Source organism: Lissotriton helveticus, chromosome 5_1 (assembly GCF_964261635.1).
Source record: "Lissotriton helveticus chromosome 5_1, aLisHel1.1, whole genome shotgun sequence".
Taxonomy (NCBI): Eukaryota; Metazoa; Chordata; class Amphibia; order Caudata; family Salamandridae; genus Lissotriton; species Lissotriton helveticus.
In genome coordinates this window covers 890111251-890183339 of record NC_136065.1, presented here as the reverse complement: position 1 = coordinate 890183339, position 72089 = coordinate 890111251, and positions in this window count along the sequence as shown.

Below are 72089 nucleotides of genomic sequence, written 5' to 3'. Positions count from 1 at the left end.
AAAGATCCATTGTTTAGAAGTTAGGCCGGTAGGAGTGCGGACGAGTAATTGCCAGAGGAATGTCCATCTGGAACATTTGGCAGAGAAGGTGCCTGGGATCCAAGGATACCTCAATGGATGCTGGATGTGAGAATGCCGTGCTGGAAAAATCCAAAAAACGATATCTGCCAAGTGGGGTGTTCCTCAGGGTGTACCTACGATTTTGGGAGTTTTGTATTAGGGACAGTACCCGAGGGTGGAGAGCAGATTTTGTTAGGAGGTTGCCAGAGCAGGATGTAGGCAATCCTAGACAGCATTGAGGGAACTTAGGGCAGAGTGGGGTGTAGGAAGGAGCATCTTAGAAAGAGCTCTGTAGTTTAGGCTACTTACCTAAGAAACGTGAATGTACTTCCTAGGAAGTCTTCACGGCTAACACCTTTAATCTTGCCTGAAGGGAATTGTTAAGTAGGGATGTCACCTTAGAGTTAGTGTAGGGACAGATTAACCTTTTTCTTTTCTTTTTGCAAATGCTGTCCAGACTTCAAGTACGGACTGTTATTGGATGCCTGATGTTTCTTGAATTAACATTGCTTTTTTTCTGAGTTGTGTGAGACTCCTTCGTAGGATTATATTTGTATCGGTGCCAGTTTACCTTTTGAACCTCTTGCTGAGGTGTCTTTATGTCCAATTATTTTTGGCTTCGTAATAAATTCTTAAACTTCAGTTTGTGGTCAGTGGTTCATTCATTTGGATTTGATTGCTGATTTACAAAGCTGTTTTGATTGTGAATTGGAAACCTCCCCTCTACACTTCTTAGCAGACAAAAGGGTCCAGTCGACCTGTCAGGGGATTCTGGAGAATGGATAGGGTAAACATATAGATAAGAATCCCAGTTCCTTCAGTGTAATTGACTAGGAAGTAGTTGATTCTAGAAACATTTTCATATATCTTGCTAAAGAATATAAGCAATCTTTTTGCCCTGCTCCAGATATCACAAAACCCAGTCTTGTATGAAATTCCTCAGAACCGTCTCTATTCTAGAGTTAATCATTACTCATCCTTCTGAAGACCTATCTAATTTCTCATTTAGTAAGACATTAAAGTCCCCCATAAAGATGGGAGTGGGACAGCTGCCATGTTTTTAAGTTGTGATACATCATCACAATTCAGATCATAAAATCCCAAACAGGTGAAAATCCCCTGCGCATAAGTAGGTTTCCCAGTTATCTATCACCAGGAGGAGTCTGTTTTATGATCCAGTTAATTCCTTGTTAATTCCTGCATTCTTCCTAAGAATGATTGCCACCACCTTGGACCCTATTGCATGATCTGTACGGTTCATCTGGTAAACCGACCCCTATTTACGATAGAAAGCCTCACATTCAGTATGATGAGATAAGTTTCTCGCAAAATTAGTACCTGCGCCAGACTATCCCTCAAATATTGACATACTAATCTTTGCTTCCTCATAGTGCTGAGTTCAATTGCATTCCATATCAGATATCTGACTCAAAAAATAATGATTATATTTGGAAACAGGATTTAACATTTTTTGTATTTGTATCCCTCAATGCTCTCTAACCAGTTACCCTTACAGGGGAACCCACCTATCAACCTGTGGCATATCTCTGAATACCTATTGGGGTTCTAACGTTTTGGAGCATAACTGGTAGCTTATGACCAATCAATAAATCAATCAAAGCATTTGTAGAGGCTCTAGGGGGGGAATGCTGCTACTGTTCGAAAAGCCAGGTCTTGAGGAGTCTTCTGAAGGTCAGTAGGTCTTGGGTCTGCCATAGGCAGATGGGGAGGGTGTTCCATATCTTGGCGGTGAGGTGGGAGAATGATCTGCCGCCGCTGGTAATTCTTCGGATGCGGGGGACAATGGCGAGGGTGTGGTCAGCGGAGCGGAGCTGGCGGCTGGGGGTGTAGAAGCTGAGATGGCTGTTGAGGTACGCTGGTCCGGTGTTGTGGAGTGCTTTGTGTGTGTGGATGAGGAGCTTGAATGTGATCTTCGTGTTGATGGGGAGCCAGTGCAGGTCTCTCAGGTGGGGTGTGATGTGGCTGCTGTGAGGGATGTTGAGGATTAGGCATGCAGAGGTGTTCTGGATAAGTTGGAGCCATTTCAGGAGTTTGGCCGAGGCTCCTGCGTAGAGGGGGTTTCCGTGGTCCAGTCTGCTGCTGATGAGGGCCTGGGTGACCATCCTTCTCATTTTGGTGGGGATCCACTTGTAGATCCTGCGGAGCATGCAGAGGGTGTTGAAGCAAGAGTAAGAGACAGCTTTGACCTGCTTTGTCATGGAGAGGGTGGAGTCGAGGGTGACCCCTAGGTTGCGTGCATGAAAGGTGGGTGTTGGAGCAGTACCTCGAGCAGTCGACCACCATGAGTCGTCCCAGGCCAAGGGGGTGGGTCCGAGGATGAGGAACTCCGTCTTGTCCGAGTTCAGCTTAAGTCGGCTGTGTCTCATCCAGTCGGCTACGGCCTTCATTCTTTCGTGGATGTAGGTTTTGGGGGTGTGGGGGTCTTTGTTGAGGGAGAGGATCAGCTGGGTCTCGTCAGCATAAGAGATGATGTTGAGGTCCTGCAGTCAGGCGACGTGGGCGAGTGGTGCCAAGTAGATGTTGAACAGCGTTCGGCTGAGGGATGAGCCCTGGGGTACGCCGCAGATGATCTCGGTGGCTTCGGAACAGAAGGGGGAGGCGGACACTCTGTGCTCTGCCAGTGAGGAAGGAGGTGGTCCAGTCCAGGGCCTTCTCTTGGAATCCCAGCGTCGTGGAGGCGCATGCATAGTGTGCGGTGGCAGACTGTGTCGAAGGCGGCCGACAGGTCCAGGAGGATGAGGGCCTTGGTTTCTCCGTTATCTAGCAGGGTCCTGATATCATTGGTGGTGGCGATGAGGGCAGTTTCAGTGCTGTGGTTGCTGCGGATGGGTCCAGGATACTGTTCTCCTCGAGGAATCTGGTCAGTTGTTTGTTGACACCTTCTCGATGGGAGCAGGGAGATGGGTCAGAAGTTCTTGAGGTCCTTGAGGTCTGCCTTGGGTTCCTTGAGTAAGGGCTTGATCTCTGCGTGCTTCCAGCTCTCCGGGAAGGTTGCTGTCTCGAAGGAGATGTTGATGGCTTTCCGGAGATGAAGTGCGATGGTGGCGCTGGCTTTGTTGAAGATGTGGTGAGGGCATGGGTGTGACGGGGATCCGGAGTGGATGGAGTTCATGATCTTGGTGGTGTTGTTGTTGTTGATGTTGGTCCAGGAGATCAGGGGGGTGTTCCGGATGGTGGTCGAAGGGGTGGGCGTCTCGGTGGTTGCTGGGGCAGTCGCAGCGTTGAGGCTGTCGTGGATGTATATGATCTTGCGGTGGCAGAAGGTGGCCAGCGAGTCGCATAGATCTTGCAAAGGTGGGATGTTGATGTTGTTGGAGAGTTTCTACACAATGTTGAAGAGCTCTTTGCTGTTGTGTGCGTTGTTGTCTAGGCGGTCTTTGAAGGAGGTCCTTTTGGCAGATCTGATGAGGTGGTGGTGTCTGCGGGTGGCGTTCTTATGGGCTGCGTAGCTTTCCGGTGTCCGTTCACGGATCCAGTTCTTCTTTAGCTTTCAACAGGTTTGCTTGGAGGCCTGGAGGTCTTCAGAGACCCTGCTCACTTTCTTTCTGGTGAGGCTGCTGGAGGATTTCTTGAGCGGGGCAAGGGTGTTGGCACAGTCGTCATCCACTGTCTGAGGTTGCGGGCTACGGCGCCGGGGTCGGTCGGGTCTGTGGGTGGGCTCTGGGCGAGGGTGGTGGTTAGCTGGTTTTCGGTGACTCTACTACAGCAGCGGCGGGGCATCTGTTGGGTGCAGTGGAGCTTGGTGGGTTTCCGGAAGGTGAAGTGGATACACCGGTGGTCGGTCCAGTGGAGTTTGGTAGTGTGGTTAAAGAGGACGTGGGTGCTTGCTGAGAAGATGAGGTCAATCGTGTGGCCGGCGGAGTGGGTGGGTGTTGTGACGAGTTATCTGAGTCCGAGGTTGGTGATGTTGTCAATCAGGGTGGAAGAGTTGGAGTCGTTGTTGTTCTCGAGGTGGAAGTTCAGGTCCCCGACGAGGATGTAGTCCATGCAGGCTAGGGGGTGTGTGCAGACGAAGTCGGCGATGGAGTCGCTGGACTGTGGTCGGGGTCCGGGGGGTCTGTAGATGAGGGTTCCTCTGAGGGTGGTGTTGTGGTTGGTGTGGATCTGGAAGTGGAGGGCCAGCGTTGCTGAGGGTATCGTCGGTGTTTGTTGAGATTTTTAGAGTGTTCCTGTGTACGATGGCAATTCCTCCTCATACTCCATTGGTGCAGGCTTTGCGGGTGATCTTGTAGCCTTCTGGGATGGCTATGGCAATGTCAGGTGCCGAGGTGGGGTCCAGCCAGGTCTCCATCAGAAAAACCCCTTTCTAATTTCTGCGGAATTTTAACATTTCCCCTTATCCATAAAATATTAGAGATACGTACATGCATCATACCTCCTCCTTGGACGAAGAATCATAAAGTTCCTATAAGCTTGTCCACTTATTCAGCCTTTCAGATGTTGGGCATTTCATTCCTGCACATAGTCCTAAGCAGAGCTAAGAACCTTAGCTGCACCTTGGACCCCAACTTATGTAAGTCAGCCTTTGTTTGTCCAAGCTCCTACTGCTGAAGCCCCATGGCCCTACATATATTGGACCTGATGCTGTGAGTGAAGCCCTAACTTGTCAATGAGTTATACTTTAATGTCAGTCCCAACATCTTCTCCCTGACTGTGTATGAATAACATTAACTGTGTTAAACAACATTTTCATACGGCCCTCCTTGAGACTAAGTGGATCAGGGTGGACCCTCTGAATTTATTTTTCCAAGTCAAACTCTTTTTTCCAAGTCTAAAAACTCTTCTCTTCAGGGAACCATTAGATCGGGCTTAAAATCCTCTTTCAGTACCTGGGGACCTTCCCGCCTTTGACTGTTGTTTCTCCTCTTTCCAAGTGATAAGAGACCTGTCTGTGTACACGCGCTATACACGAGCAATTAACATAACATAACAGTCAATCCCAGAGTCTCTTTTAAGTATCACCTGAATCAGCAAATTAGCTGCAAAGCTCTTGCAGTTATTACCCTCAACCTCCTCGGGGACATTCAATTGTCTCAGGTTATGTCTTGAATGGTTTTTCAGCCTCTAAAGCTCCTCGTGTAGGCTGTGCTTCTGCATCTACAGCACAGCTATCTCAGAGATGTTACTTTCCTCTTTTGCTGACTTTGTTTTTTCTAACTTTAAGACTCTGTATACACTAGCATTGCTAACCAGTGCTAGCATGCTTGTGTCCTCTCCTTTAACCATGGTAAAATTGGTTTACACCCAATTAGCACTTTTAGTATACTTGTAATTTCATAGTAAAGTTGTACTACCTGTACCCATGACTTGTAAATTAAATGCTGCTAGTGACTCTGCAGCACTAATTGTACCGAAGTAGCACTTGCCTCGGGATACCTTTGCAGCCTGTGTGGCCAATTTTAAACTGCTATATAGATGGGGCAATGTATACATTTTGTTAGGTCTAAACCCTCCTTTTTAATACATATGTCACTTCTAGGTAGTGGAGCACAGGTGCCTGGATGGTTGGTGGAAGTATAGTCAGTGGTTCATGTTTGCTGGTCCTTGGTCATGGAGGGCATTGTTGGCATGGGTCAGTATCTTGAATTGCCATATTTTCTGGATGAGTAACTAGTGGAGGTTCCCCAGATTTTGAGGGATGTTGGGCCATTTGGATAGGTTGAGGATCAGTCTGTCTGCTGAGTTCTGTTTCGCTAGGAGCCTTTTCATGAGTTCAGTGGGGGTTCCTGCGTACCATGTGTTGCTGTAGTACAGGAGGCTGGTGATAAGGACTTGCATGACTGTTTTCTTGTGCTGTTGGGGAGCCATTTGAAGATTATTTGGAGCATGCATAGAGTGTGGAAGCAGGCAGAGGACACTTTGTTGATCTGTCATTTCATGGTGAATTTGCTGCCCAGGATGATCCCAAGGTTGCAGGTGGGGTCTTTTGGTGTGGGAGTGGGTCCGAGTTTGACGGGCCACCAGGTGTCACTCCAGAGGGAGAAATGTTTGGCAAAAATCTGCACTTCAGTCTGCTCAGTGTTGAGCTTCAGCCAGTTGTCCTTCATCCAGTCTGTGACACTCTTCATGCAGTTGTAGAAGTTGGCCTTAGTATTAGCACAGAAACTGCATTTGTATGTATCTAGCAGAGTGCCTCTCTCCAGGTGTTCAATGAGCTGGCAGTTGATGGCCTTCTCCAGTACTTTGGCAGGCAAGAGGTACAGCAAGATGGGGTGGTATTTCTGGTGGTCACTCAAGTCGACAGAGGATTTATTGCAGAGAGGTCTGACTTCTGCATGTCTCAATGCATGAGGAAAGGTGGCTGTGGTGATGGATGTGTTCGGGGATCTATGACATAATATCGACAGACAGAATATAGACATATAAAAATATCGAAGCAAAAATATCGACATCAAAAATATCAAAGTTCTATCTACATAAAGGTAAGTACAAAAATATCGGAAAAAAATATCGTAGTACAAAAATATCGAAGTAAAAAATATCGTTTTTTTAAATATATTAATAATAATGTAAAATAATTTTAAAATACATATAAATTAACAAATTCTAGATATAAACATTAAAACATCTTTAAAAAATAATAACTAATACATATACATTTAAAATAAATTTTAAACTCTACATATAAATTAATATATATACTTACTCCACATATTGCATCAGTAGGGATCGCGTTGGATAGCGTACGGCTAAAAATTACTATTCCCACTCCAGTGAATCCAACAATGGGGAAAGCGTTGGATAGCGTAGGGGTAAACATTACTGTTCCCACTCCAGTGAGTGCAACAGTAGGGAAAGCGTTGCATAGCGTAGGGGTAAAAATTACTATTCCAACTTCAGAGGGTGCAACAGTAGGGAAAGCGTTGGATAGCGTAGGGGTAAAAATTACTATTCCCACTCCAAAGGGTGAAACAGTAGGGAAAGCGTTGGATAGCGTAGAGGTAAACATTACTATTCCCACTCCAAAGGGTACAACAGTAGGGAAAGCATTGGATAGCGTGGGGGTAAAAAATACTATTCCCACTCCACAGAGTGCAACAGTAGGGAAAGCGTTGGATAGCGTAAGGGTAAAAATTACTATTCCCACTTCAGAGGGTGCAACAGTAGGGAAAGCGCTGGATAGCGTTGGGGTAAAAATTACTATTCCCACTCCAGAGGGTGCAAGAGTAGGGAAAGCGTTGGATAGCGTAGGGGTAAAAAATTACTATTCCCACTCCAGAGGGTGCAACAGTAGGGAAAGTGTTGGATAGCGTAGGGGTAAAAATTACTATTCCCACTCCAAAGGGTGCAACAGTAGGGAAAGCATTGGATAGCGTGGGGGTTAAAATTACTATTCTCACTCCAGAGAGTGCAACAGTAGGGAAAACGTTGGATAGCGTAATGGTAAAAATTACAATTCCCACTCCAGAGGGTGCAATAGTAGCGAAAGCGCAGGATAGCGTAGGCGTTATATTAACATACTTATCAATTACATATGTTTTTAAAGAAAAAAAGGATGTAATATTTTATTTACAAAAATATATGACTAAATACCACATATTTATAATTAATATTTACTAAAAAAACAAAAAAATTCTTCCCATGCTACTCCCCCTTTAACACACAACATACTACACATACAAAAAAAAACAATTATTCTAAATATCAATTAATCAATTAATAACAATTAATATTATTAAATTGATGTAATTATAAATTAACTAATTAAGAAATATTAATGACCAATTATTAATTAATGACCAATTAATAATTAATTAACAGAAATGTACAAGAATTAATAATATTTATTAATACATTATTTATAATTAATATTATAAATTCTTTTTAAAAAACGAATTACCAACTAATTAATTAACAATTAATCAATATTAAATACCAATAAATAAATACAATCTCTTTAATTAATTTAATATAATTATTTCACACCCTATTCCCCCATAAACACACAACCCACTACACATAAATAAATCACATAAAAAATGTAATTATCATTTAATCACATACTAATAATTAATTACCAATTAATTATTAATTAACAATAACAAAGAATAAAAAATATTACTACATTAACTCTAATTAATTTAATTAACTAATAATTAATTACCAATTAATTATTAATTAACAATTAATTATTAATCAAAAATATAAAAAAACATAATAATTAATTCATTATAAATTAATTACTTCCCACCCTATTCCCCTATAAACCCACAACCCGCTCTGATACTAAAACGCAAAATGTAAACAAAATTACCAATTTCTAAACATACATTAAAAAACATGTTTAACAAACATATAAAATACATAATAAAATACATAACACTAAACAAAATTTCGATATTAATAACATAGATACCTTAAAATCGATATTCTGAACATCGATAATATTGCACATCAATATTCTATACCATCGAAATTAAAACATGGATATTTTAATTTTGATATTTTGGCTACCTACCGCGTTCAGGATGGTGGTGAGTTGGTGGTTGATCTCCCTGCTGCCTAAGTTGAAGAAGTAGTTGAGACATGGGTCTGTGGGTGTTACCGAGTGGATTGAGTTCATGATGGCTGTCGTGTTTGGTGTGCTGAGCTGTTCCCATGTGGTGAGTTGCAGTTTAGGGGAGGCTTCCGATGGAGTGTGGAGGCTGAGGAGGTGGGTTGGTTGAAACTCAAAGGTCCTGTAGATGGTGGATATCTGTGGAAGTGATTCACTAGAGCATTGCAGAGTTGGGCAGGAGAACTCTCTTATGATGGTCAAGAGTTCCTGGGTGTAATTGGTGCTTGCCACAATGTGGTATGCAGGAGGGGTCCATTTTTGCATCTTTGAGTCATTGGTGGTATTCATTGAGGGCTGATTTGTTGGTGTCTCAATCTGTAGTGTCTCTGCTGGTGTGCCATCTTGTCTTTAGTTTTTTGCAGCTGCGTTTCATTGTGCTTAGTTTTGGTGTGTAACAGCTAGCTTGTTAGGTGGGCCTACAGGTTTTGGATGGTTTGGGGGTGATTATGTCAGCAGCATTGGTGATCCAGATGTTGGATTACTGGAGTGCTAGTTCCAGGTTCGTTGCAGTATCTGGATGGGTGGTGTTGAGGGCCTCCATGCATTGGGTCTGTGTCACGTTTCTCCAGACCTGAAAGTAGTAGATGGGAGGTTGGTAGTGGTGCACGGTGATCTGCGATGGTGATGAGGACGATGGAGTGGTGGGTCAAGATGTGGTCTGTGGCATGGTTTTATTAGACTGTTTCTGGACGTGAAGATAAGGTCCAGTGTGAGTCCTGTAACCAGCTGGGTGACGCCAAAGTTGTCCATTCATTCCAGGAGGTTGACAAAGTTACTGTCTGTGGGGTAATCCAGTTGGAAGTTGGGGTCTCAAAAGAAGATGCAGGACTTAGACTTGATACCAAATGGAGCAATAAAATCTGTGATGGCTTCGCAGAGGTAGATGCAGATGCAGGGTCTTGGGGGTCTTTGGGAAAGGGTTCCTTTGATGGAAGTTTTGTTGTCAGTGTGGAGTTGGAAATGTAGGTTCAGTGATCGGTGTGGTGTCATCTTTGGTGGTGGTGTAGCAGATTGTTTCTTTGTGGATAATGGTGATGCCCACTCCGTGTTTGCTGGTGCAGTCCCTGCGTGTCATCTTGTATCTGTTGGGCATTGCAGTGGCAATGTTGGGGGCTGAGGAGGGGTGAGCCCGGTGTCTGTGATGAAGGTCACATCGGGGCGAGGGTGGAGATGGTGTTCCAGAAATTGGTGTCATATATGCAGAGAGATCTGGCATTAATCAGGAGGCATCAAAGTGGATCAGGGGTGGTCTCTGTTGGTGGAGAGGTTGCAAGTTGCAGGTTAAATTTCAGTGGTGACAGGTAATTTGTCCTGCTGTAGAATGAGATGATGAGAAGCAGCAGTTGTTGCGGCGTTCAGGGTCCAGGGCTCAGAGAACTATGTTGGAGTATGCGTGGGCACCTGGAGGGCCGGGATTCCTAGTACTGGGCGTGGTCCAGTCATGGGCAGGCACAGACAGGCTTGACTTTAGTGTGCCATTGGGCATACCGGCTTCTCAGCCGCACTGCAGGCCTCCAAGAAGTAGGTCCTCGGAGGGACGCTGAGGAGGCAGGTGGCAGAAAGTAGGTGGTGGGAAGCAGGTGGCAGAAAGTGGGAACAGCGCAGAGCGGGCAGTAGAATGGCTAAACTAAACTAAAATAAAACTCAGAAACTGGCTTCCAAGGCTGGCTGACAGGGACTAACCAGCACAGGGCAATAACATGAGGGATAACAAATAGATTTCCCATACATAAGGAGCATCGGACCGATATTATGTTAGCATGATGCATCTATACGTACCCTCTTTTGCTAAAACTATATGTATATATTTTATATGCACTTGCAGGGGGAAAACGTTTATTCGCTCTTTGCGTATCTGTGGCTAACAGAGTAGGCCGAGAACCATACAGACACCATTTCCACACCTATGCTCGAACACGGGTTGCGATCACGTGTTAGTCACCGGCAGTTGTCAAGCCCCAGTTCATCTCAATTACTAGGAGCAGCTGAACGTAGGCTGTCTACTCGACTGTGCTGAGACTCAAGGTCACATCTGGCTTTGGGTGCGATAAGCGCATTCCTGGAGGCGCTGTGTCTACACTCCCGGGGACCAAGACGAAAGGGAGTAACCCCTCTTGACCTTCCCAGTAATAAATAGTTACGCTTTTAACTAAACATGTGTGCCATATATGGTCCTTTCCTGGAGCTCGAGGGCCAACTGGTGTTTTTTCTTTTACAATGATTATATGTGTTGAACTGAAAAGTATATAACCTTATGTTTGAATGTGAGGCAATAGTCTTCTCCGCGCACCTGATGGGTGAGGGTTGGAGAGGCTCCTCTATAGAGTATTTTTTGATTCATAAATGATTGAACTTTCTTCACTGCCAACTGACTGATTATTTGGTAATGGGATTGAGGCTATTGGTAGTTATAGCCCTTTATGTTATGGTACTTCAGTTGGCAACTTTGGTGGGACTCTGTGATAGGGTTGTCCTCCCTGTAACCGGCTAGAAAGGACAAAGAAAGGGAGGTCTGGTCAAGTGGGTGTGCGGACCGAATTTTTTTTTTTTTTACTTACTCCGCTCTTGCGATCAGAGTGCCCCAGCTGCTAGTGACCCTTCGCCGGAGTCCTACGGGGGTAACCCAGGAACTGACCTTGTTGGTCTTCAGGAGTTGGTAGTGGAGAATACTCAATTGTACCTGCGTGCACCAGGTGAGTGGATTGTTTTTAATGTCTTTTGGAACGCGCTGTTGAGCAGTGCTTTTGAAGCAGTTAACTGTGTAGGATTTGGTGGTCCGTGTACCACGGAGACTCTTGGGGGTCTGACGGGGCAGCATTGTGGCTGCACGGGTAGATGCTCCAGGGACTTCGTTTGTGAATAATAGAGACGCCGATCGGACGCCCTGGTGTGGCTTGTGTGGTGCGCACCCGGCCGGACTGGTCTCGGAAAGGTCTGTGGTTGTACCTGGGTAGCCTTGGGGGACATATCTGAAGCGATGCTAAGGAAGTGGGCTTAGTCAGAATAGTCCCAAGGGAGAACCAGGAAGAGTGCAGGATGGTCTGTAGGACAGTCTGAGGTTATACCTATCCGGCGGTCTCTTGGTAGTCTTTGGACTGCTTGATTTTGGCATCTATTGGTCTGGAATCTGAATTGATTGATTCTCCATGAACAGGAGTCGACGGGCTCTGTCCTTTGCTTGGAAAGACAGAAAATAAGCATGTTGTTTTGAATATTTTTTGTATGTACATATATTTTTGTTATGTGTATGTTTGAATAAGAATGAGGTTGAATAAGTGGTGAATGTTTGAACATGGCCATGTTTGGAAGCATGTTTTTTATGATTGAATGAGAAATACGTGCCAACAATCACTATGCCGTCTGTTAGCAAAGTGAGTTGTTTTGGATGTTGTTGACACCCTAATGATACGCGCTTGGCAGAAAGTCAACCTGCCCTGCCTGAGGGCAGCCTGAGTTATGACATGTATGTAAAGCATGGTTTTACACCTCTCTTGTTTAATACACTATGGCATAAATATACTAAGGATAATGTAGAGTTGCAAAGGCATTTAACCGGGTCTTTTGATGAGAAAAAAATATATTTTCTGCTGGATCGATTGTTTTCTAAACATAGTCAGCAGTCAATGTTTGATTCCCTAAACCTATGGCAGAAGGAGGCAAAGCGTAGACGTATACGAGAGGAGAAAGTTTGCAGAATGAAGGGAGGTCAGACAATTATACAGAAAGCCATTGCTTATGATAAAGCTCAAACCAAAAAGGGAATTGATTGTGCAGATAGGCAATTTAGATTTCAACTGGATAAAACCTATGTGGCTAGGACTGAAGCAGAGGATGAGATGGAGAATTTATTGGATACTCGTCCCCCTCCGCCTTATGCTCCACAAAGTATATATCCCGTTGTTCCCCCTGCTCCAGTACTGGTCCCTACAGCCTCTGCCCCTGTTGTTTCCTCTTCCCCTGACTTTCCGGGAACGTCCTCTGTTTTATTTCCCTATGTGTCTGAGACGGCTGCCTTATGGTCTGTTGCATTGCCATCTTCGGTTATGTCCATAGCTGTTTTGTCTCTCTTCCCTTGTGTGGGCTTCCCAGTCCGCGAGCACGACCCCATCCATAGCTGTTTCAACTCCAGCTCGTGCTCCAGGAGATTTCAACATACGAAAGTTGTTTACTCGTTCGACTGTAGGATTAAACAAGAAACAGATAATTGAAAATCAGTAATCCCAGTGGATGCGACAGCCTATTTATACTATAACTGATATATGGAGCACGCTTCGAGACTTTGAGCCTGTTATGCAGCAACATGCCCTGAAACACATGGCCACATGTCTTCTTACTTTACAGGAATAGTGTTTTGCAGGGGGGATGGCCCCCCAAGTGATGTATGATATTTGGGACAGGGCTCATAAGTCTAAACTTAGACCAGAGGAAGTGTACAAAAATGTTGAGGTTTTATTAAGTTATCGAGGGCGAATGCACCAAAAATGTTCCTCCTGGGACTCTCAGCACCCTATGCGAGAAGCGCATCCTATCTTTCATCCTGAAATACCGGAATTAAAGAATTATCAGGATGAGGTGACTAGACCTCGTGTAGAGGCACGAGTGCAGGAACAATGGGTTTACACCCCCTGGAAGAGGAGTGAAGTCCTCTCGCTAAAATCACAACTACCTGACCCCCGTAAGAATCCCACGGCTTATTATAAAGAACTCACAGAAGCGGCTTCCTCAGCCGTTATGACCCTAGCTGACATAGAGCTATTTTTTTGCGTTGTTAGTCCCTGTTGATGTATGGCGTTAGGTGCATGAGCAGGACCATGTTCAGGAGTTAGGCGGAACATGGGAACAGATAAAAGATTGGAACATAAGCCTGGTGATAAACCAAAACCCGAACTATTGGCGTTACCTGGACGTATTATTACTTACATGCATTCCTTAATTCCGCCTCGTAAGGTGGATTGGGATAAATTGACAGCATGTAAATAGAAGAAAGACAAAAGCGTTTCCGACTTCTTCACTAGATTTGAAGGCATGTTAATTGATTTTAGTGGACAGGATTTATCATTGGACGGCGGTATACGATTATTTGTTAATCGTTTTGTGACCAATTTGTTACCGGAAGTTTCTGCGCAGCTACAAGCCGCTGAAAGTACCTGGACCACGCCCTCTGTAATATTGAGTATGGCCCAATATTACGGGCATAGAGAAAATGACAGTAAGGATAAGACGGAAAAGAAAACGAAAGATCTTAAAACACGGGTGTTGTTACAACAAGTTGTTCAAGGATGAGGCAGAGAGCGAGGCGGTAGAGGGCTCGTCCCGAAGGGGGCGGGAAACGGACGATGCGGAGGGCCTGCTGTTGTTTTGGGGATAAACCAGTGCGCCTATTGTAAGGAGGAAGGGCATTGGCGATTTCAGTTGTTGCTGGCTCAGAATGGGGCTATGAGAGGAGGAGGGAGAGGTTGAGGTGGTGTGGATCGCAGTGGTATGTGACGAGAGGAGGCGATGCACGTCGGTTCAGAAAAGAATTACTTTGATAATCCGAGAGGTAGGCAGTATTATAATGAGGACTGTGCAATGGATGCAACCGAAGGGTATGCCTATACATAGGACAGCCAAGGACAGAGTGGGAGCCAGGTGTGGGGGCGCTAGAGGGCGCACACGCAGAATGGCCACGCTTCGTTGAGGCTCCTGCAGCTTGGAATGAGGATCCTCCATTTATCCTGGTCAACCGTTTTGTAAAGTGGAGGAGAGTGAGCCGAAGTGTAGAGTGCCCTGTGCTCCCGCCTCGGTGAAAATCCTGTGGCGATTGGACGTTGCATGCCTAAGTGCTGGCACATGAATGTGCAGACCGAGACCACTGCTGGAGGCGTGAGGAGCAGCAAGTGCGGCAGCTGGACGTAGGAAAGACTGGGGCTCACCACGATGCCCGTAGGCCGCGTCCGCTGTGAGGGGACAGGCGCGGAAATACCGGCGGCCCGCAACATCGGGTGAGCGGGACTGGCCAGAACCGGGCTGCGAGGCGTGCCGAGTGGCGTGAGTGCTCCCAAAGACAGCAGGGCGAGAGGGGGTAACGCTGTGCAGGCAGACGGCGCAAAGGAGGGCTGCGATTACCGGACGGCTTGGGCAGCTTTATCGCACGAAGAGGCACGCTTGGAAGCGATGCGGGCCTCAGGAGCATAGTAGGCGACATATTATAGTGCTGCTTGAGCGCGGGGAGCGGCCGATCAGCCCCCCCCCGTGGCGCATTGAGACTTGTGGCACAACGCGCTCTGCAGGGCTATCAGGTCGGACGAATATCGCTGAGAGGCCTGGTGATAGCGGAGCTCAGTGGGCACTGGCATCAGCGGCGCAGTACCACCTAGAGAGGCACATGTGCATGCCTCCACGGTAGGCACGGACCACGCAAAGGAGGTGTTGTGTTGGTTGAGTGCACTCTGTAGAGTGTGGCTGGACAATGAGAGACATAGCAGCGGCTGCAAAAGAGCGGGAGGCCCTGCCAGGATCTTAACTCCTCATTGATCTGGGACTGGCTGTCTCGGCGGGGGCAGGTGGGAGAGACTCCTCGGGTGATGGGCATATACACCTGCTGAGACTCCCGACAATATACGGAAGAGAGGTGAGCCCTGAGAGTCAGGAGCTGGTTTGACTCGGTCCACTAAGGGCTGACGGGGCTGTTGGAATCAGCAGTGTGCGGCGAGGTGGGAATACTTTGAGGACCCAGAGGAAGGCCTATGATACGAGGCAGTGGTAGATCCAGGACTCCCTGCAATGGTGATATCATGGGTAAACCAGACACTCGACAGCCAAAACTCAATTTTGACACCGCGAAAAAAGTGAACAGGCCTATCACGGAGGACGGCGAGCCGAGTAAGTCGGATATGTCGGGCGATGGTGCGTCCTGCAAGGAAATGGATATGCATCAGCTGTTGCAGGAGATGAGGCAGGGGTTTGCTACAGTGGTGGACAAGGTGGATCGGATGTCGTCCAGCATGGATGCCATTGCGCACAAATTGGATGTGCACGAAGAGCGTATTACAGAAACTGAGAGGCGCATATCGTAAAATGATGATACCACTGCTAGTCACACGACACAGCTCGCGAGAATGGACAAGCTCCTCAGAGTCATCGCAGCTAAGAATGGGAACTTGGAAGCCCGTAGGAGGCGTAATAATATCCGCATGACCGGCGTACCAGAATCCACAAACACTGGGCGGATGGAGGAATATGTGGAAAAACTCTCTGGATCTGAAGCCTTCTCCACGCAATTTATTGTTGAGCGGGCCCACAGATCTCTAGGCCCGAAGCCGCCGCCCGGGAATCCGCCAAGGCCCATAATCGCACGCTTATTAGATTATCGTGATCGTGATGTGGCCCTGCGCTCGGCGAGAACCAAGCAGAACTTAACATATGACGGAGTCCAATTTTCGATTTAGCCGGACTTTACTCCGATTGTGCAAGGGGAGTGGCGCAAATTTCTTGATGTAAAGAAGAAGCTCCGTGCGGCACAGATTGACTATGCATTGCTGTATCCGGCAAAACTTAGGGTAACGCATCAAGGAAAGCAGCGATTTTTTACAAACCCGCAGCAAGTGGAGGACTTTCTACGAACCGTGAAGTGGGCACATCGAGGTGGTGGAGGACGAGGGTCTACGCAACAAGCCAATGCACAGGAAGCTGAAGAGGAATTGTAATGTGTTTGACTTGCGGAAAAGGTTTGGACACTTGGTGCTGATCACATGGGTCTCCTTGCGAGGCGAAGCGACTGCAGGCAATCAAATGGCAAGACACCAAAGACAGTAACGTTTGTTCCAGTGGTAATGTACTCCAGGCCCCGCTCCCCTTTCCTGACAGAGCCCAGAGGTCGTACCGATTGTGGGGCTTGCGGGGGGAGGAGTGGCTGTGTAGCTGGCTAATGGTGCCCCCAAAGGGTATTCCCCTATGATGGACTATGTCTTCTGGTTGGTGGGGTTATTGTTGGTGGGGAGTGGGGGGTGCGGAGGGGAGCGATTTCTGGCAAGATTGGGTTGGTTCAGTGGGTGGAGGGAGGGTTAGAGGGTATTGGGTTGGTCAGGTGGTACAATGATTGGGTAGTGAAGGTTTGCCTCTTCGGGGGCATGAGAGATATCAGGGGGGTGGCGGGAGGTGGGGGGGTAGGCGGGGAAGTTTGGTTGTTGGGAATGTTTGAGTTACAATTGGACAATTTTAGATACCAACGATTACTATTGCTGTGGTGCATGTGTTGTGGTGCAGTGGGGAATGGCAGTAATGATGTAGAGATAGTACATGTGTGGACTCAGTACTGGATGCGTCACGTTCAGAGGCAGGTTTATGAATATGATGGAGATGGGCGGCAAGGCGGGGCAGGGTAAGGACTCTGACTTGAATATTCTATCTTGGAATGTGAAGGGGTTAAATGATGCGCGCAAATGTAGACAGGTACTGGCGTACTTAAACAGACAGCAAATCCAGATAGCGATGTTGTAGGAGACACATCTTCACCCCCAGTCACAGACTACCTTTGCTACTAAGTGGGCATCATCTCGTATATTCTCATCTTATTCCTCCTACGCCAGAGGTGCTGCTATTTTGGTAAAACAGGGCGTTCCATTAGTAATGGAAGGATCGATCTCTGATCCAGAGGGTCGGTATGTCATTGTCTGGGGGAGGCTGGGAAGAGACATGGTTACGCTTGCCACTTTCTATGCTCCTAATATAGATACCCCAGATTTGTTTGCTACGGTATGGGGGAAAATAGTTAACATAGGTTCTACGCATATAATATGGGGGGGAGATTTTAACATCAGTTAGGTCCCTGCAGTTGATAGGATGGAGGGTACTGCACATTACCATAAAAGATCCAGGGAGCTGTTGGTTGATTTAATGACAGAGGGGGACTCGGTGGATGGCTGGAGGCGACGGCACCCACATGATGGAGAGGGGACACACTTTACATCGTGTACTGGGTCATGGGCACGGTTGGAGTATTGTTTACTGTCTAGGGGGTTGGTTGCGGGTCTGCTGCAGGTTGTACACCTTCCTAGCACATATTCTGTCCACTGTCCAGTGAAGCTCACACTTAACTTACCTGGACTTAATAGACCGAGGCCTGCATGGAGGTTACAGCCGAGGGCATTACTGGATTTAGTGTTCCGGACAGAATTGGTAGAGGAGATTAAGGATTTTTTCATGAGGAATAAGGGATCTGTGGATAGCATTGATATGGTATGGGAGGCCTTTAAAGTCACCATTCGCGGCTACTGCATCTCCAAGAGCTTTGGGGACCTGCGGGATATCTGGTGTACATTGAGTACTCTGGAACGCGATCTGAAGACTATAGAGGATTGTATGGTTGGGGGAGAGGGGAAGACACTACGGGGTGAATTCAGGGACGTGTTGTCTGCATATGAGGAGGAGGCCACCAGGGAAGCTAATTTCAGAGGAAGGCATTGGGTGGCACGCAGATATGGAGAGGGGGAGCGCCCGAGGAGAGCTTTAGCAGATGCCCCAGATTCAGCAACACTGTCTTGGAGATAGAAACGCAAGAGGGCAGTATGTGACACGATACGGAAGGCATACTAGCTGCTTTTAAGGCGCACTATGAGGATCTTTATACTACACAAAGGTCAGGCGAAGTAGACTTGGAGGATTTCCTGGTGGAGGTGGCACTCTGTTGGCTGAGTGATGTTCATAGGCAGTTCCTAGGCGCTCCCTTAGAGACTGACGAGATCTGGGAAGCAATTCTGTCTTTGCAAAATGGAAAGGCTCCGGGACTGGATAGCATACCAGCCGAATTCTACAAATGTTATGTGGATATCATGGCGCCGGTGCTGCGCAAAATATTTGAGGAATCTATGGAGGCAGGGATCTTACTCTTCTCGATGAGGGAAGTGGTCATTACATCACTGCTGAAACCTGAGAAACACCCCGGAAGCCTGACTCCTATAGGCCTCTATCGCTCAATAATTGTGACACCAAAATTCTGGTGAAAGTTTTGGCTGCCAGGTTAACATTATTAATGGATAAGATAGTCCTCCCTGATCAATCGGGTTTTGTCCCAGGGCGTGCCACGACATAATTTACGCACTTTATTTTCACTGATACAGACGGTGGCACCTGACTTCACGGTTGCGGCGGTTTTCTTGGATGCCTCTAAGGCATTCGACTCTGTGGGATGGAGCTATTTATTTAAAGTGCTGCAGAGGATGGGATTCCCGCCCATATTTGTGTCATGGGTCAAATTGCTGTATTATAAACCAACAGCTAAAATAGTGATCAATGGGCATATGTCTTCGACTATGGAACTCACCCGGGGCACACGCCAAGGCTGCCCGCTCTCACCATTGCTTTTTGCAATATCGATCGAGCCACTAGCGGCCAGATTGCGCCAGATTTATAATGACAAGGCATTCCAGTGTTATCAGTGACAACTGTTGGTATCGCTTTATGCGGACGACATTACACTGTATGTGAGGGCTCCCGAGCGGAATCTAAACCCTCTCTTTAGAGAGTTCCTGGTGTTCGGACAACTCTCTGGGGTTGACATTAATTTGGGAAAATCACAATTCTTCCCCCTTATGACTGCAGTTACTAAATTTCCCTTAGATTTCCCTTTGCAATGGTATGCTGGTGACTTGAGGTATTTGGGGATACAGGTATCCAGAGATCAGGAGGAGACACTTCGATTGAATTATGGCACAGCGATAACTAAATTGGAAGCTAGAGTCACCCGGTGGATGTCACTGCCACTTTCTCTGGCAGGTAGAGCGTCCCCATTTCTATACTTCTACCTCAATATCCCTTATTACCCTGGGGCCTTCTTCTTTAAGACACTACGGTCTGCGTTGCTGCGGCTGGTACGGGGTGGTAGACAGCCTCGCCTAGGTGGGCAATTGTCACACAACCATACGATAAAGGAGGATTCGATATTCCTGACTTTGAGATTTATTATTTAAGTGCACAGGCTCATTACGCTTATCACTGGATGACGCCTATGCCGTTCATGCCCCAGTTAGCTGTTGAAGATTGGGTGGCTCGCCCGCTCCCCCTCAGTGGTGTAATTCATGGTCCGCTGGGTGCCGTGGAGACTCCTTTCACAACGGTCACTTGTACAATGGATCCTTGGAGGCATATAGTGCGCATCATGGGAGTGCAACTATTGTATTCACCGCGTTTGCCCCTCACCTATCACCCGAGCATGGTCGTACTGCAGGAGGCAGGGTTTCGGGCCATGTGTAAACGGCTACAGATTACTGCATGTGGTGACCTGTTTTCTGACGGTCAGTTTCGGACGCGGGAGCATCTATTCCGCGATGCTCACCCCACACCATTGGAGATATTTTTATATGTCCGTCTCCGACAGGGAATGCGGACGGTACTTCCGGACTTTCCTTCTGAGCCGGAGACCTTCGCTCCATTGCACCTTATCCTTAGCTCCACTGACGGGAAAAACTTAGGGGCACATTATGATGGCGGACGGACCTGAGTCCGTCCGCCACCATAGAGTAGGAGGGAACCTCCGCATGGCCTGCGGAGGTCCCTCCAGTGCAATTAGGATGTGATCGCCACCCTGGCGGTCACATCCTCTATTTTTAACATTGCGGCGGGTGCGGCTTCAAGCTGCACCCGCCGCAATGTTAAAAATGCACGCTTTGCATTTGTATGTAGAAAGTGGCAGGCACCGCGCGGTGCCTGCTGCTTTCTGCATACAAATGCATACCCCCCCATGTGCACCCCCCACCCCCCCTTCACCTAGGGGGCCCGCAACGGGCCCCCGCAGTGAAGTTACACATGCTTTTCCACGGCGGAAAAGCCGCCGCGGAAAAGCATGTTTCTGAGCCCATCCTAATCTGGCTGACGGTGTCTGAGAGACACCGTCACCATATGAGTGCTTTTCATCCGCGGTTTTAAGCCAACCGTGGCGGAAAAGCAGCGGACGGAAACCAGGACCCACCAGCCATCCTAATGTGGCGGTGGGTCTTTGGTGGGTCCGCAGAGGATTTTCCGCATCCTCCGGGCCGGCGGTGGCTTCCGCCGGCCCGGAGGATGCGGAAAATCCTCCATCATAGTGTTGAAACTCTACAAAACAATAAGGGAGGGCAGGACGGGTATTGCTGGCTCCGCTCGTACCCATTGGTCGGAAGACTTGGGGCGGGAGATATCGGATGAGCAATGGAGATATTGCTGCAGTATCACTGAGAATATATCTGCTAGTTGTAGATTCAAAGTCATACACTATAAGTTTCTGCAACGTATATATTATACTCCCGCCAAGAAATATCGCTTTCAATTATCAGACCATGACAGGTGTGCAAGGTGCCAGAGGCCTGGGGCGGGATTCATACATCTGGCATGGGAATGTCCTGCTATAAACGAGTATTGGTCACAGGTTCATAAAGCACTTGAACTCATGGTGGGCGCTACTCTCGACATGGACCCCTTAGTGATGCGGCTGGGATACACAATGCATATTCCTAAACAGACAAAAGAATTCTTCGATATTGCTCTTTTGTTAGCAAAACGTAGAATTGCTTGTAGGTGGGGGCGAGGAAGAGCTCGGAAATTCAAAGAATGGATACATGATCTTGTCTACTGTCAGGAACAATCTTCTGTATATGCGGAACTGTTACCAATGTCCTCTAGGCCGAGGGATGTGTGGGTTCCGTTACAATCTTATTTGACGAGCAATGAGGGGAGTGAGGATGCGGAGGCCACAGTGCATGGGGTACCTGGGACAGAAGACCTGTCCACGTAACTCTTATGATATGTTACATGATTATTCGGATATTGGTGTTCTTGAAGAACTGTGCAACTGTGAAATTGATATTTACCCTGTTGTATTGCTGACTAGTTGTATATTGCTATTAAGAGAACTAGTATTGCATATTGCTGTCTTGAGGTACTGCTCCGATAGTTGGTGCTCAGTTGGTATCATTAAAACTAGAAGACTGGAAGATCCCCTTTACATGATGGACTGCCTTCCTCAAAAAGCTGCTGAATGGATGGACTTACCCTCGGTCCATTGCTTTATTGTTACATGTACTATGCCTTTTTACACTGTATTCAATAATTGTGTAAACGACGAACTGAGTTGGATGAATCTGGTATATTGATATGGTATGTCCAATAGCACAAAACTTTCAAAAATAAAGTTATCAAAAAAAAAAAGAGTGGGGGCCAGGTGTTAGTACCCGATCGTCAAGGTCCTTATGTAAAGGCGCATTTGATGGGGACATCTGAAATTTTTTAAGTTGATACGGGTGCGATGAATAGTTATATTTCTCGTTCTGTGGTCCCAGGGGCTGCTCTGTCCGGGAAAAATAACGTTTTGCCGGGATTCTCGGGAATTCCGGTGGTGAGCCCCATTTCCAAACCTATTCCGTTTACAATTGGTCCAGTAACAGTAGGCTCCCCGTTTCTTCTGACTTACCATTGTGAGGAACATTTATTGCGCTTGGATTTGTTGAAGAAATTACATGCAAAAAGTCATTGTTCACCTGATGGTGTTTATTTGACTATCAATCCCCTTGGCAAGCATACTTTGCAGTGTTTCACCAAAAGTGAACCCCTCCCTCCCGAGTTTGCTGCTAACCCAGTGACGCTGTGGGCCACTGGAGACACAGATGTAGGATTATTAAGGATTCCACCCGTTTCTGTTACTTTGAAGCAAAATGCTCGGCTTCCACGTATACCTCAGTACAAAATTTCTCCGGCGGGCAAGAAAGCTTTGCTCTCCATCATACAAGATTTGATCAAAAAGAATGTGGTGGAAGAGACAGCTGCTAATATATGCAACAGCCAAATTTTACCGATCTTAAAAAAGGCCCCTATTGGAAGTGATCCTGACTATGTCGATACTTATCGTTTTGTGATTGATTTGCGTGAAATTAATAAAATAGTGGTGCCCCAATACCCTGTGGTTTCTGATATCACTACTATTCTCACTATGATTCCTCCCACTGCTAAATATTTCTCTGTGATCGATTTAAAGAATGCTTTCTTTAGCATTCCGATACATCCTGATAGCCACCATATTTTTGATTTCTCATTAGTAAGTATGGGCGAATTTTGCAGATCTGCGGCTCCGAATTCACGCAAAATCGCAAAAAAGTCCGCAAATTCGTGGATTTTCCTACGAAATCGCAGATTTTTTCGCGATTTCCATCTACTCAACTGGAGTACTTTCTACTGGCTAATCAGTAAGTGCTACCTCATTGGATAAATGTATAGTGCTTTTCCTACACTGCAGCTGCGTAAAGGGTTAGAAGATTTGTCTCCACTGACCATGTGTGCCTGTAACTTTGCCACCGCGCCAAAAGGCGCAGAGGTCCCTTGAGTGAGCTGTCCAACATAGTTGGGAAAGGGCGGGAAGAAGTTTGATACCACTAGTGTGTGGTGCGGGGCTTCTATGCGTGTCAACATGTCTCTTGTGTAGAAAGGGTCTGAGAGTGCGCAGGGCAGCAGGTGAGGAGAAAGCAGCCGCCTGGTCACAGGAACGGGCATTGAGCTCGAGAAACTCAGGGATGCAAAGACCTCCCTCGGGTATTACAGCTAATTTTCAACGGCAGATATGGGGTTAAAGCACACTTGTCCAGCCTCGACCGTGGTCATTAATTCTTTTGGGCTGATTAAAAGTTTACTGAATTTGAGCTTCAACTTGGGCACCTGCTTTATTTATATCTGTAAGTGCTTCCTGTTGAGGTTTAATTTTTGTGACAGGAGCCTCGTGCCAGAATGAATCCTGCCCTGCATAGTTATCCACAAAGATGCCACCGTTTTGTGCAATACCTCTACTCAACTGGAGTACTACTGGCTAATCCAGTAAGTGCTACCTCGTTGGGTAAATGATAGTGCTTTTCCTACACTGCAGCTGTGTAGGGCCAGAAGATTTGTCTCCACTGACCATGTGTGCCTGTAACTTTGCCACAGAGCCAAAAGGCGCCGAGGTCCCTTGAGTGATCTGTCCATCATAGTTGGGAAAGGGCGGATAAGACGTTTGATACCGCTAGTGTGTGGTGCAGGGCTTCTATGCGTGTTCACATGCCTCTTGGGTATAAAGGGTCAGAGAGCGAGCAGGGCAGCAGGTGAGGAGAAAGCAGCCTGCTGGTCACAGGAACGGGGATTGCGCTTGAGAAACTCAGGGATGCAAATACCTCCCTCGGGTATTACAGCTAATTTTCGACAGCAGATATGGGGGTAAAGCACACTTGCCCAGCCTCGACCGTGCTCACTAATGCTTTTGGGCTGATTAAAACGTTACTGAATTTGAGCTTCAACTCAGGCACCTGCTTTATTTATATCTGTAAGTGCTTCCTGTTGAGGTTTAATTTTTGTGACATGAGTCTCGTGCCAGAATGAATCCTGTCCTGAATAGTTATCCACGAAGATGCCACCATTTTGTGCAATACCTCTACTCGACTGGAGTACTACTGGCTAATCCAGTAAGTGCTACCTCGTTGGGTAAATGATAGTGCTTTTCCTACACTGAAGCTGCGTAGGGCCAGAAGATATGTCTCCACTGACCATGTGCGCCTGTAACTTTGCCACAGTGCCAAAAGATGCCGAGGTTGCTTGAGTGAGCTGTCCATCATAGTTGGGAAAGGGCGGGAAGACGTTTGATCCTGCTAGTGTGTGGTGCGGGGCTTCTATGCGTGTTCACATGCCTCTTGTGTATAAAGGGTCAGAGAGCGAGCAGGGCAGCAGGTGAGGAGAAAACATCCTCCTGGTCACAGGAACGGGGATTGCGCTCGAGAAACTCAGGGATGCAAAGACCTCCCTCGCATATTACAGATAATTTTCGACAGCAGATATGGGGTTAAAGCACACTTGCCCAGCCTCGACCATGCTCACTAATGCTTTTGGGCTGATTAAAACGTTACTGAATTTGAGCTTCAACTCGGGCACCTGCTTTATTTATATCTGTAAGTGCTTCCTGTTGAGTTTTAATTTTTGGCCCACAGTAATCACTTACAGAGTTAAGGCAGGTGCCCGAGTTGAAGCTAACTTTGTAACCATTTTAGAATGGCGCCAGCAAGCACTCTAGCAGCTTGCCGGCGCCATTCTAAAATGGTTACAAAGTTAGCTTCAACTGGAGCACCTGCCTTAACTGTGCTTCCTGGGGCCAAAAAAAAAAATCCTCCCGCTCACGAATTCGTGAATTTTTCGGGAATTTGGCGAGATTCGCGGATCGCAAAATTGCTGAAAATTCACAAATTTTGCGAGCAACTTCTGGTTTTGTCGCGCTCCCCAGGGGTACACGGAGAGTCCTAGTATTTATAGTCAAGCTTTGAAGACATTATTGGATGATTTGGTTCTGCCCCCTGGTAATGTGCTTTTGCAATATGTTGATGATCTGTTAGTGGCCTCTGATACTGAGAAGGGTTGTAAGGAAGCCACTGTACAATTATTGTCTCATTTGGTGGCTAATGGCAATAAAGTATCTCTTTCTAAATTCCAATATTGTGTACAGGAGGTGACCTAGCTAGGTCATCTACTGTCGAAAGAGGGAAGGAGAATAACCCCTGAGCGTGTGACTTCCATTTTTAATATGTCGGTACCTCGTACTCAGCGTGATGTTCGTGCATTTCTCGGCATAACTTCTTATTGTCGCCAATGGATCCCTAATTTTTCCCTTCTCACTAAACCTCTCCTGTATTTAACCTCTAAAGATGTGCATGAACCTTTACTCTGGACTGACGCTTGCCAAAATGCTTTTGACTCTTTGAAATATGCGCTTTGCTCTGCACCCGTTCTTGGTACCCCTGACTTCCAAAAACCTTTTGTGCTTTATGTACACGAGGTGGACGGTTGCTCACTTTCTGTGTTAACACAAGGATTTGGAGGTAAGCAGAGACCTTGTGCCTATTTCTCGGTGGTGTTGGATAACGTTGCCAGAGCACTCCCTAGCTGTTTAAGGGCCACTGCTGCGGTTGCAGTGGCTATTCAACAGTCGGAAGGGCTCGTTCTGAACACTGATCTCACAGTGGTGGTACCACACGCTGTGGATACATTATTGAAGAAAACGAAGACCCAGCACCTTACGAGTCCACATCTTACAGGGTACGAATTGACTTTGTTTGCTCCCCAAATTACGATTAAACGATGTGCCACTCTGAACCCTGCTACGTTACTACCCCTCCCTTCGAACGAAAAAAGAACAATGATGTTCATGATTGTATATTTCGGACGGAGGAAGAGACGAAGGGATGGGTAGACCTGACAGACAATCCTCTATCTGACCCTCAAGGGGAGTTGTATGTCGATGGCTCTTGTTTCAAATTACCAGATGCCACGACAACTGCTGCATATGCGATAACTACTCTTCACACTGTAGTTGAATCTTCTCGAGTACCCTATCATTCAGCACAGGCAGCTGAGTTAGTGGCATTGCTTCGGGCCTGTGAGCTAAGTGAAGGATTGAGAGTAAATATTTACACCAATAGCCAGTACGCCTTCCATTGTGGCTCATAGTTTTGGCCGGCTTTGGGCCGAAAGAGGTTTTCTCACTTCCCATGGTCAGCGAATTCAGCATGTCCCCTTGATTTTGCAATTGCTGACAGCATTGACGTTACCAGAGATGGTGGCTGTAGTTAAATGCAGTGCACACAAGGCAGTGGTTGATGCAGTGGATGAAGGTAATGCCTTTGCTGATCAAGTAGCTAAGGAAACTGCAAAATCCAAATTGACCTCAATGTTTGTGACAAGCTCTGCTAGGTGGGTGGCTGAAACAGAGATTTTTAATAGCACCATGGAGAGTGTCCGAGAAATACAGAAAGAAGCTATCCCTATTGAGATGGCTCACTGGAAAGAGAAAGTGGGGAAATTAGATGCAGAGGATTGTTGGATTGATTTGACAGAAAAACAGCAATGGTTGTTGCCTAATGCATTAGTGAATGCGGTGGTGACAATGGCACATGGTTCAGCTCATATTGGGGCAAAGGGTATTTGTGCATTATTAGATCCTTTATGGTACAATCCCAATATTCCAAGGACCGCTGCTCATTTGGTGCAATATTGCATGGTTTGCTTACGACATAATCCTGGGGGCAGGGAGCCTGTTCTGAGTGGAAACTTTGCACCACCTTCTTTGCCTTTTGAGGTGCTCCAAATGGATTATATCCAGCTGGAGCGCGTAAATAATGTGAAGTATGTCCTGGTCGTGGTGTGCGCTTTCAGGAAATGGGTGGAAGTCTACCCGACCCCAAAAAATACTGCTTTGGCCACCGCAAAGACGTTGGTAAAGGAATACTTCCCACACTACGGATTGCCTCTGGTGATTTGGAGTGATACCGGGGGGCACTTTAATGCAGAATTCATAAGGCACATTTTAATGGACTACCGATTAAACAGAAATTCCCGGCGGCTCGACACCCCCAGGCCACTGGGTTGGTTGAGAAGTATAATGGGATACTGAAGCTCAAATTGGTAAAAATTCAGGAGAGTACCAGATTGAAGTGGTCAGATGCTCTGCCACTAGCATTAATGTCAATACGGGTTACCCCACATTCTTGTTCTGGCTTATCTCCATATGAGGTCATTTTTGGGCGCCCTGTTAATGTTTGGGGCGTCCCCTGACCCAGAACATTTCATGATATAGAGTATCCTATGTTGACAGACTATCTGTATGCTTTGACTAAAGATCTCTGTTCCATACATCAACAGGTCTCAGCAGTTTTGCAGCCCCTGCCGGAGGGTCCCGGACATCGCTTGGAGCCAGGACAGTGGGTTCTGGTCCGTAATTATCAGCGAAAATCCAGCTTGGATCCCATTGGTCTGAACCATTTCCAGTCTTGTTGGCCACGTGGACGGTGGTATAGGTGAAGGTAAGCGACACTGGATCCATGTGTCACATCTGAAAAAACTACCCCTCCCGCTTCCCTATGATTAGCGAATCCAGGAAGGGGTTCTGACCCAGGAAAGTGAGCAAGTTCCTCATTTTGTCCCTTTTTCTGATGCCCAGGTAATTGGAGAAGGGCAAGGAGAAGGTGTTCGAGGTTTGGAAGGGGCTCTATCATCAGCACAAGTGATTGCCCCAGATTATGTTGCCCCTACAGTCAAACGAGAGGCTTGCAGCACCCCTGTTTCACCGGATTCATCATCCTCTGTTTTGTTCTCTGATCAAGAAGTGCCTGGCCATGCTCGATACAACCTGCTGCACAGAAAACAATGCAGTACCCCAGGTGAATATGGTGGGAGGTAGGGAGAGACTTAAGTGATAGGGGACAGACCTGTTCCACGAATGTCTGTTAGATGCGCTTGTGGCGTACTGAGCGAGACACTGGACTGAACGCGCTGAGAGACTTGAACATTTGTTTGTTCTGTTCAGAGAGAAAGACTAAATTTTTTTTTTTAAATATCTTTTTATTCTTTTCCGATTACACACATTGTACATTTTCCATTTTACATTTGTGTCTTTTTAAATACTTAAGCCATTAATTATTTATATAAACAGTGCATATTCCTACTGGTACACCTACATTAATCAATTGAATAAGTAAAAAAAAAATAATAACATAAAATACAATTTAAGACAAGTTTAATTTAACACCGGTCTATCCTCTAAACAGTACCTGCAGTCTTAAAACAACAACCTCAGTGCTGCCTCAGAGCCTCCTTCCATCTATTTATAGGTTCCCAAATTGTTAATCCTTGCAGCCTACCCCTCCTGCCTTTCCGTGCATATATAGATTCCTCTACATTGTAGGAGGCCAATAAATTCGCCAACCAGGTGTGCATATCCGGGGGATTTTTATGTAACCATGCCCTAGCCAAGATCAACCTATATACTGCTGTAGCCATAAGCATAAATTCTTTCTGTAGGCTATTTCCCACTAGATCTATCCCCATCAGTATCCAAGCAGGAGTTAAAGTTACTTGTATACCTAGTGACCTATGCAGAAAGAACTCAATATCTTTGATTAAAGTATGTAGTTGGGGACAGGTAGCGAATATATGGATAATATCCGCCTCTAGTGCGTTACAAGGAGGGCAGGAAGTACCCGTCGTACCCCCCCCATTGTGCAATCTTAGCTGGGGTAAAATATAGTGAAAAAGAGGGTTTTATAGTGCTGGGACTGTAGAGGAGCTGAGCACAAGATTGTGCGGCCCAAGTCCAGTGATTCCTGAAACCTTACAGGTGCTTCGCCCAGTTTCTCAGCCCACTTATTACTATGTTTATCCATATCGTCAGTTTTCCCCTTTACCATAACTGCATAAAATGATGTAATCGTACAGTCCCCGCCTAGCCTAATTTTCTCTAGAATTTCGTTGCTATCGTATCCTGCTGGGCCACCCTGCTTATTACTTAGGAAGCTCCTTACTTGCAAATATTTAAAAAAAAAACCTTCTATCGATGCCATATTTAGATATCAGGTCTGTAAATTGTACTATCCCTTCTGAGTCTCTCAGGTCCCCAATCTGTACAATCCCCTTTTCCACCCAGCCAACCATTGTTGAGTCAGCGAAGACTGCAGTTGGGAAAGATCTGTTCTTATATAACCTAATATACCTATTGTACCTCCCTAACCTGGATTTTTTCAAGAAGGCATTCCAAATTTTGATTGCTGCATTAACCGTCTTAAATCTTGTCCTCTTATAGTACCCAAATTCAATACTATTTAGGAAGCAGTTTTCTGCCTCTGCTGCCAAAACGGGTTTATACACTTCAGTCGACATAGTTGTAACTCCTTGCTCAGTACCCCCTCCGCCAATCAATCCCTGCATATACTGTATAGCTGTGGCCAAATAATAAAGTCTAAAATCAGGAGCCCCCCATCCACCTCTCTCTCTTGGAAGAGAAATGAATCTATAAGCCCTCCGGGTTTTGCTGTGGGCCCAAATAAATCTATTCAAGATTTTCTCTAATGCATTAAACCATTTAGCTTCAAAAAACAAAGGAATAGACCTAAAAAAATAAAGGAACTTGGGCAGGATCAGCATTTCTATAACATTGGTACAGCCCACTAGAGAAAGATGTAGATTATTCATTTTTTCCAGATCCGACTTAACCCTGGATATCAATGGAGCTATATTGTTCTCAACCACCAAATCTAGGTTTGCCGAGATTGCCACCCCAAGATATACTGCTGAACTGACCACTTTTATATCATTACAGCTAGAGTATTGATTTTGTATTATTTGAGTATTGGGTCTATTAAAGCTGTATCCAGAGACCTGTCCAAATAGTTGAGCCTCAGTTTCCACCTCAGCAATAACCAGTGACGGATTAGGAGTTAGAATAGCGACATCGTCGGCATAAGCCAAAGTTTTTACCGTGCAGCCATTTACCCTCATTGATGTAATCCCAGGATTGCTTTCAAGTCTACGCAAAAAAGGCTCTAGATACAGCGCAAACAGTAGCGGCGATGAGGGGCAGTCTTGCCTAGTTCCTCGGCCGATCTTCACTACTGCCGAATGTCCCTTATTGACTCTAATCTTGGCGGTAGGGTCATTGTATAAGACCTGAATAGCTTTTCTGAAGCCTTCACCAATACCACACCACTCCATAGCTGGCCATAAATAGTCCCAGGAGACCCTGTCGAACGCCTTCTCTGCGTTTAAAAACAAGGCAGCCATAGGGTCTCCTGGGACCTCTACCGCATCAAACATTGTAACCACCACCCTGACATGCTGTGTTGTACTTTTACCGGGTATAAACCCATGCTGTGACGGGCTAACCAAGTTCTCAATGATCCCCGCTAATCTCTTTGCCAACATTTTAGAATAGATTTTCACATCAGAGTTCATCAGGGTGATTGGCCTATAGGAGCCAGGTATCGTCGGCGGCTTCCCCTTTTTTAAGATTACGATAATGTCCGCCCCACCCCATGATTCCGGGCTCGATTCCCCCCCTTTGTGCCTGCAGCATGATGTTAAACATATCCACAGGAGTGCTTCTTAAATACTCTGTAAAACTCCACCGGGATTTGGTCTGGTCCCGCTGCCTTTCCCGAGGGTAAGCTGCTTAAAGCCACAATAAACTCCTCCAAGTGTAATGGTGCATCTAAAACCTCTCTTTCTTCTTGGGACAGGGTTGGGGGATAAGTGTCTCTGAGATAACCTTCTATACCCGCCAATCCCCCTAGGTTATCTGAGGCATAGAGGTCTGTGTAATAGTTCCTAAAGACTTCTCTTACCAAATCAGGATTGGTGATCAGGTTACCCTGTGCGTCCAAGATTTCTTTAATATCAGCTGTAGCCAGTCTCTGCCTGGTTCGTATAGCAAGTATGTGCCCCACCCTTTCGCTTAACTCATAGGTGCTTTCCTTTTTAGCCAGGTAGTTATCTGCTTCTTTCTTTGCGATACCTTCTATGGCTTCTGCCTTAAGTGCCACTATTTTCAGCAGATTCGGTTCAAGCGGGTAGTTTTGAAGTATAGCTAAAGTTAGTTCTTCTTCCTCTTTTAGCAGCTTTTGCTGTACTTCCTCTATCCTCGCTTTCTCCTTCTTCTGTCTTGCTAGAACAAAGCTCAGTGTCTCCCCCGCACCCCGGCCTTAAAAGCATCCCAAACCATCCCAGGGGGTGCTGTGCCTCTGTTGATATCCCAAAAAGATTTAATCCATACTACCATGTATTCCCTATATGCCTGATCTTTTAATAATTCTCTCTCAAAAGTCCATTGCATAGTACTTTTAGGAGATTGGCCCAGCTTTAATGTCATCACCAAAGGACTATGATCTGAAACAATGCGGGGGTGTTTCTTCATCCTAGAACCTGGAAACAAGGAGTTGGAGATTAAGAAATAGTCCAGCCGTACCATGGTTTTATGAGGAGCCGAGAAAAGAGTGCTGCCATCCAAATAAGGATGTAGCTTGACCCATGGGTCGCACAGAGAGTTATGTAAAACCATATCCGAGAGTGCTCTGTGAACTTTCTTTTTCCTCCCAACATATTTACACTGTGTTTGTACAAATGAGCTATCTGGGTCATGTATATTAAAATCACCACAACATACTATGGGCTCGGGCCATTGTGCTAATTCTGCATCCAGGAATTGAAAAACATCAGGGTCATCCTCCGTAAAACCATATATTGTTGCCAACGTTAAATTCTCGCCTTTGAACTCTATTTCCAGTATCGCCCATCTGCCCCATTGATCCTCCTTCTTCCTTTTTACTACCACCTCCTTACTTCTTCCCAAAACTGCTACCCCTCTAGTTTTACTCCCAAGTTTGCTATTTGCTAAAACTGTAAACTCTAATTGTCCCAAAAGGTATGGCTTTGTTCCCTCTATGTGGGTTTCCTGTAAACATATTAGGTCTAAGTGTAGAGTTTTAAGCAATGCCGCCACTCTCACTCACTTATTAACATCATTGAGCCCACATACATTGATCGAAGCAATCTTACAAGCCATTAAAATACATCAAGAGCGCCAGCAAAGATAAACAAATTAGATGAGCACGCACTGTAGCTGCCACGACTATGCTTCCAGTTACTATTTTTGAATACCGTGTACCCTGTGCACTAACCCAATTAACAATTACATTGTGCTGAATCAAATCAAAAAAATCAAACATTTGAACAATTTTCACCCCCCCATTAACCCCCTTACCCTTCCCACCCCTTCTGACCCCTCCCCCCCATTACTGGCAAATAGGTAAAAAATGACCTATATGTGGCCGCTTTTGGATTGTGTCAATCGCACCCTCCTCCCACCTGACATCCTACCATACTGTGATACCCCCCTTGTCCCTTATCCTAATCATGAATACCCTTGAGTCATTCTAGCAGAAAACATTTTCTTATTCAGACATCAGCGATGTTACCCCCCCCCCCCCTTCTGGCTTTTGAACTCATCTAAGAACTGCTGGGCTTTGATCTCTGACAAGAAAAATCTCACTTTCCCCTTTGTTATTACCTTTAACCTGGCAGGGAAGAGGAGGTAGGCTTCTGAGCCCTGTGACTGGAATGGTGCGATCATCTGCCTGAGCCTCCACCTTCTTTCCACAGTAGCGTGGCAGAAATCGGGCCAGGCGAAGAAGGTGGTACCCTGAAATGTGCGCCTACTATCAGGTCTAGCTTTGTCAATAATTTCTTGTCTTAACAGGAAATTCCCTATATTTACTAGGATCGCCCTGGGCAGAGGCCCCTGACCACCCCCCGCACCTTGCTCCTTCTTCAACGTAAAAGGGAATCTATGTGCCCGCTGTACCTCCTTCTCCCACTGCCACTCAGACTCAGGAAATGCCCCCCTTAATAAGTTTACAACAAACTCCCTTGTGTCTTGCCCTTCTAGCCCTTCCACCACACCCAGTAGCCTGACATTATTTCGTCTCTGGCGATTTTCAAAGTCTTCCAGTTTCCACTGAAGGTCCTCGGTTATTTTTTCCTGTGTTGTCTTAAAAGTCTGCCAGTTCCCGACGTCGTCCTCCAACTTGCCCGTTCGTTCCTCAACTTCTGTTACTCTATCTACTATTTCATCATATAGTTTATTCATTTTCCTCATCGTGTTCTGGATTTTCTTTGAGGCCTGCCTTGCTCTCCGACTTTCTGACCTAGCTTCTGCTTGCATTTGCTTGAGGGTATTAAACAAAAGATCAAAAGGGGCAGGTTGCGCTGAAGACCCGGGGGATGATTCCATAGCATTATCCTCCTCCTGATACGTCTGAGAGGTTGCGGAGTAATCCCAAACTAAGCATTTTCCTGTGCCCCCCGGTAGCTCAGTAAGCTGCCTACTTAATTTCGCTGATTTTTTCTTTTTTTTCCAGGTGGTGTCTTTGCCTGAAGTGCTAAATCCTGAGCGTGTGATCTCATCAGAACCCCCTCAGTACTTTGGTCTGATTCTGTGTCTTCGTTAGGGGAGAAGTACTCTCCTTCGGTTGAAGCTCCTTCCCCCTTTTCCATTCCCTCGTAAATCTTCCTGCTGGCTACAGTATCTTTATTCACTAGGCTAACGTTACTCCCCCAGGTCTTGCCAGGTGTTTGTGCAGTGCTCATTTCAGCTTCCAGTAACATTATGGCTCCCAGCATGTCCGCCTTCCCTATCTCATGCAAGCCCAGTCCAACCTCTCCTCCTCTGCTTACCAAGCCTGGAGCAAAGCTCCTCCTGCTGAGGGGCCGTACTGATGCTGCCGGCGTCTCCGTGAGTAGAGCGTGATTGCTGACTGAATCGGGACTGGAGCGTTGCCTAGCAACCCTGAGCTCGGCGTTCACCTCGTCCTCAGCGTCCTCGAGGGCGCTCTTACCGGCATCTGTTTCACCGCTGAGATTCGTGCTTCCCTCTGCTTGTCCTGGTGCCTTCGGAGAGAAGACCTCTGTTAAGGTAGGCTGACGCAGCGCTGCTTCTTTGCCTTTTACTTTCTCTCCGCCACCTCCACCCGCTTTGACCGAGATCGTGCTCCTGGGATCCACCGGGCTACTCTGTTCACCTCCGGCGATTGTGTTTACCTTCCCCCGCAGATCTGGCCTTTTCCTCAACGGGGGAGCTGTCGTCTTCCGTATCGCTCCAAGAGATCGTGGCGGGCCACCCGCGTTGGTTACCCCCTCACTTGTTGCTGTTGCGGTATTAGATTTTACCGATGCCAGGTCCGCTTGGTCTTTCGTCTTGTCTTGCCCCTTCGGAAAGACTGAATTTCTTGTTATGTTATCTTCAAGGGATATGTGAGGACATAACTCCAACATGAGAAGCTTGCTTTGATATTATTTGTGATGAACGATAGGAGCCTGTCTGTGAGGCTCTAAACTGACACAGGAAAGAAACACCCTCTGGCAGGTTGGACTGCATTGCCCGAGTTTATTTTTGGACTTTTAGTTAGTATGTATCCCTTTGCTCGTTTCGTTCCTGAAGAGGAACATCCTTTTGTACCGCGTTATTTCCCTGCATATATGCCTGTCATTTCTAGTTGGACCCAACAAGTTAAAATTGCATTTATAGTTATTATAGCAATATTTCTAATCACAGTGATGGGAGTATTCATCTATTTAGAATTTCTCCACCCTATGCATACTATTTTAGGAACAACCACCTCCGGAACATGTGTTTCATACTTTAGCCCCACATAAGGAAAGGCATTGTCAGATTTATGTGAAAAATGTATTTGTTGAAATGCTTCATCAAACACACAGTGCCACCAATACTGCAAATTGTGGGGTTTGTGGTCTTTTACCATCTGTTATGCACAAGCACGACCTATTCATATCCCTACTCTTGTCTCATCTGGGGAGTTGTGAGGCTTGGTTTAAATTACTTTCAATGATGTATACGCATTATACTGTTTACACTCAAAGGTTTTCAGAAAAGGATTATGAAATGATTTTAGCATATATTGAGGTTCATCAGGGATTCGACCCCGAGGGGAATAATGGAGAGGGAACCTTAGTTCCGAATGCATGTATGAATATGTATACAACGCATGAAAATACCACTTGGTTGAAAAATGAGATTTGGGATTTTGTCATGTTTAATTTCACTCAGAATTTACAACATTTTCAAGACCGTAATGTTACTGAAGATAGGGCTATTCCAGTGCCTATACTAAATAGTACCTCTGCATTCTGTGTTCAGGGAGTAGGGTACATATCAGTAGGAGAAAGCCGATGTAATTACACTTATCAGTTGCGTACTTTTAGCAGCCCTCCATTGTTAACCCCTCCTAATGTATATTTTGTTTGTGGAGAAAATGCCTATACTTGGCTTCCATGAGGTTGGTCTGGATGTTGCTATCTGTCCTTCCAGTACCCACCAGTCTATATTGCCCCTTCTAATCATCACAAGGATCACCGCTTAGATAAACGAAGTGTGCTTATAAGAAGAAATAAAAGAGAGATAGGTACTACCGAAATAGATCAGACAGATACTCCACTGCAGCATTTTACCAACATTATAAAAAGAGTGTTTCCTATTTGGGGGCCTATCATAACCAGCAAAGAAGTACAGCGTTTGACAGAGTAGTTGAAGGAGTAATTGACACTACTGCAGGAATATTGACTAATATAACCGTAGAGCTACAAGCGACCAGACTCGTTTCGCTTCAGAATCGTATGGTTTTAGACGTTATCTTGGCAGATCGAGGAGGAGCATGCCGTGTGATTGGCAGCTCTTCCTGTGTTTATATTCCTGACTCCGCCCCCTCCGTTCATTCGGCTATCCAGAAGCTACATCATTTGGCTTCCAAAATACATGTAGAGACTGGTACATGGTCCCTCTCTGGTTGTTATTGGGGTCTGTTGTCTTCTTGGGGATGGAAAATTCTGATAGTGCTGGCATGTTAAGCCGGTATCATATTCACGTGCTGCCTCTATGTACAATGTGGACCTACATGTTGCTCTTATTGCGCAACTAAACTCACCTCCTCCGTGGCCGGTCCATCCCCAGCAGTAGTAAAGGCTCAGTTAGTTCAGCAGGAGCTCAAGGATTTAATGATGATTGATGAGGGAATATTTGAAGATTGAGCTGTTTTAGTTAGCTACATCATGCTAAAAGGGCCACTCTGAGGGATAAAAAATAGATTACCCATACATAAGGAGCATCGGGCCTATATTATGTTAGCATGATGCATCTATACGTACCCTCTTTTGCTAAAACTATATGTATATATTTTATATGCGCTTGCAGGGGGAAACCGTTTATTCGCCCTTTGCATATCTGTGGCTAACAGAGTAGGCCGAGAACCATACAGACGCCATTTTCCAAACTTATGCTCGAACACGGGCTGTGATCACGTGTTAGTCACAGGCAGTTGTCAAGCCCCAGTTCATCTGAATTACTAGGAGCAGCTGAACGTAGGCTGTCCTCTCGACTGTTCTGAGACTCAAGGTCACATCTGGCTTTGGGTGCGATAAGCGCATTCCTGGAGGCGCTGTGCCTACACTTCTGGGGACCAAGACGAAAGGGAGTCACACCTCCTGACCTTCTCAGAAATAAATAGTTACTCTTTGAACTAATCATGTGTGCCATATATATGGTCCTTTCCTGGAGCTCGAGGGCCAACTGGTGTTTTACCTTTTACAGTGATCGTATGTGTTGAACTGAAAAGTATATAACCTCATGTTTGAATGTGAGGCAACTGATGGGTGAGGGTTGGAGAGACTCCTCTATAGCGTATTTTTTGATTAATAAATGATTGAACTTTCTTCACTGCCAACTGACGGATTATTTGGTAATGGGATTGGGGCTATTGGTAGGTATAGCCCTTTATGTTATTTTTATGGTACTTCAAACAGCTCTAGAAACAGTACGCAGGGAGGAACCACAAGTAGGAAAGAGGCACTTACGAGCAGCAAGCGGGAGCTGGTGGGGACCTGCTCTTTAAATTCTTGTTTCCACTTTTCAGTAGCTGGCTGACACACAAATGTTCAATATTCCAGTTTTTACTTTTCACAACCCAACCAAACTCTCATGGAGATAAAGATCCTTATTTTTTGTGAGATAATATTTCCACTAACCTCTTTGCAATATTTTCTCTGTTCTGGTGAACAGTGCTGCAGAAATCAACCTTAATGCTTCAACTGATGGATATGTGTCTCTTTCCTTTGCCGGGGCAATGTTTCCTGTTTGCTTGGCAGGTGCAAGGACTGGTTTGGTGCAAAAGAACAGCTATGACAAAAGTGCAGATATTCTTCAGGTAAGTTCTACTTGTGAGGCCCACAGAAGCTCTTCTATGCTCGGGAGGTAAGCCTAGAAAAGCCTCAGCCTTGGATGCAGTATTTTTAGGGCCAAACCCAAAATGGCTGACATTCCTGAACTCTCAAGAGTCGAATGGGTTTTGGGAGGAGGCCTTATTTCAAGGCCCGGGAGGAAATGAAAAGGGTTGAAGGCCAGGTGCATGCAGTGAGGTTGCCTAAGGGCCCTGGGAGATTACATACAATCGGTGTGACAACCTAAGCCCCTTGTGGAGTGGCTACACCTAATAACTCCTGATAACCCTGAGATTTTCATATATTTGTAATGGTGGCCTAAGGGCCCTGGGGGAGTTACCACACCCAATGTCTCTGAGTAAGCCTAGGGTGTTCATGCATACTTTGGGAGGCCCAAAAAATCCTACTGTTTTTTGTGCAAAGTGGATGGGTGGGACGAAGCCATCAGACAAGTGTGGTACCGGGGTAAAGACTGAATGTGCAATACGGGATACAACAGTTTCGAACTCTTTAGTACACCTGTAGACCTTTGGAGGACTCAGAAGGATTGCTGTGCTGTCAGCAAGGACTGATTCTCTGCTACCCTGCTGTCTGAGTGAAGAGGGATGGACCTGCATCTTGAACCCAGGACCAACAGAGTGACTCCAAGGACTAGTTGGCTGGCCTCCTGATCAGAGCCTCAGGGACAGAAAAGGCTCATATCACCTTCAACCCAGCACCTGCTTGCTGTGAGTCCTAGTCCCCAAGTGGTGCCACATCAGTCCTGGACCTTGTAAATGGACCTAAAGGTGCTATGCCAGTCTAGCTATGGCCTTTTAGCAGAACAGATGCAGTTTGGCCCCTATCCCAGCAGCGCAGCTTCGGAACTACGATGGTGCAGACTATCCTCAATGCTGAACCTTACATTGGAGTCCTCAGTCTCCTCTGAACCGCTGCCTCATGAGGAATCCTCAATGCATCACAATACACTTCATCGACTCCAGATCACAGCGCACAGCTTCTGCGGAACCACGGTGCACCACACCTCTAAGTTAACCCTGACTGCTTTTGTGCCAAGCTACCAAGCTACCAGAGGGTTAAGCACAGGTTAGTTTGGAGTTTACTTGTGTTTCACCCTGACAGAGATTGTCATTGTCATTGCAGCTTGAGTAGGGTTCACCCCTCAACAAGTAACACTATTTCCTAAACCATATCATGTTAACTGCCAAAACTGGATTCCTTTAGTCTTTCTGAAGCAACTATGGGATGTTTGCCCCTGCTATACCTTCTCCCAAATGAGATTGCTCAACGCTTCAAACCTATTAACCACAAGGCGGTCTGGTTTCCTATTACTTTCCCTGTCTCAAGACTCCACCAAACTTATGACTGAACCATGATTGGTATTGGTATTATCTTTCTTAGTGAGTACCCAGGGGCCAGTGGATGCACCTAGGTGTACACTGTCTAGAGATCCATTTACTCTGGGATTTCCAGCTTGCATCTTACTGGAGCTCTGACCCAACCCCTTCATCTGTACTCTGACCTGGCTTGTGCATGTGCCCCTCATCGCATCAGCACGATTCATCAACTTCTTGTGTGCCATTATTTAAAAACAACAAGTTTAGAGGGGGGCCTTCGAGGTTCTGATGTTCTACAGGTGCACTTCACTCTTCTTTTGCCAGCTCCTCTCACATGCGGACTCTTAAGGGCAGTAGATCTAAAGATGATATTCAGGTCTTGTCAACTGGGGGACGGTTTAGCATGTCTACCTGCTCTCTTCCCTTGCTAGCACTCTCACTGGGCTGGAGACTCTGCCTCGAGGGCTAAACCTTCTGCCACATTAGTGGTTTCAAACCAGGAGCCCCTGGCCTCCCTGGCTGAGAGAAATAGCCAATCCTGAGCAAATTTGCTGCCTCTGCCAGTCGTACCCCCTAGCGTGACCTGTGCATGAGCACTCCTCCCCCAGCACACCAGGGAGGCAGTGCAGCTCCAAGTCCAGTGCTGCGGGTGCTGCAATCAACTGGGGGGGGTAAATGAAAGCATGCAGCAGCCGCGACCCAGAGGGAGACAAAAAGATCTCAGAATGGTTAAAAAACCAAATGGATCTTTATAATTGAGAAGGAGCTTCTGGTCATAGTGGGATTCTTCCTTCCAAAGGCACTGACCTTTGGCCACTTACTCTCTGGCTGCCGTATTTCCTAGTTGCACATACCAGACAGGGCCTTTCAAACAGTAACTAGATAAATAAAAATTGAATTATATTTTTTCAGGGTATAATAAGGTAGATTGTTTGATAGTTGAAACTAGATGACAAATTATAATTAAATAATCGGAGTAATTTGAGGGTACATACCCTTATGGGAACTAAACAATGTGTCATTCCTTAATTACAGAAGAAGCATCAATTTCTATGAAAGAGATTGCCCCGGTTACTTACCGGTAATCTTCATTACTCCTAGTCCTTCCTCGCCACAATAATTACACATGAGCATTCTGCTCCCACAGAAACTCCAAGCAAAATTCAGTTATCCTACTAATCTCCCTATCCCACCATTATCCTCCCTTGTCCATCACCAATCACATAAAAGGTCACAACCCCATAGCCACCACCTGCAAACAAAAGCTACAGACATGAAGCCACCAATGAGGGCCGGGAGGGAAGGGCAACTATACTGCGGCGAGGAACACCAGGTCTCAGAGTAATGAAAATTACCAGTAAGTAGCCGGGCATTACCTCCTCGTCCGTCTTCCTCGCCATAGTAATTACACATGAGCAGATACCAAAGCTACATCAGCTTAATGGATAAGTAAACACAGCCCACACATGGAAGACAGTACAAAATCTTTAATGAAAACAAGGGAGACAGACACACGTATCAAGAAACCACAGATTCCAGAATCAAAGAGGCAAAAGCAAGGGAAGCACCATCCCCAACCTCAAGTCGGTAATGAGTCAAGAAGTTATGAGGGGAAGACCAAGTGGTTGCCTGCAAATATCCTCCATGGAAACACCTTTAAAGGCGGCCTGAGAAACAGCAACAGCCTAGAATCTGCTGGGAGGGAACCACAGACTGGACATCATACACGGACAGGAGGGCCTCCTTAACCCTCCTGCAAGAGTAGAAAGGGACAGCTTCAGGCCCTGCCGGGCAGCACCAAAAGTGACAAACAGATTGTTGCTGTGCGAGACAAGTAAATCAACAAGGTACACTTCACATCCAAAAGATGCAACAGAGACTCCTCCACAGGAGAAGGAACTGGAAAGAAAACAGGGAGGACCACCTCCGACGACCGATGAAAGAAGGAATCCACTTTAGGGACAACGGTAGTATAAGCCCGCAAGATCACCCTAGCCTGCAAAATTCTCAAAAATCGAGCAGAAAGCCCCAAATTCACCAACACATCTGGCAGAGGCAATAGCCACCACAAAAAACACTTTCAAGGTCAAAAATGTCCAGTCAGCAGACTCCAGAGGCTCAAAGGGAACCCCCAGCATGGCACACAACACCAAAGAAGGTCACACAGAGGAGGAGACAACACAGGATGAGGGTGTTGGAAGGCCAGAGATTTGAAATACGAGCCACTCGGGGCTCCACCTTCACAAAAGAGAGACCATGAAAAGCCAGAATAGCCACCCACTGTGCTCAAAGGGTAGAAAGGGCCATGCCCAAATCAAAACCCTCTTTAAAAAAATCCAGAACACAAACAGGATCCAACTCCCCAATACACCAACCACGGCATAGACACCTACCAGTAAAATTGACCCAAAAATTTTCGTTAGACTTTAAAGTAGAGGGGCTTCTGGACTGTTGGATAAGACCAGCAGCCTCCAGGGAGCAACCACTCTGGATCAGGGAACACCTCTCAAGAGACAAGTCTTCATACCCATGGATCAGAACACCGGAAGAGGAACCAGAGGGCCCATCAACAGATAGGGATGGAATGGCAACGTTCAAACCGGATGCACCGCCAACTGCAACAGCAGAGGAAACCATGGGCGGCAACGCCAACCCGGCACCTCCAGAAGAACTTAAGCCCCCTCCCCCTGGTCTTCAAAACCGCCGGAATCAGGGTAATTGGGGGAAAGGCATACAACAGGCCAGAGGTCAAGGGAAGAACATTGTATCCACTCTCCAAACCCCTGGGCAAGGCATAATCGTGCAGAAACAACGGATCTTGGCATTGCTCGGAGAAGCAAGCAAGTCCACCCCCAGACATCCAAACATTCTCTGCAAAGTCAGGAATATCACCGGGGTCAGAGACAACGACCCCATGGGGGGGAGAAACCCTGCTCAGACAGTCCGCCACCACATTTTCCCGGCCCCAGAGGTAAACAGCTGACAGGGACGCCAACTTCGGCTCTGCCCAGGAACATATGAGATGACGGAGGCCACTGAGCGAACGAGTCCTACAACCCCCCTGATGATTGATGTAGGACATGACAACCTGGTTTCCATCCGGACCTGAACCTGGTGACCGTCCAGCAATGATGCAAACTCCAAGAGACCCAATTGAACATCCTTCAGCTCTCTGTAATTGGAAGAACATGCACTGAAGAGTCATTCAGAGTAGCCCCCCAGCACAGCAGACAGGCATCCGCAGTAACCACCTGAGATGGAACAATCAGAAACAGGCAACCCCTGGAGAGATGAACCTTGTCCAACCACCAATTGTTAGGTTTGAAATTCCCATTCTTGCAATGCACTCTTTTCATGCTATATTAGGTTAGCAGTGTGTGGCTAAATAGATGCTATTTGCATTTACATTATGCAACCCACTGAATTATCCCCATAATGTGGAGGCTTAAGTGTGACTCCATTTTGCATTTCGTAATCCCTATTAGGCTGCTTAGACTGCTCACTGCTCATATTGCTTGCCTCATAAGAACACTGTATTTCGTTACTATTTTCTCTCTTGTCCAAGGCTGTTTTCTCGACTTGCTAATGAATAGGCCATTCTTCCCTTGCATGCCTATCTGAATGTGTAGTTTCTGTTCCCACGTTTGGAGATGATTGCAGTTTGAATCACTGATAAAATGTTCCCACCTGGCAGGTGTTAGCTCATCCCACTGTGCCTCTTCGTTCATGTTGGGACAGGTATGCCTTGTCTTTGTTCATGTTCAGCCTAGGTCGGTAGGTTTCCATGGTGGGCATGGTTGGAGGCTTCTCTGGAGAGGAATGATTATCCACTGTAGACGGTTGGGGGGCCAGTCCCTTGGCAGACATCTTAGAATGCAGGTCATGATGGACTCCTCTGCAGATTATTGCTAATAAACTAACTGTTTGTATTCTCTACTGGCTTACTGATGCTACATTCTGGGAAATTACTAAAAGCAAAATGGATAAACACGTTCCTTCTGTTTACCATAGAAATGTAATGTTCAATCCATTCATTCATCCATTTGTAACAAACGATGTTGAAGATGATTTTTTCATTTCATGTCTTTGAATTAATTTCTGATTAACGATTATGTGTTTTTTGACAAATATCACTTCACTTTTGCATATGAATTGTTTATTATTATGATTTATGGTCTTTGTTGATATAATTTATTTCAATTGATCACAGAATTATGTTATGTTGGTTAAAGTTGAAATGACAATGTTTACCTTTTTCCACGTACGAATATACTTTAAAAAAAAAAGGAAATAATGAATGGATTGAAAATTAAATTTCTATGGTAAACAGAAGGAACGTGTTTATCCATTTTGCTTTTAGTAATTGCAACAACCAAATATATGAAGGGTTGGCTAATTTCATGTTAATAAAGTTCATTTGGCCCTGCCCACTCTTCGTCCCTTGGGCCTAACTCCTCCTTTTGCTAACATTCTGGGAAAGGCATAGCAGGTGGTTGTAAGCAACCTGCGTGGTGCCTAAAGGTCACGTCCTTCAGAACCCAGATCCTCCCTCACCAGGGCCGACACAGGAACCCCCTGATTGAAATCCTGCCCACAGGGGCGCCAATGGGTCAAAATATGGTTCACCACAGGATGCATATGGAGATGAGTCCATGGAACGACCAATAAGGAGGCGGATATCAGACCCTGCACCCTTAACCAAAGCCTCACAGGAGGGCAAGTCCAGGGCAACAGGGACCAAATCTCCGACATCAGAGTCAATTTCCAGGCATGAGGCTAAGTCACCAACCCCAACAGAGTCCTGAAGTGAGCCCCAATGTATGTCAGATCCCGAGAAGGAATCAGGCAAGATTTCCCCCAATTCACCAGAAATCCGTGTCCCTACAGCACCTGGCAAACCTCCTGGACATGAAGCTCCGCCTTAGAGAAAGAAGAAGCAGAAATCAACAAATCATCCAGGTAAGAAATACCTTAATACACCTTCAATGTAAAAGCCCAATCAGGGGGGCCAGAACCTTACTAAAGATACAAGGGGAGGAACACAGGCTAAATGGCAATACGTTGAATTGATAATGAAGGCCCTACACACTGAAGCGGAGAAACCTTCGAGACTCCAGATGGACAGGGACATGGAGATATCCATCCTGGAGGTCGAGGGAAGGCAGAAAATCCCCTTGATTGATAAGAGGCAGGATCACCTGCAGGGAAACCATCTTTAACTCAAACAGAGTAATGAACCAATTCAACAACTTCAGAACCAACACCGGTCTGAGGTCCCCGGTATGCTTCTCCACCAGGATGAAAATAGAGTACACCCCTAGCACCCACTGCTTCTTGGACATCGAAATCACAGCACCCTTTGCCACAAGACAACAGACGCCCTCCAGAAGAGCCTCCTTCTTTAATTGGTCTCTGGGAAATGGAGTGACCCAACAGCAGTCTGGGGGCGTCTGGGCAAACCCAATGCGAAAACCTTCTGACACCACCTGAGGGACCCATTGATCCAAAACAGTACTCATCCATTTGTCCAGAAAAAGGGACAGGCGACCTCCCACAAGACCCATGCCCGGAGCAACCCTGTCATGATTTTGAGGGAGCAGAAGAGGAGGAAGAAGCGGCAGAGAACCGGGATCTGTCAGAGGGAGGAGCACGCGGCCATGCCCCCTTCCACTAAAGGGCTGAGAAACCATCCCTTGATGAGCTGGAACAAAAGCCCTACGTGATCCAAAAAATTGGGAATGTGCAGCTCTCTCTGGAGCCAAATGTGTACAATCTTCTGCAGACTTCTTGACCATATCCTCCAAGGGAGCACCTAAGAGCTTAACACCAGAAAAAGGAATCTTCATGAGCAAGCCATTTTGTGCCCCAAATGCCTTCCAGGAACGCAACCGTTTTTGATGAAGAGCGGCAAAAGAAGACCACGCCGTAGAGGCCACCGTTCCCAAGGAATCAAAGGAAATATCAGAAAGAAGTCATACCTGCTGTTCCATCACGGTAAGAGTGGGAGAAACACCCTCGCCCTGGTGCTCCAACTTAGCCAATGACTGGAAGTCCTTTACCAATGACCGGATGGCATATGAATAGGTAGCACCTCAAATAGAAAAATTGACAGCAGCTAAAGTGCGCTTCACAGCTGCATCAACCTTCTTATCTACTGGGTCAGCAAGGGAAGCATCCTATGAAATAATAGTGCCCTAAGAAGACATATCAGCCATCAAAGAGTTCACCTTCACTGAGGCTGGTTATTTAACAGCTAAGTCCTGCTAGGGGTATCTCTTGGCCAGAATCCGGGGGAAATTATTTCTATGAACATCTTTCCAATCAGACTCCAACATCTCCAATATAGAGGAGTGAAGAGGCATTGACTCTGGCTCCTTCTTCTGATATTGCGAAAATAAATCCTTAACCTCCACATCAATACCAGAATCAGGAAAGAAAAGGTTGGAGTGAATATGCTGAAGGATATCTCGAAGATTAGATCCCTGAACAAATCGACCCTTAAGTTCCACATCCTCCTCCCCATCAGATTCCTGCGAGGGACCAGTGTCACACCTACCTTTTTAGAAGGAGGAACAACCTCCCTCTAATGAAAAGCAGCAGCCACAGCAGACTGGATCATTTGTTGAATCACAGCCAGCGAAGGCACCGCGTCAGCCGGGCCAGAAGACTCCCCAGTATGGGAAGAATCCAAGGCAGCACCTTCCTCTATACCATCCATCATACAAAATGCAGGAGAAATACCACGGCAAGCAAGGACTCTCAAATACCGTCTTCTTGCCCATAACAACCCCTACAATGCCTCAGGACGGCCTCCGGCATGTCCTAGGCGTGTATGTCACTGCCCGGAATTAAAACAGAGCCTGACATTGCGGCAATGAAAAGCATGCCGGCACATAGCCACGCCCCCTCCCAAGCCAACACCCAAGACAAAGACCGCACAAGGACCACAGCCGAGTCACTGCGGTGAATAGAGCCCAAATTCACCCCCGTACAAGCCCGGCTCCAGGAATTGTTATTTGGGTGGGCCAAGGGTGCATTTGGGTGGGCCACTGCGGGCTCGATTTGTCGCATATATGTCTGGGCAGGCCTGCGTCAGGGCCCTCCTTTATCTCTTCTTAGTCTTGCAAGGCCCAGTAAAACACACTCTTTTTCAAGTCTCTTTCTAAATATTATCACTCTCAAAAAGTGTTTTTTACATGTAATGTTCCTTTGATGGGAAGAGGAGCTTTCTGAGGTGGGAGTATCAGGCAAGTGACACTTCTCGGGCTCCCTCTGTGCGAGCCTTCAGGGAGGATCCCTCTTCATTACTACCTCCTCCTGACCCCGGACTCTGCAACACAATCCCTTACAGGCTTGATTATCCACTACTCCTCTCCAGTGCACCTTATCTCACAGCTGATCTTGGGCCACAGCCCCATATCAGGCACCGTCGGACTCCACTTTCATTTTTCCCGGTAAAAACATTAGTAAAATCATCTTCAAACGTAAAACATTGAATATAGCAGTAAATATAATTAGCATACACTTTTAAAGTATGTTCCACAGTAGCCCTTATGACCCGACGGCTAAGTAAATAAACAAAAACAGAAAGGCCATGACAGTTCCGGCTTTAGCGCTGATGCGAAAGTCTTTTTTGCGCCACAACAATAACCTCTTTCTCCGTAAATACCTTTACTACCTCTCTCCCCAGTGCCCCTTATCTCTCCCTAGCTCCCCCTCCACCTCATGACCTCTTCCTCGGATTCCCTCACTGCCACCCTCCACCAGTGCCCTCATCCCTCCATGGCCCCCCCTATTGACCTCCTCATTGGATTCCCACACTACAACCCTCGAACAGTGCCCCTCATCGCTCCATAGCCCCCCCTTTTGACCTCCTCCTCGGACTCCCTCACTGCCACCCTCCACTAGTGCCCCTCATCTCTCTGTAGCCCCTCCCACCATGACCTCCTCCTCAGACTCCCTCACTACCACCTCTACCAGTGCCCCTTATCTCTCCCTAGCACCACCTCCACCCCATGACCTCCTCCTTGGATTCCCTCACTGCCACCCTCTAACAGTGCCCCTCATCGCTCCATAGCCCCTCCCACTACCTCCTCCTCGGAATCCCTCGCTGCCACCCTTCACCAATGCCCCTCATCTTTACGTAGCCCCTTTCTTAAATGCATTTCATTTGTTGTATATCACTACTCATATCAGTGTAGTGTGTGTCAATACTTTGCACCACGCACACATTATACAGAGACAATGAATCATACAAGTATGTAAATCAGTCTACAGGGAATGTCACATAAGCCATTGAGGATTACAAGGTGTATAAATCACATGTCATCCATACTGGTGGGCAGTATATTTTAAGAGGGTTTGTCTGTGGAAACACAACCGTAGGATTTAAAGTGTATTCCATGGGGGTCAGCTTTACTAATAAAAATGTATATCTGCCCAAAAATACTAATTTTAGAAACATTAGAATAATGAAAGACTGGGAAAGTTCTAACTATATCACAAAACAAAAAAAGTGAAGTTCTAACTATACCATTCATGTTTGTATGCAGCTCTTTGGTGACAGTTCATTGGTCACTGTCCTATGTTAGGACTGTAACTTCTGAACTGCAAGTAACACAAGGATCTCTGTGATAAACGCAGTAACCCACTGAGCTTCCACATAAACTACAGTTCATCTGCATTTAAAAACTACTAACAGACAAATGATTGCTCTCCAGCAGGATCATTAATCACCAGCATTACTTGGGCATTTTGTATTGTCATATTGTTGTCCTGCATCAGCCATGATAATTATAAAAACTGTTCAAATGAAGCACACAAGAAGTATGTGTCCTGCTGGGCCTGTGCAGATTTAAACAAGAAAAACAAATAGTAACACATCCTCTTACCTACTACTCCATTAGTCAAATTTTGTGTCACAACCTGATGTGATAAGCAGCTGCAGGGGTCAGGAAAGGTGAATAGGAATAAACAAACTTATTTTCTCCTGCACTGTATCCGTTGTCGCCTTTCGCCAGTGGAGATGAAGGGGTGAAAAAATAAACAAAGCCTCGTTAACATGTAAATGGTCTTTTAACACCTGTGAAGTACTCGGGGCTGCGATAATCTCTAAAACTGTCTGTGTGTGTGTGTGTGTATTCGCCCAGGAAGCGGTCTCAGCCCGGGCGCGCATCACACACACAGACAACCCTTTGCGCGCCTGCCTTCAAGCCCTCACTGCGAGGGCCAAGGCTCCTGTTTGGGTGGGCCAGGCTCATGTTTGGGTGGGCCTGGCCAACCCGGCCCACCCGCTAGAACCGGGCCTGCCCCCGTAGTAAAGGTTAGGACACCCCTGCCTGGATAGGAACCCAGTATGGATGGAGCCTGTATGAGTGACTGGGCCGCCCTCTGGGTTTTAAGTGAGGCACAGTAAGAAGGTGGCAACAGGGGAGCAACTTACCGGGAAACCGCCAGTGCAAAAAATGTGCTAAAACATGCCGAGTCCACTAGATCAGGACTCTGCAGGAACCAGCAAGTAAATAACGAAAGAAAGAAATACCACGCACATCTAGGAGTCCACTAGAGCAGGACCCGAGGAGCACAGTAGAAGAGGTCATTATTGAATGCCTCGCAAACCAAGACCCCCTGGGGTATAAGAGTGCGCTAAAGCAGGACTGCAGACCCTACTTAGCTAAATACAGGAATCAGTACTCGGGGTAGTGCAGAAACAAAAAAAACAGGTTGTGGCTATGCGGTTGTATCCTTTTATGTGAATTGTGATGGACAATGGGGGCCATGTTGGAGGGATAGGGAGACTAGAAGGCTAACTGAATGTTTCTGTGGGAGCAGAATGCTCATGTGTAATTACTGTGGAGAGGAAGACGGATGAGGAGGTAATGTATAGTTCTTATGCTTTGGGGATTTGGTCTCTCAATTTTACTGCTTGGTGTAGTAACATTACTGGATTATTTGTAGAGATCTTTGTAGAGAATTCTTCAGATCGGCTGAGGCACGTACCAAAAAAACAGCACAGGTTACCTTAGTTATACAAGTTCTCGCTGCCAATGCGTAACCAGCAGATCTTACGTTTTAAGACTGATAGGGCAATTCCAGTCTTTAATCCTTCTAACACACATTGTGTTTCCTTTGATTAGATATTAAAACTAGTGTAACATAAGTTAATGTTATTGCTTTGGCATTGAATTTGACCAAGGAATGTAAAATATTTAAGAAAGATTTGTTAATTTATTGTTGGGCCATGCCTAGAGTATCACTCCTTGGTACTCCGGCAGGTTTTTCAATACATGACCTTGCATTATAAGGTAAAACATATGAAGGTAAATCTTGCCCTGAGAACGCCTATTTTTCTTAGCCATAGGGGCAGATGGGTCCTACTTTTGGGTTGAGTAAGAGTCCTGACTCTGCAGCTTTGATATTAAGTCGGGAGAGGTCTTTCTTGTGTACACTGACAAGGCGATTGCCATTGCCTTGCTGTCCTTTCTCGTTATTTTAATTTAATTTGGATGTTATGTTGTGTAAAAGCCATAGAAAAATTGAGTGGACCATTCAGAGTTGGTTCACCATTTTCGATTAGAAACAGGTTGACTGAAGTAGATCCCTATGCCTTTGCTGTGCAAAATTCTATTTATGGTTCAACAGGAGGTGCTGACTTTTTACTTACGGTTACAGATTCAGAATGACTGCTTTCTACACATTTTCCATAAAAAAGTGCCCTGGTAGATATAGTGTGACAGCTGAAAGTGAATGAATTCTGTGCATATTATGTTGGTGTGGGGTAGTTTATAACATTTGAGCTGAGTCGCTGTGCTGTTCCCTCCCTCTTATCTAGGGCACTAATCTTGATGGAGACACCACAACTATGACTCTGTTTCTATATACCAAGCTGGAAGGGCGCTCATTTGTGCAATTGCAAGCCTGTGTGAGTTAAATAATTAAACAGTGCCCATCATTTATGCTACAAAGTGCACAAGACGGGTAGTGGCACTAAAACCTTAAAAAGGATGGGCTTCTTTTGACGTTCAGTGATCGCTGCAATACGTCATAGTTGGTGCCTGTTTGAACGTGTTGTCAGGTTAACAATGTAGATACCAATTACTGAACCAATTAAACGCACAATAAGCTTCAAAGAAGGATTATAGAGATAGTGATGCAAAATAATGTTCCTTTATATTCAGGCAGAATTATCCTATTGTGTGCTGCTGAAAATATTTGTAGGGATCTTTACCAAAGAGATGGCGACCACAAGTAGGGAAGAATTATGTTATAATCTGATTTTGTGAAACTACCTAAGCCTAAAGAAAGTTGACCAATATCCAGTAACTAATTGCAAGTGAGGGGAAAAGAAACTTTTCTGCCAAAAACGACAAAGAAAAATAGTTTCTGATTTCTTTGTTTCTGATTTTGAGTGGCATGATGCAATAATAACTGTAATTAGGAAGCCTGGTACATTTTCTTGTCATTGTGCACCTTCCCCCAACCACAATTCCTTATTTATTCCAAATTAGAACTTTTGAATGGTGAGCACTCAACTGAAGACAATAAAGGGACAAAAGGTCACCGATGGCTGGAGAAGACCTCTTTCTCCAGCATTGCTTTGTTTGTCTTTCTGTTTCTCACTGATTAATTTATAACAGTCTACCCTTAGTGGATCTAATGTCCTGATTGCCTTATAGCCCTTCAGCCTCTTCATACATATTCCAGATGCTAAAGCCACTCTAACTTGTTATTATTTCTTTAGAATGTCTTTAACAACTGATATAGTCCTCTGTAGCAGGCTAATATGCTATTATATAGCCAGCTAGATGCAGGGGCGGACTGGGAACTGAAAGCAGCCCAGGCAAATTTTGGCAGACCAGCCCCCGTCTGGCACGTAGCGAGCGAGCGTAGCGAGCGAGCCCGACCACTACAAGGGGGTTTGTTGGGGGACTCCCCTTCAAGAAATGTTTGGAAAAAGGCAGACCAAAATGGTGAATTTTACACTACTACTGGGCAATTGTATCAACTTTCATAGTATAGTAAATAGTAGATGCTGACCTTAAAGAGCACCAGGTTACCCCACCAGTCATACGTACCCATAGACATTCTTTCAGAGAGCACCAAAAATAGACACAAGTAGTGAATCAGAGAGAACAAAGTAAAAGTGATACCAGCCCCCACATGGTGTGTAGAGAGCAAGCGCAGTGAGCAACCACTACTAGGGGGAGTTTGGGGACAGAGCGGCCAAAAAAAGCATTTTTCAACACATTTTTCAGTACATATTAGATTGTGTTAACTTTTAAAGCATAGTAAATGATTACCTTATGGAGCACCAGGATACAGAGTCATAAATCACCGACATTCCTACAGAGCCTCCAGGTAACTGAGGCCAGAATCTATGGAAATAGCACTCATAAGCACCCAGGCCAGAAAGCATAGAAACGTCACACATAAGCACCCAGACTGCCAGAAGGCATGGAAATGTCCCACATGGCACCATAGCCAGGAAACATGAGAAATTCACACAAAGGCACCCAGGCCAGTGGCACTGGAAAACTTTTCAGAGTGTGGATGCTGCCATCATGTTACATCACTGAAGTCATGGGATTGTGAAAAATTCAAGAATCACACAAAGAACAAGGGTAGCAATTAAGCCTTGTCTATTCTGGGACATATAAAACTTAAAAGTATATGCCAAACCATTTAAATACACTGCACTCTGCATACTGCACCCTGCCTTATGGAAAGGGCTTGGCTAGTAGTAAAAACCTGGTGACGTATGTAGTAAAAGGAAAATTTTTAGGCCTGGCAACTTTTGCCAGGTCAAAATGTTAGTTTTAAAACTGTGTAGGCAGACTACAGTGACAGGCCCTGGCCTCAACACATGTTTAAATAGGCTACTTACGTGTGTGGCACAATAAATGTTGCAGGCCCAGTAGCAGCATTTAATTTACAGTCCCTGGGTACATGTAGAACTACATTTCTAGAGACTTACAAGTACATTGTATTTGCCAATTCGGTGTAAATCAATTTTACCATGTTTAAAGGAGGGATCAGCTTATGCTAAGAAGAGTTCCAGAGTCCGTGACAGAGTGCAGAGCAGCATCTAGAGGGCCTCACTGTCACCGACGAGACACAAGCCTCTGATGCTGTAAGAGCCACCAGCCTGCTGTTACTGTTAGTGACAACAGGGCATCGTTCAAAATAATTTTAATAATGCTTGACTTAAAGGGACGCAGGCTGTAAGTGTCCAGACCTGTAATAGCATTATGCTATTACAGGTGGTGTATAATTAAACACCATAACAGAAATATAGCGAGCTTTTTCTTAAACTATAAAACAAACATTCAAGATATAGAAACCCCGGCCTTCAATCCAAAACCCACTGGCGCTGGCGAGTTCGAACACACGGTCGTTGGCACAAAAAGCGCATTCAGCAGACTGCAAAGCACACACAGTACCAGGCAAAACAACAATTCCCCTCGAACCACCTGGCAATAAATAACAGACCATGGTCAAGTCAAAATAAAAAAAGCAGCAATGCCGACACGCCCGGACTGACACGGCAGATTACTGATTGCAAGCCCTTACTATGGAGGTCGCCTTGACATGCTGATCTTCTACTTGCTCAGGACAATTGGATCCTTTTCATTGACGAACATTGTTTTTTCGAAACACGACTATCGCCCTGACGAAGTTCTAAACACGAATGAAACGCGTTGGCTGATGTTTGATTCCCTCTTTGGATGTATTTAAATACAGTTTATACCCACGAAGATACTGAGTACGCTTCCTTATTAGACACTACTTCACCTGGGGAGTGCACCGCTCCATTGCTTCTCCAAAATAAAAAAAGCAGCTCCGCTGTGTTAAAAGCTTGCAATGCAGCCTGAGCGGAAGAGCTTACGGTGGTCTGTACTGAGTTGTTAATATGATCTGGTTGGGGGGGGGCAGAAACATGTGGTGGTGCCATGTATTATGTGTTTCCTGGTTGTATGACCTACAATTTAAAGACTCAACTCTTGCATTGATTCCAATTTAGTTGAGTAGGTAATGCCTTAAAGAGGTCCACAGATCACATTGGCAATTATGAAGACAGTACCAGTGCATCCTGCTCCAAATGCTTCGCTTCCCGAACTGAATCAGCCTGACCTCCATGATAAGCTGTTCTGCAGCCTCCTACTCAGATCCCCGCTTAGCCCTCAGCATTGTGTCATCTGACTGGGGTAGCCCTCAGGCCTCTAGGGGTCTCGCAGAATGTGGTCAGAAAAGACAAACCTTTGGGCTTCATCTTGAAGACCATAGGGTTGCCTGAAGACTCTGTAACCCGAGGAAGCGCTCTCTGGGACGAGCCTGTGGAAATTATTTCACCCCTAAGAGATAGCTTTGCTGTCAGATGCCTGGAACTAGTACTCTGTAACCGGAAAAAACACTCTCCTGGCTTAGAACTACATAATTCCCCTGAATATTACCTAAGAGGACAAAAATGAATTAAATAAATCATCAAACCATTTCCCTTTCTAATCTTGTGTGTGGGGTGACATACTGGTTTGGCTTCTCTGTCTTTATAATTTGTATAGGTTCAAATAGATGAGCCTCAAATTATGTCTGTGGTCGAGGCCTAGGATTGTTTAACATGATCATGGTGACAGGTTTATTAAGTTCTTCAGCAGGGTTTAAGTGGGATGAAAAAAATGGGAGGGGGGTCTCTCAAAGGCGTGTGTCCGATGTCATTGAGGATGTGGCTTAAAACACCTAAGCTAAAAGCCTGTGCTTAGCAGAGTGTGCCTGACCAACTGGTATTTTGACGCTTCTGTCATTGCATCCAGATATATAATAAAGCAAGTAACATTATACCCACAACAAGCCAGCACTATTGGCTTTGTCAATGGATGTTAGTTGTATAAGATAAATAAGCGACAACTATGGCTTCGTAGTATATAATATTGAAAATGCTTCAGTTCTGAAATGATGAGACTGAAAGAACTATAACTAGGCTCTTTGAAGTTGCATCAAAGGCAGCGAAGGGTGGCACTGCTGTAAAGTTGAGTTTTCTTTCACCCTGAGGGTGAGGGCAAAAATGGGGAGCCCAATAGGGACCCGTCTCAGTGCATGCTTTTTAGAACTACACCGGCAGGACACGGTCCACTTAAAGCCCTGTTCCTCAGCAGAATGAGACTGAGTGTGGGAAAGCAAACGCCTTCCATTGCTGCCCTTGTACTACCCCTTCTGTGTAGCGTTGATGTACAAGTAGCGACTGAATACACAAATTGCTTCCGGTTAATTTAGAGAAATAAAAGAACACAAACATAAAAAGAAGAGGATACACTGTGTGGGTATTCTGATTTATGTACTGATAGGTAATATTCTGAAGCATGCACGTCCTTTGCCTCACGGCTGATGCTCACGGGGCTCCAGCCAGATCGAGCAAGAAGTGTCCCCACCTGCTGAGCTATTCTCACTTCTATTGCGAGATAAGGAAATATACCTGCCTGAATGGGCAGTTTCTCCGCGCCCTGAGCTGGCATCACAGTAGCATGGGGATTTGTAGTTCGAATCTCGAAAGTATGTGCAATAACTAATATGTTACACTTCAGTGCTGAGACTGGTACCGCCACAGCCAGAACCTGGTGCCTAGTGTAAGCGACCAGAACAGACTGCTTAGTAATGGATGGGCTGGTGGGGTGGTAAAATTACAGTGGCCAGAGATAACATTTAATCAGATGTTTAAGGCAACATTATTCATGGGGCGGCATCTTGAGGCCTTTCAGGGTATACCACGTAAAACGCTGAGGCGCCAACATCCAGCATAGCAGATCACAGACTCTGTGATGGGAATGTGACTGCAGCTGCACTCAAAGACCCCAGCTGAAGCTCTGTTTAAATGTGTTGTGCGCATTATATACACACAGCCTGTTACCACCCTGCTCCGCCTTAAGCCTGGTTAGGCCCCGGGACCGGGGTCTAATGTCTTTTGGTTTTAATTGCGGCCCGGTCACGAGTCTCGCGACGCCCCCAGAGCCTGGCCATGAATTCAGTGCAAACGACTGTTAGAGACTCACGCAGGGGATGGCCAGGCAGTCACTCACTTGCGACGTTGGGCGCAGGGAGGCAGACACGGGGGCAGGCTAGAGAAATAATTCAATTATGGGGTGCCTCCAGGGTCCGCTCCAGGCCAGCCTTTTTTTCAGTCGTCTCTGCCTCGCAGTCACGCACACTTTTTATTGCGTGACTCCATATGCGCTTGCTCTGACTCCAGAGCCCACCCTAAGGGTGAATGACTGTACTGCGGCACGCAGACTGAGAGTAGACACCCAGCCCAGGTCAGAGGTCACAGGTGGATTTTTAATAAATAGAATATAATCGGGTGACATCACAGACACGGTCCCTGACGGTGCATTCAGAACCACCACCACCAGCTGCATTTTATGCAGATTGTGCTTTTTGTTTGCTCTGTCATGGTCACGCCTCAGGGACAGGGTCCAAATTGGCCCCAGCAACAAAACCGGCTCCCTGTCACCAAACCGGCCTCCACCCCATCCAGCCTAACGGTGGATTGCCCACTGCCCGTAATTGCCAGTTTGGCCCTGATTATGTCACCACAGTTTGTGAGCGGGGGTAACCAACGTCAAAACCTTTGTCTACTACAACATTCAATGAGATTAAATGTAACAAAACACCTCTCTTCGAGCATTAATACAGAGCACTGGCAATCCACCTGTAGTACTTATTTGCTTTAACAAGCGCTTTTTAAAATAAATATGTCTGCACACTTTTTTAAATAAATATGCTATACACTTTTTAAAATAAATCTGCTATGTTATGTTTTGGTATTGTGATTTGAATAGCACACTAAACACCCAAAAAGGTATCCAGGCGCTTTCTTCTGCCTTTACTGTAACTTTTAATACTTAGAATACCAGGCCTGTAAGAGTGATCATTGATTTGCCAAAGTAACCAACACAGTACTGCGGTATTGTACCTAAGGCTTCCTACAAAGTATACATTGCAATACAGGCACTCTTTCTAAGTGGAAGCATGCAGCTTCAGTCTAATCAAATGCTGTACCCTTGGAAACTAACATGTGGGCAGTGCCTAACCCCTGTCTCTGTGGTTCACTGCTGAGCACATAAGTCTACCAAATGCAGTGCTGCCAACAAGCAGCAAGCAAGACTAAGAATGCACGACCTCTGCCTCCAGCTTTCTCTAGGCCGCACCCCAGCCCCCCACTCCCAATCCCTGTCTGGCTTAAGGGTTTTACACACTTTGAATTACCCAATCTCGACGTGAGCCATTTCGCCCATGTTAATATTCACTTGAACTAAAAGCTTTTAGTTGTGATCCTCAAAAATGGATCTGGCTGTGGTCAGGAATTTGAAGCTACAGACCTTGAACCTCTCGATAAATCAGTGTTACCGCATAAGTCACAAACATGTGTTGCATTGGATAGGCAGACATCCATGGGGCACTCAAATGTGCATGATCGACAGCGGAACCAGGGCTGGACGCAGGTGACATAGGCAAGACGGAAACCTCAGATGGTAACTGATTTGCAACACTGCCATTGGCACAGATCCCAACAGATGCAGCATTCGTGCACGGTACAGTTCCACGTGACAGGGGTTGTGCATGTGTCTGGGAATGCCTGCCATTGTTTTTGTTGGTCTCATAGCACCGGCACTCCTCAGACCGGCGGCAGTTCTGTGGACGACATGCCGAGGCTCAGAGCAATGAGTTGTATGTGTGTGCAATGTTTGAACGTATGGGTGGTTTTTGACCAATGTGTCAAGGGCATCCCTTGCAGGTGTAGGTCGTGTAGGGACAAGTGTGTGTGCGTGTGGGCTCATTGGTTTTTCATTAGTGCTGTTCATGGTGTGGGAGTCGTCGGAGGCTAGTTTGGTATTTCATGCTGGGTGTGCCAGCCACATTCAGGACGGAGTGTGTAGGGACAAATGAGCTTTCATTCCTAATTTTAGTCTGACTACTGCTTGCATTTCTGAGATGTGAAGTGGCCTTCACACCGACTTTGATGCCAGGCCTGTGATTTATGGTGCACAAATTTCGAGACACACGCAGCTGTTGGCATGTTTGCAAGAGCCAAGGGCCTGATTGGCATTGCACTCCTTGTTCAGTCTCTCTCGTTCTCTCTCTTTCATTTTCTATCTCTCTCTCTCTCCCCTGTCTATTGATGCCTGACCTACCTTCTTATCTTGGATATTGTCTTGCAGGCTGTGACTCACAGATTGTCCAGGGATGCCCGCCAGGACTCTTCACAATAGTTGTTTGGAGACGAATTAGTATGTGTCATTTTGTTTGGGCTTTCAATGGTGCCTTAATAACTCAAGATTTCTCTACTCACATGTGTTTTGCTTGCTGCAATTGTGTGACATCAGGCAGGGGCTTTTTTCCATATTTTTGGCCCGTTGATATGCAGTGTCCTGGTGTGGTGGTGGTGGAGTGTGCCCAGGGTGGAGCCCGGGTGGGGGGGTGGTCCTGGGGGTGGTGGCAGTGGGTGTTGTGTCCCTCTTGGGTGTCCGGTCCGCATGATCAGTGGCATCTGTTGTTTTTCAGGTGTGACTCTGGGCTGGGCCCCCTTTTGTGGTGCAGGTTGTAGTCCGACTTTGCAACAGGTCAGAGCAATCGTTAGTTTCCTGCTGCTAACACACCTTATCGCATGCATGTTTTGTGTTCTTATCGCCGATCTGGCTGGTCGTTGAGAATGTTGCGGAGTGGTGTTGTCACGGCTTTTGGAACGGGAATGCCTACTCTGCAGCTCATTAATGATAGTTGCCGGGGTCATCTGTGGTGATTTTTTTTGCGGCTGCTATTGTGGGTAAACTGAGAATGTCGGCTGTTAGCGCTTGCTTGTGAATGGGGTGATGATTTTATCGCCACTTTGGCTGCGATAAAGTGCTGTTAACTCTGCGATAGCTCCTTGAGAATATGCCCCTCAGTTATGTAACATGTGTATACGTAAGGGAAATCTGTGAGCACCTCAAACAACCTGAATTGCTTTACAAAAGGAATCTGGGCAACTAAGGTTTTCAGAAAGCCATACTATGATGAGCTGAACATTTCTGAACCCCTGGCTATACACCACAAGTTCAGCAGAGATGCCACATCTTCCCTCTTTCATTGCCCTGACAATGGAACCCTTGCACCGATGCATCGACTTGGAGGTATTCTACCTTTACTGTTGTATGAATGAAATACTAGAGATACAAGACTGATGATTTACCTGTATTAAACAATATTGCAGTTATGTTAAGTGACTTCCTGGCTGTTTCAGGGGGAAATGGTTTATTTTAAGTGTACATGGTCAACCAAAAGACGTGGCTGCTGATAGAGTGTAATTGTCACTGTGTCACTGCAGACTGTCACAGTATGCAGTCTGTGTTAAAACGGCCAGGGGGACATCATCATACCATCTGTTCTTGCATGGAGATGCTTCAAGAAAGGAGGAAACTGCTAAAAATCCCCTTTATTCATAGGGGGATTCGACAAGGAGGCAGGCAGTTTTGGCCTGCTTCGACCCAGCATCATCACAATTGAATACTAGACTAGTTAGATTTCTCAAAGACCCCCTCCCCCTAGACTCAGAGGAAGTCTTGAGGTACCGACGGATCAGAGCGGGGCCTCAATATACTGAGAATGGTCCAGGTGAGGTGAGGTCCAGTCCCCCATTAATTAGGAGGTAACTTGTACCCATTGATGTGGAGGAACAGACTGTATTTTCTTTCACTGTACCACAGCAAGTATTTTTCACGATTTAGTTCATTTTTTATTCATCACAGGAATTAATGCAGTAGCAATTATAAGAACAGAGGCCCTGAAGAAAGCCTAAGGGAAGTAGAGCCTGTTTGGCTGAAACATGTTGGCCCCTTTATGCCAGTTATTTGTTTAAGCTGCATTTTGCACTGTTCTGTTTTTAATGAAGGGTTGTGTCCTCGTCTTGAATAAAATTGGTTATTTTTAGGACACATCATCTTATTTTAACTCATCCCCTTTTTTCCACTGCTTTTTTCTTCTTACTGCTCTAATGGGCAAATGAAAACCAATTGCCTGTTTGATTTTTCCTAGTAATTTTTTGGTCGGGTCTTTACCTTTGTGCAGATAGGCATGGTGTCCTCTATGATCAAGCGGTTCACCATGCCTCCAAGCTGGTTGACCAAATGATAAAACTGATCACTGAGAATAGTTGATGATTATCCAGATTTTGAGCACATAAGGGATCCTAACCACGCTATCACTAACAAGGTGTTGGTTCCAGATGTGAGTTTTCTTGTAATTTAGCACTTAGCACATACAGTTACACTCTACCATTTGGAGACATGTTTGGTCTTTTCATTTAGATAAGGCCTGTTAGACCACCGGTTCGTTGTGTTGTTGTATAAGATTTCTCATAGCGGCCAGGGCAAAAATGCCAAACTGACACTAAAGTTCTTTGGAGCAAAAGAGTCTTTGGACTATTAATTTTCGCAGGGGGAGTATCAATCGAGGCATGTGACTGAGTCACTTACATAGGTTGCCCCTGTCTAAATCTATATTTTTTAACTTGTAAGCAACAGAAGTGTATCATATTTTAATTATGATGACATTTTATTACTGTGGTCGAATATTTTATATATGGTTTTATTTTTTGCATGTATTGCAATGGTTTTATGTAAATCTGCAAAATAAAAAAATATTCATTCAATTGTCATCAGATTCAGAGCAGTTCGCAATGAAAAATGTTTGGGTTAGAATTAACAACAGATTAGATGGAATGATGGAGGCAAGCCTCCAGTAGCATGTTGCACATAAATGGATCACTGGTTATTCCCAGCTGAACATATTAAGCCAATTAAGCCCTTGTAACACCTTGTTCCAATATAGGCATAATTGCTACATTTAGCTTTCTAGCCCTTCATGTTTTGTTGGCTTTCCCCATTATTTTTCATAACTTGTAGAACAGATTTGGCTGGACAATATTGGGTTTCATCTGGGTCAATCTAACTCAGCGCAATTTAAACGTTTTATAAAGCCTATTAAACAAAATATGTACATTTGCAGTCACATTCTAGTGTCTTCAGCTGTTTTATAATAATTATAATTAGCACAAATTATAAGCAAATCATTACACATAGGTAAAGTATCTTGTGCAATGTCTTCTATACAACACATTTTGTGCATGCATCAGTTTGTTAGAATCAAAATGTTCCTGTTTATGTATTGCCCTATGTAAGCTAGCATTCGCTCCACCATTTTCTTTATTCAGCGCCATTTTGGGCTGTTCGATACTGATCTAGATCAATTCTGGGAAAAGCTCCACTGTAAGTTTTGTTTCTGCTATGGTAGACTTATTCCCGTAATGAGTACAATGTTCCTATTAGCGCATACCTTTCTCACTAGATAGAGGCACTCTCCCACTAGTCTGGTGACGTTCCCAAATGGAACAACCTTAGAATTGAGATACTTTGTAAATGATAGAGGTGCTGAAACAGTTTTTTTGTATTTCACTGTTTAGCTGCACCTGCCTGGAAAAATTCCACGGTAGGTGTGTTCTAGCCCAGTTACGAAAGGTACATAATGTATCTTTATGCTTGTGAATTCCAGTCCTCTATGCAACACTCCTAGCGACTGGGCAGACCGGGCTCCGCTCTGAGTGTATATTAATAAACAGTTATAAGTTTGTATTCCCTACTGTCTGACCGACAATTTATTTTGTACAGAAGGCCGAGTGGTGGTCATTAGTGACCGGGGTGGCCCTAATAGGGTTACTACCTTCACTTGGTGCCCGAACAGGGACTCCTTTGGGTGATTGTTCCATCCCCGTCCTGAAGACAGTAGGAGGTTGAGGCCATCGTCAGGTCGGACTGACGGTTCAGGGATCCCTGCACGAGGAGTATCAATTGCTGGCAGCTGCCCCTTCCATCATGCCGGACGGTGCCTCGCCTAGTGGTCATCCCATATGGAGTCCTAAATGGCAAAACCCTTGGATCTGATTGCTTGGTCTGAAGAGTCGGCAGTGGAGAACTGGTTTGTTTGTACAACTGATATCAGGTGAGTTGGTTTTGGTTCCTTGTGGATATGGTAACATTGTTGTTTGAGTTTGTACAGTCAGAGAACTGTTTTGCTAAAAAATACTTTCAACTACTTTGCCAGGTAAAAGTAACAAACTTGTTTTCCTTTTAAAATGCCTGGTTTCAGCAAAATATGGAATCTGTGTTGTCGTTGTTGTTCTGAAGATGCTCCATTGGAAGAAGCTCAGCTGGCACCTCCCAAAGGTAGCCCTAATTTTGATATGTATGTGAAACATGGTCTTGGCCCTATTATGTTTAGTACATTATGGCACAAATATGCGAGGGACAATTCTGAGTTGCAGTGGCCATTGATGGGCACTTTTGATGAGCAAAATATTGGGTTTTTACAGGAACAGTTGTTTAAAAGACAAAGTGAGCAGTCGATGTTTGATTCTCTTCAAACGTGGCAGAAGGAGGCTAGACAGAGGCAGATAAAGATGGAAAGAGATGCACTAAAGGGGAAAATGCAAACATTAACGTAGAAAGCCATGGCATACGATAGAGACAAACACAAGTCTGGAATTGAATGTGAAGATATGAGGTTTTGGTTGCATATTGATATGGTCTTATTTGAACAAAGAGGAAGACAATACTTTCGTAGAGGAGCTGTTAGATACTCAACTTCTGCCTCCTTATGCCCCACAGAGGATACATCCCACGTTCTTTTACAGTCCCAGCAGCCTATTGTATGTGCTTTGGCTGTTTCCAATTCTACAGCTGTTTTTTTGGCAGCTTTGGCTAGGGCACCTCCTGCTCCTTCTTTGTCCTCATCATCTTTGACAACTGTGACCCCTAGTGCCTCTACTGTTTCAACTCCTGTATCTTCCTTTCTATCTCCTCCGCTACAGGCATTGACGATTGTGTCCATTACCCCTGTTGCTTCTCCCTCTATGGTTTTTCATCCTTCGATGCCTTTGAATGCTGAGACACCAGTACATGGGTTTGAGGAGTTGGGGAGGGTGAAACTCAGGGAGCTAATGGGCCCATTAGTGCGATCTGAGGTGGGGGATGCAGAGAAACAAGAAATAGCAGACCAGGGTGTGCGGTGGGCTCGTAATGCGATTTAGGGTGTTAAGGATGTTTGGGAAGTTATGCGAGATTTTGAACTCTTTATACATCACCTCGCTCTTAAACATATGTCTGCTACATTGATCGGTCTTTGGTAAATTAGTTTTTGGAACAGAAGCGCAGAAGCGCACCAAATTGTATTTGAAATTAGAGATTGTGTATATGTTACTGATTTGGAGCCAGAACAAGTGGTTGGGTATGTTACAAAATTATTTGCCTACAGGGGTAGATTACGTGAGAGAAGCCCTACCCCGGTAACTCAGTATCCTATGCAAGAGGTCCATCCCATATATCATCCAGAAAGACCTGAGTTAATGGATCAACGTGGTAATGATACTCGACCGGCTGTAGCGGCCCGTTTCCAGGAGCAATGGGTTTATACTCTGTGGAAAAGGAGTGAGGTTTTGGCCCTTAAGCGTAATTTGCCTTACCCTAGGAAAAATCCTACAGCTTATTATAAAGAATTAACAGAGGCTGCCTCTTCTACTGTAATGTACTTCACTGATATTGAAATGTTTTTGGTCTTCTCGTTCGGGTTGATCTTTGGTGACAGGTTCATACTCAGGATCATGTCTTGTAGTTGGGTGGTACATGGTATGTGATTAGAGGATTGGATCAGGATAGAAAGCCAGGTGATACACCCCGGGCCAAGATACTTTCTGAATCATTTTGTCCACCATAAGCGTGGAAGGGTATACTCAGACATGAGTCCCTTGCTCACTGCTCCATCAGGATTCAAGCAAGCCGGGCCGACGACGCCTGGAATGGCAGAAACCGGTCCCCAGAAGCTTGTCTCCTTTCTGGTGAAGAATTGGCTTGGTAGTTTGGTCTGCCCTGTTCCCATGATGCACTGGGCCAGGGACAGACTAATTTGCATATAGCCAGGTTCTGAGCTGGGATGGGGCAGTGAGCTAAATAACGGTGATGGATCAAGCCCTGATCTTTGGACTGGGTAAGAGTGGTCTGCTTAATTCAGACACTCTGTTCATCACCACCCCCTTTTCTGAATCATTTTGTCCACCATAAGCGTGGAAGGGTATACTCAGACATGAGTCCCTTGCTCACTGCTCCATCAGGATTCAAGCAAGCCGGGCCGACGACGCCTGGAATGGCAGAAACCGGTCCCCGGAAGCTTGTCTCCTTTCTGGTGAAGAATTGGCTTGGTAGTTTGGTCTGCCCTGTTCCCATGATGCACTGGGCCAGGGACAGACTAATTTGCATATAGCCAGGTTCTGAGCTGGGATGGGGCAGTGAGCTAAATAACGGTGATGGATCAAGCCCTGATCTTTGGACTGGGTAAGAGTGGTCTGCTTAATTCAGAAACTCTGTTCATCACCACCCCCTTTTCTGAATCATTTTGTCCACCATAAGCGTGGAAGGGTATACTCAGACATGAGTCCCTTGCTCACTGCTCCATCAGGATTCAAGCAAGCCGGGCCGACGACGCCTGGAATGGCAGAAACCGGTCCCCGGAAGCTTGTCTCCTTTCTGGTGAAGAATTGGCTTGGTAGTTTGGTCTGCCCTGTTCCCATGATGCACTGGGCCAGGGACAGACTAATTTGCATATAGCCAGGTTCTGAGCTGGGATGGGGCAGTGAGCTAAATAACGGTGATGGATCAAGCCCTGATCTTTGGACTGGGTAAGAGTGGTCTGCTTAATTCAGACACTCTGTTCATCACCACCCCCTTTTCTGAATCATTTTGTCCACCATAAGCGTGGAAGGGTATACTCAGACATGAGTCCCTTGCTCACTGCGCCATCAGGATTCAAGCAAGCCGGGCCGACGACGCCTGGAATGGCAGAAACTGGTCCCCGGAAGCTTGTCTCCTTTCTGGTGAAGAATTGGCTTGGTAGTTTGGTCTGCCCTGTTCCCATGATGCACTGGGCCAGGGACAGACTAATTTGCATATAGCCAGGTTCTGAGCTGGGATGGGGCAGTGAGCTAAATAACGGTGATGGATCAAGCCCTGATCTTTGGACTGGGTAAGAGTGGTCTGCTTAATTCAGACACTCTGTTCATCACCACCCCCTTTTCTGAATCATTTTGTCCACCATAAGCGTGGAAGGGTATACTCAGACATGAGTCCCTTGCTCACTGCTCCATCAGGATTCAAGCAAGCCGGGCCGACGACGCCTGGAATGGCAGAAACCTGTCCCCGGAAGCTTGTCTCCTTTCTGGTGAAGAATTGGCTTGGTAGTTTGGTCTGCCCTGTTCCCATGATGCACTGGGCCAGGGACAGACTAATTTGCATATAGCCAGGTTCTGAGCTGGGATGGGGCAGTGAGCTAAATAACGGTGATGGATCAAGCCCTGATCTTTGGACTGGGTAAGAGTGGTCTGCTTAATTCAGACACTCTGTTCATCACCACCCCCTTTTCTGAATCATTTTGTCCACCATAAGCGTGGAAGGGTATACTCAGACATGAGTCCCTTGCTCACTGCTCCATCAGGATTCAAGCAAGCCGGGCCGACGACGCCTGGAATGGCAGAAACCGGTCCCCGGAAGCTTGTCTCCTTTCTGGTGAAGAATTGGCTTGGTAGTTTGGTCTGCCCTGTTCCCATGATGCACTGGGCCAGGGACAGACTAATTTGCATATAGCCAGGTTCTGAGCTGGGATGGGGCAGTGAGCTAAATAACGGTGATGGATCAAGCCCTGATCTTTGGACTGGGTAAGAGTGGTCTGCTTAATTCAGACACTCTGTTCATCACCACCCCCTTTTCTGAATCATTTTGTCCACCATAAGCGTGGAAGGGTATACTCAGACATGAGTCCCTTGCTCACTGCTCCATCAGGATTCAAGCAAGCCAGGCCGACGACGCCTGGAATGGCAGAAACCGGTCCCCGGAAGCTTGTCTCCTTTCTTGTGAAGAATTGGCTTGGTAGTTTGGTCTGCCCTGTTCCCATGATGCACTGGGCCAGGGACAGACTAATTTGCATATAGCCAGGTTCTGAGCTGGGATGGGGCAGTGAGCTAAATAACGGTGATGGATCAAGCCCTGGTCTTTGGACTGGGTAAGAGTGGTCTGCTTAATTCAGACACTCTGTTCATCACCACCCCCTTTTCTGAATCATTTTGTCCACCATAAGCGTGGAAGGGTATACTCAGACATGAGTCCCTTGCTCACTGCTCCATCAGGATTCAAGCAAGCCGGGCCGAAGACGCCTGGAATGGCAGAAACCGGTCCCCGGAAGCTTGTCTCCTTTCTGGTGAAGAATTGGCTTGGTAGTTTGGTCTGCCCTGTTCCCATGATGCACTGGGCCAGGGACAGACCAATTTGCATATAGCCAGGTTCTGAGCTGGGATGGGGCAGTGAGCTAAATAACGGTGATGGATCAAGCCCTGATCTTTGGACTGGGTAAGAGTGGTCTGCTTAATTCAGACACTCTGTTCATCAGCACCCCCTTTTCTGAATCATTTTGTCCACCATAAGCGTGGAAGGGTATACTCAGACATGAGTCCCTTGCTCACTGCTCCATCAGGATTCAAGCAAGCCGGGCCGACGATGCCTGGAATGGCAGAAACCGGTCCCCGGAAGCTTGTCTCCTTTCTGGTGAAGAATTGGCTTGGTAGTTTGGTCTGCCCTGTTCCCATGATGCACTGGGCCAGGGACAGACTAATTTGCATATAGCCAGGTTCTGAGCTGGGATGGGGCAGTGAGCTAAATAACGGTGATGGATCAAGCCCTGAGCTTTGGACTCGGTAAGAGTGGTCTGCTTAATTCAGACACTCTGTTCTTCACCACCCCCTTTTCTGAATCATTTTGTCCACCATAAGCGTGGAAGGGTATACTCAGACATGAGTCTCTTGCTCACTGCTCCATCAGGATTCAAGCAAGCCGGGCCGACGACGCCTGGAATGGCAGAAACCGGTCCCTGGAAGCTTGTCTCCTTTCTGGTGAAGAATTGGCTTGGTAGTTTGGTCTGCCCTGTTCCCATGATGCACTGGGCCAGGGACAGACTAATTTGCCTATAGCCAGGTTCTGAGCTGGGATGGGGCAGTGAGCTAAATAACGGTGATGGATCAAGCCCTGATCTTTGGACTGGGTAAGAGTGGTCTGCTTAATTCAGACACTCTGTTCATCACCACCCCCTTTTCTGAATCATTTTGTCCACCTTAAGCGTGGAAGGGTATACTCAGACATGAGTCCCTTGCTCACTGCTCCATCAGGATTCAAGCAAGCTGGGCCGACGACGCCTGGAATGGCAGAAACCGGTCCCCGGAAGCGTGTCTCCTTTCTGGTGAAGAATTGGCTTGGTAGTTTGGTCTGCCCTGTTCCCATGATGCACTGGGCCAGGGACAGACTAATTTGCATATAGCCAGGTTCTGAGCTGGGATGGGGCAGTGAGCTAAATAACGGTGATGGATCAAGCCCTGATCTTTGGACTGGGTAAGAGTGGTCTGCTTAATTCAGACACTCTGTTCATCACCACCCCCTTTTCTGAATCATTTTGTCCACCATAAGCGTGGAAGGGTATACTCAGACATGAGTCCCTTGCTCACTGCTCCATCAGGATTCAAGCAAGCCGGGCCGACGACGCCTGGAATGGCAGAAACCGGTCCCTGGAAGCTTGTCTCCTTTCTGGTGAAGAATTGGCTTGGTAGTTTGGTCTGCCCTGTTCCCATGATGCACTGGGCCAGGGACAGACTAATTTGCATATAGCCAGGTTCTGAGCTGGGATGGGGCAGTGAGCTAAATAACGGTGATGGATCAAGCCCTGATCTTTGGACTGGGTAAGAGTGGTCTGCTTAATTCAGACACTCTGTTCATCACCACCCCCTTTTCTGAATCATTTTGTCCACCATAAGCGTGGAAGGGTATACTCAGACATGAGTCCCTTGCTCACTGCTCCATCAGGATTCAAGCAAGCCGGGCCGACGACGCCTGGAATGGCAGAAACCGGTCCCCGGAAGCTTGTCTCCTTTCTGGTGAAGAATTGGCTTGGTAGTTTGGTCTGCCCTGTTCCCATGATGCACTGGGCCAGGGACAGACTAATTTGCATATAGCCAGGTTCTGAGCTGGGATGGGGCAGTGAGCTAAATAACGGTGATGGATCAAGCCCTGATCTTTGGACTGGGTAAGAGTGGTCTGCTTAATTCAGACACTCTGTTCATCACCACCCCCTTTTCTGAATCATTTTGTCCACCATAAGCGTGGAAGGGTATACTCAGACATGAGTCCCTTGCTCACTGCTCCATCAGGATTCAAGCAAGCCGGGCCGACGACGCCTGGAATGGCAGAAACCGGTCCCCGGAAGCTTGTCTCCTTTCTTGTGAAGAATTGGCTTGGTAGTTTGGTCTGCCCTGTTCCCATGATGCACTGGGCCAGGGACAGACTAATTTGCATATAGCCAGGTTCTGAGCTGGGATGGGGCAGTGAGCTAAATAACGGTGATGGATCAAGCCCTGGTCTTTGGACTGGGTAAAAGTGGTCTGCTTAATTCAGACACTCTGTTCATCACCACCCCCTTTTATGAATCATTTTGTCCACCATAAGCGTGGAAGGGTATACTCAGACATGAGTCCCTTGCTCACTGCTCCATCAGGATTCAAGCAAGCCGGGCCGAAGACGCCTGGAATGGCAGAAACCGGTCCCCGGAAGCTTGTCTCCTTTCTGGTGAAGAATTGGCTTGGTAGTTTGGTCTGCCCTGTTCCCATGATGCACTGGGCCAGGGACAGACTAATTTGCATATAGCCAGGTTCTGAGCTGGGATGGGGCAGTGAGCTAAATAACGGTGATGGATCAAGCCCTGATCTTTGGACTGGGTAAGAGTGGTCTGCTTAATTCAGACACTCTGTTCATCAGCACCCCCTTTTCTGAATCATTTTGTCCACCATAAGCGTGGAAGGGTATACTCAGACATGAGTCCCTTGCTCACTGCTCCATCAGGATTCAAGCAAGCCGGGCCGACGACGCCTGGAATGGCAGAAACCGGTCCCCGGAAGCTTGTCTCCTTTCTGGTGAAGAATTGGCTTGGTAGTTTGGTCTGCCCTGTTCCCATGATGCACTGTGCCAGGGACAGACTAATTTGCATATAGCCAGGTTCTGAGCTGGGATGGGGCAGTGAGCTAAATAACGGTGATGGATCAAGCCCTGAGCTTTGGATTCGGTAAGAGTGGTCTGCTTAATTCAGACACTCTGTTCTTCACCACCCCCTTTTCTGAATCATTTTGTCCACCATAAGCGTGGAAGGGTATACTCAGACATGAGTCTCTTGCTCACTGCTCCATCAGGATTCAAGCAAGCCGGGCCGACGACGCCTGGAATGGCAGAAACCGGTCCCTGGAAGCTTGTCTCCTTTCTGGTGAAGAATTGGCTTGGTAGTTTGGTCTGCCCTGTTCCCATGATGCACTGGGCCAGGGACAGACTAATTTGCATATAGCCAGGTTCTGAGCTGGGATGGGGCAGTGAGCTAAATAACGGTGATGGATCAAGCCCTGATCTTTGGACTGGGTAAGAGTGGTCTGCTTAATTCAGACACTCTGTTCATCACCACCCCCTTTTCTGAATCATTTTGTCCACCTTAAGCGTGGAAGGGTATACTCAGACATGAGTCCCTTGCTCACTGCTCCATCAGGATTCAAGCAAGCTGGGCCGACGACGCCTGGAATGGCAGAAACCGGTCCCCGGAAGCTTGTCTCCTTTCTGGTGAAGAATTGGCTTGGTAGTTTGGTCTGCCCTGTTCCCATGATGCACTGGGCCAGGGACAGACTAATTTGCATATAGCCAGGTTCTGAGCTGGGATGGGGCAGTGAGCTAAATAACGGTGATGGATCAAGCCCTGATCTTTGGACTGGGTAAGAGTGGTCTGCTTAATTCAGACACTCTCTTCATCACCACCCCCTTTTCTGAATCATTTTGTCCACCATAAGCGTGGAAGGGTATACTCAGACATGAGTCCCTTGCTCACTGCTCCATCAGGATTCAAGCAAGCCGGACCGACGACGCCTGGAATGGCAGAAACCGGTCCCTGGAAGCTTGTCTCCTTTCTGGTGAAGAATTGGCTTGGTAGTTTGGTCTGCCCTGTTCCCATGATGCACTGGGCCAGGGACAGACTAATTTGCATATAGCCAGGTTCTGAGCTGGGATGGGGCAGTGAGCTAAATAACGGTGATGGATCAAGCCCTGATCTTTGGACTGGGTAAGAGTGGTCTGCTTAATTCAGACACTCTGTTCATCACCACCCCCTTTTCTGAATCATTTTGTCCACCATAAGCGTGGAAGGGTATACTCAGACATGAGTCCCTTGCTCACTGCTCCATCAGGATTCAAGCAAGCCGGGCCGACGACGCCTGGAATGGCAGAAACCGGTCCCCGGAAGCTTGTCTCCTTTCTGGTGAAGAATTGGCTTGGTAGTTTGGTCTGCCCTGTTCCCATGATGCACTGGGCCAGGGACAGACTAATTTGCATATAGCCAGGTTCTGAGCTGGGATGGGGCAGTGAGCTAAATAACGGTGATGGATCAAGCCCTGATCTTTGGACTGGGTAAGAGTGGTCTGCTTAATTCAGACACTCTGTTCATCAGCACCCCCTTTTCTGAATCATTTTGTCCACCATAAGCGTGGAAGGGTATACTCAGACATGAGTCCCTTGCTCACTGCTCCATCAGGATTCAAGCAAGCCGGGCCGACGACGCCTGGAATGGCAGAAACCGGTCCCCGGAAGCTTGTCTCCTTTCTGGTGAAGAATTGGCTTGGTAGTTTGGTCTGCCCTGTTCCCATGATGCACTGGGCCAGGGACAGACTAATTTGCATATAGCCAGGTTCTGAGCTGGGATGGGGCAGTGAGCTAAATAACGGTGATGGATCAAGCCCTGATCTTTGGACTGGGTAAGAGTGGTCTGCTTAATTCAGACACTCTGTTCATCACCACCCCCTTTTCTGAATCATTTTGTCCACCATAAGCGTGGAAGGGTATACTCAGACATGAGTCCCTTGCTCACTGCTCCATCAGGATTCAAGCAAGCCGGGCCGACGACGCCTGGAATGGCAGAAACCGGTCCCCGGAAGCTTGTCTCCTTTCTTGTGAAGAATTGGCTTGGTAGTTTGGTCTGCCCTGTTCCCATGATGCACTGGGCCAGGGACAGACTAATTTGCATATAGCCAGGTTCTGAGCTGGGATGGGGCAGTGAGCTAAATAACGGTGATGGATCAAGCCCTGGTCTTTGGACTGGGTAAGAGTGGTCTGCTTAATTCAGACACTCTGTTCATCACCACCCCCTTTTCTGAATCATTTTGTCCACCATAAGCGTGGAAGGGTATACTCAGACATGAGTCCCTTGCTCACTGCTCCATCAGGATTCAAGCAAGCCGGGCCGAAGACGCCTGGAATGGCAGAAACCGGTCCCCGGAAGCTTGTCTCCTTTCTGGTGAAGAATTGGCTTGGTAGTTTGGTCTGCCCTGTTCCCATGATGCACTGGGCCAGGGACAGACTAATTTGCATATAGCCAGGTTCTGAGCTGGGATGGGGCAGTGAGCTAAATAACGGTGATGGATCAAGCCCTGATCTTTGGACTGGGTAAGAGTGGTCTGCTTAATTCAGACACTCTGTTCATCAGCACCCCCTTTTCTGAATCATTTTGTCCACCATAAGCGTGGAAGGGTATACTCAGACATGAGTCCCTTGCTCACTGCTCCATCAGGATTCAAGCAAGTCGGGCCGACGACGCCTGGAATGGCAGGAACCGGTCCCCGGAAGCTTGTCTCCTTTCTGGTGAAGAATTGGCTTGGTAGTTTGGTCTGCCCTGTTCCCATGATGCACTGGGCCAGGGACAGACTAATTTGCATATAGCCAGGTTCTGAGCTGGGATGGGGCAGTGAGCTAAATAACGGTGATGGATCAAGCCCTGAGCTTTGGACTCGGTAAGAGTGGTCTGCTTAATTCAGACACTCTGTTCTTCACCACCCCCTTTTCTGAATCATTTTGTCCACCATAAGCGTGGAAGGGTATACTCAGACATGAGTCTCTTGCTCACTGCTCCATCAGGATTCAAGCAAGCCGGGCCGACGACGCCTGGAATGGCAGAAACCGGTCCCTGGAAGCTTGTCTCCTTTCTGGTGAAGAATTGGCTTGGTAGTTTGGTCTGCCCTGTTCCCATGATGCACTGGGCCAGGGACAGACTAATTTGCATATAGCCAGGTTCTGAGCTGGGATGGGGCAGTGAGCTAAATAACGGTGATGGATCAAGTCCTGATCTTTGGACTGGGTAAGAGTGGTCTGCTTAATTCAGACACTCTGTTCATCACCACCCCCTTTTCTGAATCATTTTGTCCACCTTAAGCGTGGAAGGGTATACTCAGACATGAGTCCCTTGCTCACTGCTCCATCAGGATTCAAGCAAGCTGGGCCGACGACGCCTGGAATGGCAGAAACCGGTCCCCGGAAGCTTGTCTCCTTTCTGGTGAAGAATTGGCTTGGTAGTTTGGTCTGCCCTGTTCCCATGATGCACTGGGCCAGGGACAGACTAATTTGCATATAGCCAGGTTCTGAGCTGGGATGGGGCAGTGAGCTAAATAACGGTTATGGATCAAGCCCTGATCTTTGGACTGGGTAAGAGTGGTCTGCTTAATTCAGACACTCTGTTCATCACCACCCCCTTTTCTGAATCATTTTGTCCACCATAAGCGTGGAAGGGTATACTCAGACATGAGTCCCTTGCTCACTGCTCCATCAGGATTCAAGCAAGCCGGGCCGACGACGCCTGGAATGGCAGAAACCGGTCCCTGGAAGCTTGTCTCCTTTCTGGTGAAGAATTGGCTTGGTAGTTTGGTCTGCCCTGTTCCCATGATGCACTGGGCCAGGGACAGACTAATTTGCATATAGCCAGGTTCTGAGCTGGGATGGGGCAGTGAGCTAAATAACGGTGATGGATCAAGCCCTGATCTTTGGACTGGGTAAGAGTGGTCTGCTTAATTCAGACACTCTGTTCATCACCACCCCCTTTTCTGAATCATTTTGTCCACCATAAGCGTGGAAGGGTATACTCAGACATGAGTCCCTTGCTCACTGCTCCATCAGGATTCAAGCAAGCCGGGGGCGACGACGCCTGGAATGGCAGAAACCGGTCCCCGGAAGCTTGTCTCCTTTCTTGTGAAGAATTGGCTTGGTAGTTTGGTCTGCCCTGTTCCCATGATGCACTGGGCCAGGGACAGACTAATTTGCATATAGCCAGGTTCTGAGCTGGGATGGGGCAGTGAGCTAAATAACGGTGATGGATCAAGCCCTGGTCTTTGGACTGGGTAAGAGTGGTCTGCTTAATTCAGACACTCTGTTCATCACCACCCCCTTTTCTGAATCATTTTGTCCACCATAAGCGTGGAAGGGTATACTCAGACATGAGTCCCTTGCTCACTGCTCCATCAGGATTCAAGCAAGCCGGGCCGAAGACGCCTGGAATGGCAGAAACCGGTCCCCGGAAGCTTGTCTCCTTTCTGGTGA